Consider the following 60948-nt stretch of genomic DNA (forward strand, 5'->3'; position numbering starts at 1 on the left):
TTGATAGGTCTAAATGCATGTACTCAAGTCCACTTAAGGTGATTCATAGCCACCATGGCCTGGTTTCACACATGCAACTACATAACTTTATTTCGCTGCACTTATTGACAAGCAGCCGGTTGGTATGAACAGGTTTCACTACAAAGTACTGTGTTGGCAAAACAAAAGTTCCAACTGTGGTGTTCCATCTGCTGTGGCCCATTCACACAAGCAAACCCACCACTTGAAACTGCAGCCATCGTGTGACAAAACACACACATGTTCATCATATGCGTGTATGAAGAAACCAGCCATGGTGTTAATTATCAGGAAGAAGAAAGATGACATGGCATTTTTTTCCACATTTCAGTTCATATTTTTTATGCCAAGAGGCTATTTCTCTCCACCTCTGTGCCTGAGAGCACAAAACCAAGGGTGGAGAGAGAGAGCTGCCCTCCTCCAATTAATTAACTTGCATTGCAATCCTCACTCTGTTTACTCAAAAGTCTGTCTCACTGAGTTACTGACTCTGAAATGTGTGCAGGACTGCGTTGTGCAATTGTGGAGAAAGTCCCTAAGAATATTAAGGGACTTACTTCTAATCCTTATCCTACACACACCTGCAGGAGAAATAAGATTGCAATCCTATCCATACTTTCCTTGTAGTAAGCTCCATTAAATACTGTAGTGCTTACTTCGAAGCAAACACGCCTAGGATTGTGCCCTTAGGTTACAATCCTATCCACACTTTCCTGAGAGTAAGCCCCATTGAACACAACAGCACTTGCTTCTAACTAAACATGCCTAGGATTGTGCCCTTAGGCTACAATCCTACCCACACTTTCCTGGGAGTAAGCCCGATTGAACACAACAGCACTTGCTTCTAAGTAGACACGCCTAGGATTGTGCCTTTAGGCTCCGGTTCCACCCACACTTTCCGGGGGGGGGGGTCGGTCCCATTCGCTACAATGGGATGCCCTTCTGGGTAGACATGCACAGATTGGGCTCCAAGTGCCCGTGAATCCTGACTCTCCGAGCGAGCACGCACAGCACTGGGGCTATCGGGCGATGCAACTTGCCGAGAAGTCTCCGCTCTGGGGCTCAGCGCCGTCAACACGTGGATCAGGCTCCACGGGTGGGCTGCGCAGAGGGGCCCCCCCACTCCGGAGCGCTCTGCCCCTCTGCTCGCCCCCTCCCCTCTCACGGAGCCAGAAAGATGGAAGCCAGCAAGCGGGCAAAGGGAAGGAAACTTGCCCGGGAGGGGGAAGGAAGCCCCCAACGTACCTGCCCGGCGGTGCCGAGGGCGGGGGGGTTGTCCAGCAGCTCCATCTGCACCTCCTGCGCCGCGCTTGCCGGAGCGGGAGGCGATTTGGACGTGTCGCTTTGGACCATTGGAGAGGAAAGTCTCCGGCACTTTCAGCCGCGAAGCGAAGAAGGGATGGAGAGGAGGAGGAGGAGGAGGCGGCGGCTGGGGAGCCGCGGATGCGCAAGGGCGGCTCTGCCGCTCCCTCAGGGATGGGCCATGTTGAAGCGCCGGCGGTGCCTCCTCGCCTGCCTGCCTGGCTGGCTGGGCTGGGCTGAGGGGAGATGGGGAGGCAGGAGGAGAGAGCCAGGAGCAAGGGAAGGGGCAGGCTTCCAGGACCAGGCGGCTGCTGCTGCTGCTGCTGCTCCGAGCGCCTCGCCTCGCCCTGCTGTGCGTAAAGCACCGCAGCTGGGAGAATGGAGCGTGGCAAACGCTACTACGGCCAGCAGAAGGGGAGGAGACGGGGAGGTGCCTGCGGGGAGCTGAGAAGGGTCAGCCACGCCGACCCTCTGCTGTTGTTTTCCTCCCCACCCGGGGAAAGTGGGCGCGGGAAAAAGCGCGCGCGAAGAGCGGAGTTGGGGGGGGTGGAGGGAGGGCGCCTGGCGCATTCCCTTCAGACCAGGGGCGTGCGGTGGGCCTCCCTGCTGGAGTCCTTCGAAAAGCGCCGTCGCCGTGTGAGGTGCCCAAGCACCCACCTCACACGGCGACGGCGCTTTTCGAAGGACTCCAGTCTCTGCCTCCCCCCCCCGCACCGCACGCCCCTGCTCCTGAGAAGATACAGGCGCTGAGGGTAGGCACCGCCTTGTGCGGTTGTGGATGTTTGGGCACCTGACAGGGCAGTGGCACTTTTCAAAGGACTCCAGTGTGGAGGCTCTGCCTCACCTGGCTCCCCACCCACTGCATGCCCCTGCTCCAGAGAAGATGCTGAGGGTGGGCACTGCTTTCGCAGTGCGTTCAGGTGCCTGCAAAACTTAGTGCTTTGCACCTGCTCTAACTATGCCACTGGACAAGACACCTGTTGGTGTCTGACCAACAGGATTATCCAATCTGTCGCTTTCTCATCTGCCTCCCATCCACCTTCCCCCAGTCTCACCTGTAGTTGCTGGTTGCTCCTTCGAAAGAGTTCCTTTAAATAAGAAAGTGCTGTGCAAGTACATACATTCAGTCTTGGTACGGTACAGTGTAGGTTTCTATATGTTTTCTATATGTATTGGGTCTATTTGGAACTGTGCCAGCAATTTTGCTGGTACAAGTTGAGTGGAACAGGAAAGCAGATCAAGGTTGGGAAGGGGGATAGGACCCAGTGTTTCTCAAACTGTGGGTCATAATCTACAGGGTGGGTCATAAGCACATTTCAGCTGGGTCAGGGTTGCCCCGTTGTTGGCCTCACCCATAGGCACCCATGCTCAGACTCCCAGTGGCAGGGCCAGAGCTCCTGGTGGCCAGGACCTTGCTGCCACAATACAGAGCGACAAGCATGCACCTGAAATGAAGGAGGGCAGGCCTCCGAGATCACCCTGGTGTTTGCTCTCATGAGAGCCAGGAGCAGGAGGATGGTCGGCACCAAGCGTCAGATGGGGATAGGCTGCCGGCTGGAGAAGGCTTGGCAACCCAGGATGTGGGAGGGTGACCAGCCTGGCATGTTACCAGTTCAGGGTGGGAGGAAGGCTGGAAGCCTGGATCCAGTGGCAAGGGAAGAAAAAGCAAGAGAAGGGGACAGGAAATAAAAGGAGCTGAATGCATTGTCACCTCTGGTGGGTCCTGGACAGACTGTCATTGTAAAAAGTGGATCCTGGTGCAGAAAGTTTCAGAACCATTGGGATAGGATATCAGCAGCCTCCATCATCTTCCTGCCCCATTCCACCTGCTCCTTACCCCACACTGACTTACCAGAGCTGGAGATCTTTTACAGCCACATGCAACTTGTGGCGGTGGCCTAACTGTGCAAAATGACATGTTGTCTTTTGTAACAGCCATGAAGCACAGCTGTAAAGCACACCGGAACATGAGTTCCAGTGGTGCAGCAGGCCCATAGGATTGGTCCTCTGCCTCCTACAAAATATAAGTGACTCCATTTAAACAGGTGCATTCTACCTTTTCCCAACCACTAGGTTATACACTGTCAAGCTCTTCCAGCACAGGCAGGCACTCAATGTTGTTCAGTGCTTCTTCGGTGACTACATTTTCTCTGGAATATAGCTCAGAGTAGTGCTGCACCCAGCGTTCCATCTGCTGCGCCCGATCCTGGATGACCTCACCTGTGGCAGACTTCAGAGGGGCAATTTTCCTCTGTGTTGGACCTAGGGCCTGCTTGATACCGTCATACATCCCCTTGATGTTGCCCGTGTCAGCTGCTATCTGTATCTCGGAACAGAGCTGGAGCCAGTAGTCGTTAGCACATCTCCTGGCAGTCTGTTGGACTTTGCTGCGAGCAGTTTGGAGGATCTGCAGGTTGCGCTCACTGGGACAGGCCTTGTATGCTGCTTGAGCTCTCCTCTTTTCCTCAATGACTGGTGTCAACTCCTAAGAGCGGGCTTCAAACCAGTCTACCGTCTTGTTGGTCTTCTTGCCAAATATGGACAAGGCGGTGTTGTAAATGGTATTCTTGAAATGTTCCCATCTGTTGGATGCGCTTGCGTCGGCCGGGCCTGGAAGAGATTCCTCAAGCGCTTGTGCAAATTCCTCCACTTTTCTCTGATCCTGGGTCTTGCTGGTATTAATGCGAGGTCTTCCTTCCTTTTTCGTGTGATACAGTCGCTTTGTTCGCAGTTTCACTCTGCTGCACACCAGGGAGTGGTCAGTGTCAGTGTCTGCCTGTGCTGGAAGAGCTTGACAGTGAACCAACCCTAGAAGAACTTCATGTGGCCCTGGACTCCCTTGCCTTTGGCAAGGCACCTGGAAAAGACAGCATCCCTGCTGAAGTCCTAAAATGCTGCAAAGAGATCATCGTCACTGAGCTGCATGAAATCCTCTGTCTCTGCTGGAGAGAAGGTGGAGTACCTCAGGACATGAGGGATGCAAACATCATCACACTGTACAAGAACAAAGGCGACAGGGGTGACTGCAACAACTACCGCGGCATCTCTCTCCTTAGTGTTGTAGGAAAGCTGTTTGCCCGAGTTGCACTAAAGAGGCTCCAGGTACTTACAGAGAGCGTCTATCCAGAATCGCAGTGTGGATTCTGAGCCAACAGGTCCACCACTGATATGGTATTCTCCCTTAGACAACTGCAGGAGAAATGCAGGGAACAACGACAGCCACTCTTTATAGCCTTCATAGATCTCACAAAGGCTTTCGACCTGGTCAGCAGAGACGGCCTCTTCAAGATTCTCCCCAAGATCGGATGTCCACCCAGGCTCCTCAGCATCATCAGATCTTTCCACAAGGACATGAAGGGCACTGTTGTCTTTGATGGCTCCACATCAGACCCTTTTGACATCCGAAGCGGAGTGAAGCAGGGCTGTGTTCTTGCGCCAACCTTGTTTGGGATTTTATTCACTGTCCTGCTGAAGCAGGCCTTTGGAACTGCAACAGAAGGCATCTATCTCTGGACCAGATCAGACCGAAAGCTCTTCAACCTCTCCAGACTGAGAGCAAAATCCAAAGTCCAGCTGAAATGTCTGCGTGACTTCCTCTTTGCCGACAATGCAGCTGTCACTACCCACTCTGCCAAAGATCTCCAGCAGCTCATGGATCGTTTTAGCAAGGCCTGCCAAGATTTTGGACTGACAATCAGCCTGAAGAAAACACAGGTCATGGTTCAGGATATGGACTCACCTCCCTGCATTACAATCTCTGCGCATGAACTGGAGGTTGTCCATGACTTTGTGTACCTTGGCTCAACGATCTCCGACACTCTTTCTCTCAATACCGAGCTAAACAAGCGCATCGGTAAAGCAGCTACCACGTTTTCCAGACTCACAAAGAGAGTCTGGTCCAACAAGAAGCTGACGGAACATACCAAGATCCAGGTCTACAGAGCTTGCATCCTGAGTACACTTCTGTACTGCAGCGAGTCATGGACTCTTCGCTCACAACAGGAGAGGAAACTGAACGGTTTCCACATGCGCTGCCTCCGACGCATCCTCGGCAGCACCTGGCAGGACAAAGTTCCAAACAACACAGTCCTGGAACGTGCTGGAATCCCTAGCATGTATTCACTGCTGAAACAGAGACGCCTGCGTTGGCTCGGTCATGTCGTGAGAATGGATGATGGCCGGATCCCAAAGAATCTCCTCTACGGAGAACTCGTGCAAGGAAAGCGCCCTACAGGTAGACCACAGCTGCGATACAAGGACATCTGCAAGAGGGATCCGAAGGCCTTAGGGATGGACCTCAACAAGTGGGAAACCCTGGCCTCTGAGCGGCCTGCTTGGAGGCAGGCTGTGCAGCATGGCCTTTCCCAGTTTGAAGAGACACTTTGCCAACAGTCTGAGGCTAAGAGGCAAAGAAGGAAGGCCCATAGCCAGGGAGACAGACCAGGGACAACCTGCACTTGCTCCCGGTGTGGAAGGGATTGTCACTCCCGGATTGGTCTTTTCAGCCACACTAGACGCTGTGCCAGAACCACCTTTCAGAGCGCGATACCATAGTCTTTCGAGACTGAAGGTTGCCAATACTAGGTTATACAGGTTGAGTCTCATTATTGAGGGTTCCCTTCCTAGAACTCCTATGAATGGCAAAAATTGCACTATAGCAAATCAATTTTAAAAACAGTCCTTTTGCTCTGATGATTTAAAACAGACTTGCTGACCTTTGTGATGTTAAGACAGAGTAATTAAGACTACAATCCAACAATCAGTCTCTCTCCAGGCACTTAGAAAGGATTATCTTTCTTTCATGTGTTGGGGGGGAAGGGAGGGGGTTGCTTGGAGAGAGAATGATTGATGGATTGTCAGCTGGCTGCCCTCTCTAACTATTGTAAAGGACTGTTTTCCTTTAATTTAAAGGGCTCTTCTCATCATGTTGAGCTAAAAATTCTTACTATAGTAAGAAAAGCTTTTTAAAAGGGTGCATTTTTCCCCTTCTCCAGGGATCAGCACATTTCTTCTCATTTGCAGTGGTAATTTGTGTTGAGTCATATCCATGTATAAAAAATCTGTGTATAACAAGGTTGAACCTGTTTATCACTGTCCAGAGGCAGACTCATCAAGGGCCCAAGGGCACTGGCTGCCATCGCTATCAGCAGGAGGGATATGGCCCAGCACCAATGGCAGTCAGACCAACATAAAAGTCACTTCCTCAAGCACCTGAACAGTCTCACAGGCTGAGGTGAGGGGCAGAACAGGATGGCTGGTGTGGGTGGGTAACAATGGAAATGGGAGGTAGGAGATGTGCTGGTACCATGCCTCGGGGAACAGGGTGAAGTAGCCAGAGTGTGAACAGCTTGGTGCAGTGGGCTGCAAGTCACCCTCAGAACTCATTAGGGAAAGGCAGAGAAGGGGAGCAAAGCATATGAGGAAGCAGGCAAGAAAGGGGCAGAAGCATGCAGCCTCAAAAGTCAATGATGTAGCATTACAGTATTAGTGGTAGGGATGTATTAGACAGGGATGGACCACACTACAGAATAAATAATTTGGTTCTGCTTTCAGAACAGATGCAACCATTACAACTGCAACCACAGTTTGCACTTATCTTGGGATGGCTTCTCCAAATTAATTACAGATTTGCCAACTGTTAACAGCACTTGTTTTCATATATGTACAAGGATTGGATTTTTTTTCCCCCCACTTTTTTAAAATTATGATTTCCCAAAGTGTTTTCCACTCTGCAGATTAAGTCTTGGTACTTAAAAGTCCTGTTAACTTTTCTTATCATGATACGGGTGGGTGGACACAACTATCAAAAAGAACTATTCTTATCTCACTGGGGTGAGATAAAAATGTCTACGTGAAAAAACAGGTGGTGTGAAATCTGGTCAAACTGTCTGCTGAAGTATTTTATATTCACATCTTTCTGGGAGATTAAAAAGGGGGAAAATGGAATTAGAGACTTGAGACACTTTAAACATACAGTACTGTTGTATGAAGCAACTGTATAAGGAAGAAGTCAGAAGGGAGGAATGCAAAGCAGCCCAACAAAGTAGAGTTTTGTCATCACTCATAGTTCACAAACCCACACAACCCGGTATCTCCAAAGTCAACTGAGGAATCTTAAAAAATGCAGGCTCTCTCATTGAAGGTAACAAAACAAAACAAAGGGCAAAGGATACTCATAAACTTCCTGGGCAGTGACTGCATCCACCTATTAAACAGTTGGCAATCATATTGTAACAACTACAATTGCAATTTTTGAACAGACACAGAACTCTAGAGTGATAACAATGATGAAGCTTTTAAATGGGGACGTGAAACCTTGCTGAGAAATTCCAGTGACCTTTCTGGAAGTCTTTGTGCTGCCCTCAGAATTCCATGGATGTTTCTGCCTGAGCAAAAGCCTCCAAACCTGCCTCAGATTTTCCTTTGCCCCAACCTGGCACACAAAACCTATTGTTGCACAAAATCCCTGGAGAAATTTCACTAGTCTTACTGAAACTCTTTGAAGCTATTCCTCAAAGGTTTTCACATAGTCTATCTAAACAGCAATGTTCAATTAGCTTCCAAAGTTGCTTTAAATGAAATTTCATGGCAATTTCATTTTGGAAAACTTATTTGCATGCAACTCTGTTTGAATTTTTTTTTTTGGACTCTGAGGCCCTTGCAGTTCTAATTAATCTCAGAGTAATCTATATTAGCATGAATCAACATTATCTCCAGAAATGGAATTGGATTACATGTGTTGCTGGAACTCTCATAATGTTTTACTGGTACTCTAAGATGAATCACAAGTGTTGTAATTGTTTTCTCAGAAGTTCATGTCTCTCTGGTAGTCTGTATCCCATATATAACTAAATATATATTAATAACTTGGCTCTTCTTTCTCACTCTTACAGTAGTCTTTTCACTTCCTGGTCTTCCAGAAGATATATTTGGGGTATCATATCTATTCATAGAACATGGTTTTAACTGCAGGAAGATAATTTCAATCTTTGAGTTAGTGTTGTCTTCATTTTTATTTTATAATATCCCTTTTCTACTATAAACCTGCAAAAGTCTAAAGCAGCCATTTTCAACCACTGTGCCGTAGCACACTGGTGTGCCGTGAATGCTCCACAGGTGTGCCACAGGAATTTTAGGGCCAATGGGAGATGTGAGCCGCCACTGGCAGCATGGTGTGCCTTGTCAATTGTCAAAGACCTGGTGGTGTGCCTTGACCATTTTAGAGCCTTGTCAGTGTGCCGTGAGATGAAAAAGATTGAAAATCACTGGTCTAAAAATACACAAAAGCATATTCTGTTCTTGCTTGATATCCCTAAATGATTCCATGAAATGTCACTGCATACATGATCAATCTATATAGAGTATGGGAGCTGCTTCTTTATTACTTTTCTACCCAGTGGATAGCATCATAGTAAATTTGCCAAGCAATTTACCCAAAAGCTGTTTTACACACTTTGTAGAACTGAATCTGGATTTGCTATCCACAGAAAGCTAAAGTCAATCACAGCTCCCTGTGTACCTGTGAGTGTACACGTATTATACCTATGCTTGCAAATATCTGTTGCATTCAATCTGACATGTTTCACACACAAAATGTACCTGAAAAGGCTAAGTGGTTCTGAAAGTCTAAGGAGGACAGTGGCTTATATGATCTTTTTATACATTGGATTGGAAAAGGAACAGGTTGCAGCTCAACTGAAATTAAAGAGCTCAATCCTACCCCCCCCCCCCCGCTAGTGCAACTGTGCCAAAAAGTCATGTGCTGTATTTAGTGGGGGTGGGGTGAATCAGGAGGCTTTGGAGGAGCAAGGGGATTTATTATTATTAACATTATTATTATTAACAGTATTTATATACCGCTTTTCAACTAAAAGTTCACAAAGTGGTTTACAGAGAAAAATCAAATAACTAAATGGCTCCCTGTCCCAAAAGGGCTCACAATCTAAAAAGATGCAAATGAATACCAGCAGACAGCCACTAGAACAGACAGTGCTGGGGTGAGGTGGGCCAGTTTATATATATAGATTTATATCCACAATTTGCAATAGGATTGGGCTGTAATTAGGGTTTGAGCCTATTATTTATTGTCTATATCAGGGGTGCCTAAACCCCGGCCCAGGGGCCATTTGCGGCCCTCAGGGAACCCCAGCTTCTAATGAGTCTCTGGCCCTCCGGAGATTTGCTGGAGCCCATGCTGGCCTGACGCAACTGCTCTCAGTGTGAGGGTGACTGTTCGACTTCTTACGTGAGCTGTGCGACAAGGGCTGCTTGCTGTTTAACATCTGCAATGCAGTAACAGCAGCGAAGGAAACACCTGCCTTGCTTTGTGCAAGGTCTTTTATAGGCCTTGAGCTCCTGCAAGACCTTCATTCATTCATGTAAGTTCCATCTCTATTATATTCATTTATGTAAATTTATTCAAATTTTATTCCCAGCCCCTGCTACAGTGTCAGAGATGATGTGGCCCTCCTGCCAAAAAGTTTGGACAGCCCTGGTCTATATATTCTGCTTTTAATTTCAAAATAGCAAAGTGGTTTACAAAACATAGCCAATTAAGAAAAAAATAAATGGGGAGGGAGGGGACATGACCCAATAAAAGCAAATCAGGAATAGTAGAATGATTAAACCCAATCATGAGCTTTCTGGCGCCCACTGGAGCAGCAGCGCAAAGAGGCTACTGCAGTATCCAGCAGTTGCCAAGAAGCAGCTGGAGGTCTCCTCGGGGAAGTCCCAAGTCCTGCAATGGGGCTTCTCAAATGTGCTGGCTATTTTGCATTCCAACCTGACATGGAGTTCCTGATACAACAGAGCAGAGTTGAGAGGCCCTGTGTCGGGCCAGAAGACCTGGCACAGGTTTCAAGATGTGGCAGAACAGAGCTTCATTGCTCCCACCCTCCTCCCATTCCCCCTTTCCTGCCCCAGAACGCCTCCCACCCTCCCCCACTAACTTCTCTGCTGCTCGGAGCTCGTCTCTTGTTCCAGGCAGCATGCAGCGGGCCTCTGGCTGGTGCTGGCTCATCACGAGCCAATTTCAGGTGGGATCCCATTAATTTCTATGTGTATTTTATTTTTAATATATTAGACTTGATGCTAATATGGTATGTGACTGCTCTGGGGAAATGTTACCTATTTGTACTTTTAACAGGCTAGTATGTGTACGCTTTTAACAATGATAGTCAATGGGGCTTACTTACAGGTCAGTGTGGATAAGATTGCAGCCTTTGAGATGTTTGGGGAATTTTTTTTTAAACAGATCAGCAACTACTGGGAGGGTTAGGAATGTTCTTTTTTAAATAAATTTTTAAGCTTGTGCTTATTGTAAGCTTTAAATTTACTTAATTGGTTTGATTTTGTCATATTGGAAGCGTTAAAATTTTCCTGCTTGATGATGTCATTTCTGGTCATGACATTACTTCTAGGTTAATGACATCACTTCCTGTGGGGCCCAAGAGATTGTCATTCTAAAAAGTGAGTCCCAGTGCTAAAATGTTTGACAACCACTGCCCTAGTCAGTACCTGCCTCCACCACACATCCTTAATATCCTAGAGTACCACCATCTCCTTGACCCCTTCCACCTACTACTGCAACAAACTAGGTTGGTCTGTATCAACATGAGTAGCAACTGTTACCCTGCACATGCCTGATCTCATCTGATCTCAGAAGCTAAGCAGGATCAGGCCTGGTTAGTACTTGGATGGGAGACCGCTTGGGAATACCAGGTGCTGTAGGCTTATACCATAGTCTTTCGAGACTGAAGGTTGCCAACCTTTGGATTATCATACCATGCTGGCTCCATTTTTGTTTGATTTGGGGAGGGACAAAGAGATTGCGGGGAAGCAGAAGGAACATTCACAAATGGGAAAAAAAATTTTGAAAAATTGTGATCCATACAAAATCCATTCAAACAGCCTTTTAAATAAAATTCTATTGCACTTTGCCATGTTGTTTCTCAGTGTTTATAACAAAGCTTTTTCCTTAAGCATCAACAACAAGCTTCAGGAATAAATAAATCTGTGGGGAATCTCGGTCTCTTGCTTCATGTTGATTTTGTCACTGTTCGCATGTTTTTTGGGGGGCATGGATATGTATTTACTTAGCTTTTAGACTACTTTGCCAATTTTGTATTCACCAGCATATCAACCACAATGCACAGAATATTTTAAAATACATAACATAGTAGTGTATAACCAGCTGGACTATCGTGTATACAATCAGGAACATCACGTACACAAAATGTACAATTTCACAATATCAAAACACCATAAACTTTAAAGGCTGTAAAAAGTTAGCATCAAAAGACTTTCCTTTTTTAATTTCATTTTAGGGCTTGTCACTTGGAGAAGTGTATGTGAGATTGGGTCAGGAAGAGAAAGATTCAGATAATGAGAAACTGAATAAACTTCTTTGTCTGATGCAAAGTTAAAACTCTGGGCTCCATTGGAAGCTAATAGAGAGCAGGAGTACCATGGCAACGGGGACCAGAACACCACAATTCTCAGTAAGAGCTTTTATTCCCCATAGGACATATGACACTGTTTTACTAATCACAACATGCAAGATAGAAAGTTCTTTGCTGTGTTTAGTTTTTACTGCATGTATTTTTAATCCAACATAGTCTTCCTACAACATGAAATGATTTTATAATGAAAGTGAACAGTGAAAATTAATAATAATAAAAGCAGCAAGAAGGTGATATATATTAAGATAACCACCAGTATGGGCGTACCTATGGTACAGAAATAGCTGCTTCTCATGGAGAAAACAAAGCAAACCTAAAATCTGCAGTTTGATGTAGAGTCCCCTGATTAAAGAGACCTATTTTGAAGGGTTTTTATCACATTTGCTCAGATCTCAACATTAGCAAACATTTACCTGAAAGGTTTTAAATTTTTCAAAAATTGCAGAATTTGACAATCACCCCCCACAGTAATAAAATATAAAAATGTATTGTTGATATTTTAAATAGTGGTCATTGTCCTAACAGAATGTGACTGCAATCTTGTGATCACTTACCATTGAACACACTGGGACTTGCTTTTGAGACTTGTGCTCCCCATCTAAAATGGGGAATAAAAAAGAGAGAAAGGGGAAAATGAAGGTAAAGACTGGAAACAATGAGAAAAGGGGGGAAATTGTGCGTGTGTGTGACTTCACTGATTTATGAGTGCTGATTCACACAACACATTTTTTTCTCAACAATCTCTTCTGCAAGGGATTTGAAAATCTGAAAATGGGAAAACACATCACACTTGCAGATTGCGATACATTGCACAAAATGTTTGCATGGGCAACACTCATGGGAGTGTTGCATGGGAGTCGTGTGAATATGCCTTGGACTGCCTTTTGTAGAGCTGAACCATGGGTTGTTCACATCTTGTGGATTTTGACTTTTACAACTCAACTTCCGAAAGTGACCTCTGTATTGTGAAAGTTTTTGAGTGCTAAACTGGCACTTACCATTTCATCCTTTAAAAAAAGTTTGCTTTGTTTAAAATGTCCCAAAAAAAGCTCACATAAAAAGCATATTTCAATATTAGTAAAGACAGATATGTATTTCTCACTGAATAGGTTAATCTGGTTAGCTTGTCATTGAAGCTTACATAGGAGGTCCTCTTGCACAGGACTACATGCATACCTTCATGGGTAAATAGTGAGAGTCACAGAGCAATTCAAGTACGAGTCATCTTGCAAGCCTTCTCTTATAGAGCATTTGGTAATTTCAATGAGTGTCTTGTCTTAAAGCTGCTTCGCATATTACAAAATCTTTTTTCCCCCATGTAAGAATCGATGATCCTTCATGACCATCCTATATGTACAGAATATGCCTCCGCATATGCATACATCATTTAATTTGCATGTAGGATTGTTGCATGTAATCAACATGTTTATAACATTCATAACACCATCCTAACCTTGTGCTGAGCCAGCGCAGGCCTCCTTGCACTGGCTCGGAGTGTCACAAACATGCCATAAAGCACATTTGCCCCTATCCAAGGGCTGGCAGTGCCAGCACAAAGATGTGTGCTAGCTTTCCAGCGCTGGATCCATTCTCCATGTCAACTGGCACAGTACATTGGTGGGTGGGAGAGAACGGCAGGAGGGAGATATGGAGGTGGGGAGGGGGTGTTTTTGGGCAGGAGGAGGGCAGAATAGAGGGCAAGGTAGTGCCTGGAAGGGGAACAGAATTGGCATACCACTTCTAAACCCTGGCCTGGGCCGCCCTACAAGGGCTTCCTAGATGTGCACCAGCTAAATAGCTGGCATGGATCTGAGAAGCCCTATGGGGTAGCTGGGGCTTTACCTGGGGTAAGGGGGAAAATATCCCCTTACCTTGAGGTGACCTCCAGCAGTCCTGTAAGATGCAGCACAGGTCATGTGGCCTGGCTGCACCAACACAGTTTAAGATTGGGCTTCCCACTACACAGTCAGAAAGGCCTTCTATGAGTTTGTTAGTTGTTTTTTTACATGGTAGCTGACATGTTGCATATAACTGTACCGTATTTTGGCATATTGCAGAAGATCATAATATCTCAAAGAGTTAGTGGTGTACTACATGTGCTTTTCAATCCGTTTGGACCTTTCAGGGGTTAAAAATCTGCTGTAACCGTTTGCTGGCATACAAGTATATTCTCATTTTTCATGACTTTGTGGAACCTGGGTATGTTCTTTGATACTAGTATCTCCAAATAAATACCAGGCCATTCAAGTTTATAGTTCTTCCTTCAAAATATTTTCAAGGTGATCATTAAATCAAATAAACCACGACTGGTAAATTATTGCAATAATAATGTTCATATCCTTTTCCATTTCTCAGGGTATCTTAAAGAAAACAGGATTCCTGATTGCTGGGACAGAGCCCTAACTTGCATGTAATGGTACTCATGTATGCACACAATCAGGTGAACATACGGAGGGGTCTGTGGGATTGTAGGCACAATCACACTCCCCTCTTTCCACATGTTCGGTATGTAACTGTGAAAAGGGCTATACAAGGTTTATGGTTCTGTCACAACAACCTTTTTAAGTGGAGTTACCCATCTGCTCTTATTCTTTATGAAGTGCCATGTAGATACTGTCAACGCAATGCTGAGTTTCAAATTTTCCTCCATTGACTTCCTTCTATTTAATGAAGCCACATATAATACTACAGAAATGTTTCATTGGCAATAATTTCAAAAAGTGGAACTATAGTAGACTGTAAGACCCATAGAGACCCTTCTAAAGCTTTACAGAACAGACGGAAAGCTTATTTTGGACAGCGCTTGAATCCTAACACAATATTTGGTCAGAGCAGCCAAAAGTGTTTTTGCAGAAAATTAGAAATCACTACCAGCTGGAGGAAGACACCAGAATGTACACTGAAACAGACTAAGAGAGACCTGGGAAATCCTTATACTTGATAAACTTCCAGACTTTCCCAATCAATCTGTAAAGATTTAAACCAAGTTTAGAATTTGAATCTCCATAGAACTAGATCAGGTCTATAAAGCAAATAAAATAATGAAATATACTGCTTTTCAGCACAATGCTATGCATGTACACTTCAGTAAGTTCAGTACCATTTGCTCCTAACTCCCACCCCCCACCCCCAGTAAATATGCATAGGTTTGCAGGCTTTTTGCCATTACTTTTGAATATACTCCAAAACAGGCCTTTGAACCTTGCTTTAAATATGAATTCCCCCACCAAATATCTTCACATCCTTATCAAAATGTAATATGTGAGCACACTGGCGGGAAGTGTAGTGATAATCCCTGCCTTTTCCAACAGATAGCACGTCTGATCTCTGTGGCCAAAGGACATGCACAGATTTAATGCTTCCCTATCAACGCACAGTAATATGAACTTTGCTGGGGTTTATACAGCCTCAGCTGCAGCCACACACATACCTGAGAGTAAAGGCCACTGAAATCAAGAGAGCTTGTTTTCTGAATAAACATGCATAGGACTGCCCTAGTCAATTAGACCAGAAGTCAACAAAATGAGACCAGGTATCAGACTAGCTTCCATTTCAGAAATAGAAACCATATGTAGAAGATTTCAAGTTTCACAAGCCTAGACTTCAAAACATTCATGAAAATAACATTGATTCATGCATTGTTGAGGGCTCATAGTTCCTCACACTCCCTCATATCGTAGCGATTTGGAAAGGTGGTTGCTAACTCACAAAGACAGAAATATTGGCAAAGAATCTTTTAATCCACAAGATTCTTTGTGGATTAAAAGATTGAAATTTATTTTGAATGTAAACCTTAAAGAGAACTTTTATAAGATGTTGTATAGATGGTATTTGACTCCAGGTAGATTGGCAAAAATGTATGAAAGTGTACCGAACAGACAGGAAGGAATGTTCTGTCACATGTGGTGAACCTGTACAAAAGCGAAAAAATATTAGACTTTGATACACCAGGAAATGCACCAAGTTGATATTGAAGGTAAATTTACAAATGAAACAGAAGCTTTTTTGCTGGGAATACTGGATGACTCAATTCAGAAAGGCTATGAAACTGTTTTATATATGACAACCACTGCAAGAATATTGTATGCCAAATATTGGAAAGTTCCGTATTGGAAGAGTGGTGGCTAAAGATATTGGATTTGGCAGAAATGGACAAACTTACAATTCTTCTTAAAGACAAGTCAGTAAAATCTTTTATGGACAATTGGAAATCATTCATGGATTTCCTGCACTTTGAGGGGAAAGTGGGTCAAGTGATTTATGGATTTGATGAGTAGATGGGAGTTAACTTTTATATTCTTTTTATTTTTCTATTTGTGTGGAAAATGTATTTTATAATAGGTGTAGACTGTTAAAGTTTGATAATTTTTTGTGTGATTTTGTAGTAGAATAAGGAATGTCGTTTGAGATCTCCACGCTTGCCATACAACTTATAATTTTAATTGTTTGTGTGTGCGTGTGCACTTTGTGTTCTTAATAAAATTAAAAAGTATAAAAAAAGAAATATTGGCAAAGAATATTGCAGTTGGAGAACCAAATAATGGCCTCCAGCTTTCTCATATCTAAATGTCCCCACACACCCATGCTGAGAACATGTCTGCTATGCCAATTTTCTTTATGATTTTAATAGATGTTTAAGGTTTTCTCACACATTCGCACACGCAAAATTGTGTTGCTTTGACCACATCCATACAAATTATGTGCCCCAAATGCTACAATATATTGATGCAGCTGGAGTCTCTATTCTGGCAGTGGTTTTACCTGAAGGGGCTGTTCTCTTGATGCAGTGAGGGAGTCTTGCACACAGTTTCCATTATCACTAATCTCTATGCATTGAGAGCAAAGCCAGATTAGACTCCCGTGGTGGTGCTTTCCAACTGAAATCCAGATTGTGAGGAAATCTGCAGTGTAATCAAGGGAAACCACATCGAGTTCTCATTTTCCTACAGCTTGAAAATGAATTACTGGCAGAGGGAGGAGGCTTGCACTGAAGCAAAATCAATTCATTTAAGGAGCTGCATGCTGCTCCTTGAAAATGTCTAGGATATTGTGTGAAGTGTCAAAAAGCCAAAGAGTATGTACATTTCAAGGCAAGGACAATGGGGCCTAGATGGGTGATGATAAGTTTCTTGGAACATTTGGTAATTAATCTTAGTTTTGGAGGATTTTAGAGTGTTGGCTAATGTAATTACTATTCACTTTCACAGTAGGGAAATGTAAAAGAGCAAATTTGCCAAGAGTCTTCCCCCTACAGTTTCCCAGTTTTCTCAACTAGTTTATAGAAAAGAAAGAATCCTAATGAAGCAAAAACCAGTACAGTACTGCAAGGATACATCAAGTCTTTAAAAAGATTAGATGGATAAACGGGTGGACAATACAAGAATTTCTACGCAATGTATTTTTGCCCCTCTTTCAGATCAGAAGTGTTTTGTAATAAGGTCACAAAATGTGCATCTTATCCACTTCTAACAGGGCAGTGGTCCAACTTTCCTCTTCCAATTGTGAAAACCTGAACGATTAAGTCCTGGAACGTGCTGGAAGTCCTGGAACGTGCTGGAATCCCTAGCATGTATGCACTACTGAAACAGACGCCTGCGTTGGCTCGGTCATGTCATGAGAATGGATGATGGCCAGATCCCAAAGGATCTCCTCTATGGAGAACTCGTGCAAGGAAAGCGTCCTACAGGTAGACCACAGCTGCGATACAAGGACATCTGCAAGAGGGATCTGAAGGCCTTAGGAGTGGACCTCAACAAGTGGGAAACCCTGGCCTCTGAGCGGCCCGCTTGGAGGCAGGCTGTGCAACATGGCCTTTCCCAGTTTGAAGAGACACTTGGCCAACAGTCTGAGGCTAAGAGGCAAAGAAGGAAGGCCCATAGCCAGGGAGACAGGCCAGGGACAGACTGCACTTGCTCCCAGTGTGGAAGGGATTGTCACTCCCGAATCGGTCTTTTCAGCCACACTAGACGCTGTTCCAAAACCACCTTTCAGAGCGCGATACCATAGTCTTTCGAGACTGAAGGTTGCCAACTAACTAAAAACGATTAATGAGTTCCAGTTATCCACAATGAGATTTTCAAATGACTGATATAGAAATGTCAGGGCAGGGAAGTGGAATGAAAAGAATCAGCAATGTGCTGATTGATGAAGCAAGGGAAATCAGAAAAGTACTCATTTGTGCACACATGCTCATGGAGCTGGGTGCATGCCAGGCAAGCATGACGCAGACCAGTCTCATGGTATTTTGCAAGGCCTAATGATCAGGAAGCACTAGATCCTAAGGTCTTAATTTTAGCTAATCAGAGTAACCCTTTCCCCTCACTGGGTTAGGAGAAGCCTTGCCTTTTGTAAAATTCCATGACAAGCTGCGCTTTGCCTGTTCAGCAAATTCAAACCTGTAAAGGCAGCCACATCCTGGGAATCTCCTGATCTGATTTTCCTCCCCTCATGCATGAAGGAGTGGGGGGATAGGAGGGTAATTTTAGAGCTCACCATGACAAAGACTTGCAATAACAAACCATGGTTTGTCATTTTGTTAAATGCTGTTTCAGGGGCAGTGCAGGTTTTAGGGCTCGGGCATTAACTGGGTAGGATCAGGTGTTGGATTTAAAGCCCCAAAGCTGTAGTTGAAAAAGTCAACTGACTAACCTGCAGTTGAAAAGGTAATGAACTAAAATGTGAATGAGTATGAAGCAGCCAGAAATTCTATACAGAAGAAGCTTTGTTTACCTTTGCAGAGTAATTGAGTGATGCTGGTCCCCTACTGGACAAACTGGTGTATATGCCATGTATATTAAAAGTTGTATGTGCAGAAGAACCTACATTCAGGGAAGGATGGTCACAGCCCAATCCTAACCTGCACTGGGACAGGCAGTTTGAGATGGATCCCACACAACTTGGAGTAAGGGATTAGGATCCAGCCTAAGTGCCAGAGGCTGATCACACCCTCCTCCCAGGCCTGGTCCACCCACTGTTTTGTCCACCAACCACCAGTCCCCCCCACCCATCTCAGTCCCACTATCCCCAACTCACTGCACCAGCCACCATCAGCTGGCAGAACTCACTGGGGCCACCCTCCCCAGCTCCAGCTGTGGTGTGAACGTGCTTTACAGCACATTTGCGACACCTGGAAACCATAGCAAGGGACTTGCACCAGTTTAACTCCATGTCTGGATTGTGCTCTCCTACTTAAGTACAGGTTGGGTTCCAGGAGACTGTACTTAAGTCTGTCCCATCCAAAATATTCAGCATGCTCCCAAGGCCCACTTTTTGGGTAATTAATACCTCCCCTTCTCCAGAAACAGCCATTGCAGTGTGCAAAGGAACTACAGAATACCCTTACCAGTTTGAGAGAAATTAACAAAATTTACTGCTGCACACACTCCCAGAGGCTTTCCCTTCTCTTAAAACTTTACTTAACTTAGTGCAAGTCCACAGCAGCTTCAAAGCACAGTCCAACAGAACCTTCCCAGTCCAGTGGCAATCCAGCAGCATCCCCGCAACTGTCCTTGGATGGTTCCAACACACATCTGCAGGCAGAGTCTCAATGTCCCCCTCCATTCTCAGTGTTCTTCCAGCAAAGTCCCAGCATTCCCCTCTGTGTATGTCCTATGTTCCTTCTGGGGCTGCTTTTTATCCTTGTAGATCCCTTGTAAAATCCAAATTAGGCTCAGGTGTGAGTCCATGCTGAGTTCCATCATCATAAGGTGCAGCTGTGAGCTACCCCTTCAGTCCAAGTCCAACAATGTCTCCATTTGCCTTAATTAATTACAGCTGTGGACACTAGCCCTTCCCTTCCCGAGCTGTCAAAACATGGGAATCGCTGTCAACACCACATCATCTGCCTTGTGATCTCCTGATCTTCCATTATGAAGTCAAATCGTATTTGAAATACCCAGTTTTTGCTGGCCCTCTGCCTCTGCAAATGTGCCACCAAAGGACGTTACACACCTGAGCAAAGGCACCATCCATAACTCAGACATCTGTAACTGAAGCGGCTAGTACTTACATGGATGGCCAAGCCACATACTACACTGAGAGGGCCACATGAGAGACAGAGACTGTTTTGTATATCAAAGTCTCTGGTTGAGTGCCTGGCAGCTGGTGGCCCTGGGTGAAGATGCACAGTTCCCACATTGAGTAGGCCCTGGATGAGCATTGGAATCTCATTGCAAAGGCACATTTAGATTCACATCTGCATTTCTGAGCATGAAGTTACTTCCATATTTACTCTCTTTTGCTGACTTCTGACAATTTAAGTCATGCATAAAATATGGTTAAAGTATGGCAAAAAGGAGGACTTTTTTTTTTTAACTCCATGTGAATACATGCACTACGTATTTGTGGATGTACTGCTCTCTTCAGCAATTAGCATCTGGAGGGCTTCCCCAGGCCTCCTCATGCCTTATAAGGCATTAAAAGCGTCACTTTTGTTTTTCATGAAATAGGTTTTGTTGTTTTTTAGTTCTAACAGTCATTCTGAGCCCGGCAGAGGCTGCAGGCAGATGCGTATGGCCTATGCTGGGTTCTGAGAACCTTCTGGAGGCAAGGAGAACAGACCTCTTCTCACCTCTGGAAGGGGCACCGGGGGGGGGGAGGGCTGTGGGGGCTCATGGACCCAATCTGCAGTCAACTGAAAACGAGGATATGGGATCTGCAGATACGGGGTCCCCCTGTACAAACAATCCCTTGTCTCTCATAACATGTATGAGAGCACTTTGTGCAAACAATCATGTAACAAGATATTATGCTAACTGTTGTTTAACTGGTGGCACCACTCTCCCTCACAAACACCAAGCATGTATCTCAAGCCAGAGAACAGGTATGGCGGTGCTGTTGTCTCTTCCTTGTTACTCTCTCTTTGTTTCCCCTTGCTCCCAACAGGCAGCTGTCCTACAGGTAAGGACATTGTGCAGATCCCATATTGCCTGCCTGCCTGTCTCCAGTGACCAGTACAATTTGATTGGGAAAAGCCTAATTCATAGCTCAGCCTTTGAATTTTTGTAATAGGCCTAGTGCTCTCATCCCCATCTTCTAGCCCAGTGGTTCTCAGTGGCGTCACTAAGCGGGTGCAGGGGGTGCAGGCCACACCGTGTGACACGCCAGGGGGGTGATGCTCTCTGGGGGGATGATGCGCTAAAATCGCGGCTTTAGGAGCTATCCCATCATGCCATACACCGTTGGATGTGGAATGTCCAGCTGAATGCAATGCATGAAACAGAACTGAAATAGCTCCTTTCCTTCAAAAGTTATGGCCAAAAAAACCAGAAAGAAAAAATGAATGGATCCCTATGGAAAGTGAAAGTGAGCCGTATCACACGTTTACTCATGAGTAGGCAAACTTGCCTTAGTCCATCGGAAAGGGCAGGCTGAGAGGACTCCAAGGACGTCAGAACAGTCCTGATCCAATGAATGCAGCCCCCAAAAACACCCGAGAAGGAGGTCCCCCCTCCCAGCTGCAGGTCTATTGAGCCCTATGGAAAGCGAAGCAGCCTCATGGCCATGTTTACTCGCGAGTGGGCAGACATGCCTTGGCTGGTGGTCAGGCCAGGCAAAGGGGAATGTGAGGACACCAGAATGGTCCCGATCCAATGGAGCTGGAGTGCAACAAATGCTCCAGGAAGCAGCCTCCCCCCCCCCCCCACTAAAAAGGACAAAAAAAGAGGCTTGAGCTGGTAAGGGGAAAGTTTTCTATTGACCACTATGGGATTTGCTTCAGAGTAGACATGCATAGGATTGGGCTCACAGGCTGCAATCCTACCCACACATTCCTGAGAGTAAGCCCCATTGACCACAATAGGACTTACTTCAGAGTAGATTCACTTGATGGAACAGGACTGGCTCCCCCTTATTTAATTATTTCTTTTATTTTAATTTAATTATTTATAATTATTTATTTTAATTTGCCTGATGATGTCACTTCCACCATGACATCACTTCTGGTGGGTCTTGGACAGATTTTCATTCTAAAAAGTGGGTCCCAGTGCTAAAAATTTGAGAACTACTGCAATAAGTTGTTAGTAAGTTGACATGGGGTGTGTGTGTGAGAGACTCTACAAGTTTTCAAAATCACCAAAATCAGAATTTGGAGGAATAATACCATCATGTTATATATCAACCAATGCGTAATTTCATGCAGAATGTGTGAAACAAACCACATTGAAATATCTGTGTTCTAACAAAAGGTACAGCCAAAAAATCAGTGGGGGCGGGGTGATGGTACATCACCACGCCCACCACCTGGAGCATTGCCCACTGCATGGGGTGACGCGCAGGCCTCCCGTACCAGTTGACAGGATACCTAGTGACACCACTGGTGGTTCTCAAAGGATTTAGATCTGGGACCCACTTTTTAGAATTTCAGTCCATCCGGGACCCACCAGAAGTGATGTCATTGACCTGGAAGTGACTCCATGGCCAGAAGTGAAAATTTTTAAAACACCCCATATGACAAAATCAAATCCAAATAATTAAGTAAGTATATTAGAAGTGTACAATAAGTATAAGTTTAAAATAAAGAAGAACCCTCCTAACCCTCCCAAGCAGTTGTTGATGCGTTCAAAAAAAATCCCCAAGCATCCCAAAGGCTGCAATCGTATCCGCACATACTCAGGAGTAAGCCCCATTGACTATCATTATTAAAAGCATATACATAGTACCCTGTTCAAAATACAGATCTGTAACATTTCCCCAATGCAGTCACATACCATGGTAGCATCAAGTCTACTCTATTACAAATAAAATACACCTTGAAATGAATGGGGGTCCACCTGAAACTGGCTCTTGACCCACCTAATGGGAAACATTGTTATATATCATATATTTCATATATTATTTCATATATTATTTTTAGTGGAGTAATTATTCCAGGCAATTTGTTATTTGGAGAATACGTTGTGCTATTTTGTATGCAATAGATTCAATCTGGACTTAATTTTTTAAAACGCAGATGCATAAACTGTATCGCTGTTCAGTTCAAATGATTGATCTTCCATCACTATATCCCAAAACACCTACATATTTAAATTTAGGAAAATTTAACAGTAACGAAGATGATGATCTGTGAAAAACGAACCTAAGTGTTTTGTTAAATTCATTTGCAAGTAAGCATAATAATAAATCTAAACATTTTTTTCTTTTAAGTTCAAATTTAACTATATGTTAAAATACAGTTAAATAATTTGAATTTACTTCCAATACAAAAATATCAATTTTGTAAAATCAGATCCGCATAATCCGCTTGAGAGATCTCCTGAGCCAGTCCCACTGAACTGAAGAAAAACTGTGCAAGCAGCTAGTCTTTGCAGGCTCTTGGTAGGTCTATATTTTAATATTCTGTTCATATATCGCCAGAAGTAAAAGGCAGAGCCAACCTAATAGTAATCCTATGTTCTGTAGGAGAAACATCAACCAGGGTCGCTGTGTCTGAATGTGAGTCATTTCAGGAAGCTAAAAAAAGAATAAGACACCAGGACAAGAGCCAAACATATTAATCTCTGGGAAAAAGTCTTATGGGAAACATGACAGATTTCATTAGAAAAGACATTTAAATCTATGGTTTCTAAATATGAGATACTGTTGCCTGTTCAGGACATGTTATTACATCATCAAATGGCAACTACAATGCAGGAATTTCACATCTTACACCACATCTTACAGTAATGAAGAATTACTAGAAGTTTTACAGTTGTGATATTTTTAACGAAATGATTTCATGCAAAGTGTCAAATGACTATCAGTCTTCAATCTTCTGGGAATAAAACAGTTTGAATGTTATTGTGCCTCTACTATAGCTTTATTTGGTCTGGTTATTGGTAACTAAAGCTGAATGACTCATGATGGGCTGGTGGAACCATTGTTTTAAAAAATAGTTTTGTTCTGGTTTTTAGTTTCCTATAAAATAGTCTAGCATTATCCAAACGTTACCTTCAGATAGGCCTACACATTTTAAATTTTGAAGATGACAAATAGATATATCATTTGATAGAAGGATGACAAAGATAAAAATAAGACAAACTCTCAACTCTCTCTTTGAACTAAATATGCTCTTCATTGGCTGCATCTTGTCCAGTATTAACACATTGACACCCTGTGAAGAAACAGGATTCGCTTGTAAACAGAACTTCAGGTTAAAGCTGACCTGATGGCATCTCTGAGAAAACGGATAAATTTTTGTGGATCTCACAGCTGACAGGCTGTGTCAAGGGAGAGAGAAGGCAGCGTTTTGTAAACCCCAGTATTGTACACTCGCTGGTCAAAGAAGGATGGGGGGTTTGAGTGAGCTAGAGCTATCTAGATCAGGGGTGTCAAACATAAGGCCCGTGGGCTAGATGTGCCCCCCAAAAGCTGTTTATCTGCCTTCCCATTGTAAATTAGGCTCTCCCACTGTCACCCTTTCATCAGCACCACTTCTGCCAAGGTGTCACTTCACAGACCATCTCTCAGCTGCTAAGCTGCAAAGTGACACTATGGCACAAGAACACTGCAGAAAGGGCAGCCCACATGATAATTGGGCTCTCCCAACATGATAATTCACTCTCATATCTTGAAAATATTATCAAGATTTGCTTATTTTCTCTTCTTTATTTGCTTCTATGTGAGAAAAAAGTGCTTATTTCTGGCCATCATCTGCTTAATGACGTAACTTCCTACTTAATTACATCACTTCCATCACTCAGTAGATGCCATGAATGCTATTCAGCCCACTATATGAAAAAAGTTTGACACCCCTGATCTAGATGGACTAGGAGACATCAAAAGCTTACAATTTTGGCTTGGTCAACAGGTGACCACTTCCAATTGGTTATTCAAAATTCTCCAAAGAATTCTGATTGGCTTTTAAGTATGGACCTATAGTCAGCAGCTTTGAGAGAGTATGCAGGAAAGGTAGAGATAATTATAATTGAACCCTGAAGCCCCATTCCCAAAATACCCTCAATTTGAGTAAAATCAGACCCCCATATCCTTCTAAAAAGAGCAGCTAAGGAGGCCTGTACAAAAGATAAGGGGGCTGGACCAAGATTTCTTGAATGAAAATGACTTCCTTCCTGGTTAATCAAGCAGTTATGGAAGGTGAGGGAAGAAAAGAACATTAATTCCTGACAGTGCCTAGTTTTCATTCAAGAAATCTTGGTCACCTTCTAGGACATTGACTGGAATCTGGTAACTCATCAGCTTTGATCTTCTCACACAATTGTTTTTTAAAAGATTAAAGAGCCATAAATGAGAGCTTACCATTTCTGCTAATGATAAATACAAGAACATTCCAGCAGTAACAGTAAAAATCCAGTTTTGAACACAAGGGTCTGTCGATATGGAAAGACCAATGTAAAGTCCAATGAAAGCAGTGAGGGCACTTAGGAAGTTCATTGAAATGGCAATCTTTGAAGAGAGCCCTGTACTTAATAGTACCGCAAAATCTCCTGGGGAGAGATGAGGAAAGAACAAGATAAAATATTAACTGGCTGATGAAACACTGGTGCACTTTCACACTCAAAGTACCCCTAATTAGGGTGGACTTCTCGGCACAAAATGTTTCCGTTTTTCCCATATGTGAGTCTGAAATTGGTCTTCAGTCTGTCTTGTGCTCATCATGAGATGCCTAAGGGCCAAATACATGTTACCATAAATGTTTGAGTTTAATCCTTGTTTTTAGTTTTTTATTGCTGTTAAATTTCACATGGAGGGCATGCAAAATGATGCAGAACTACAGTGAAGATTTTGGGGGAGGGGATTTAACTCTTATAGTGCAATCCAATGCATGTCTTCATTAGGAGGAGGTGCTACTTCTATTTTGGGAGATGTAAGAGCCCCATATTTCACTGGTGGATTTTGCTTGTCCAAAGTAAATAAATCCAATTTTTTACTTCATTCACCCACTGATCTGTTCTATTGTTTCCAAATCCACAAAGGTTTATCTTCTAGCAATACAGCTACACACCCTGGCCAAAGTAGCTTTTATATTTTCACTAAATATGATTAAAACAAGTATCACATTAAGGCTCCTATGGGAAAAGATCATCAGATAATAGAGAACTATGAGATGGTTGCAGTTTCATTTTGCTAGCAGAAAGCTGAATCTTCATGTGTTATTTCTTTCTCAATAATAGTCTACAGGGAGATCTTGGTTCCCATTTGTCCTGGTTGGCTTATTCATAAATTTGCAAGTTTTCCCAGAGCTACTAAACCTTTCTCACTAATGGACTATATTATTATTATCTTGATTATTATTTCTATCCCACCTGTCTTCTGTCACAGCACTCAAAGCAGCACACATGGGATTTACAGATTGTCACCCATTCAAGCATTGAGAAGGTCTAGTTCTGCTTTCCTTCAACAAGGTGGCTGAATCATGCAGCTTCTGACCCTGCCTTGGGAACTTGGCAATCACAATTAGAGAATGGGCTGTCGCTCAGTGGTAGTATTGAGCATTGAGTCCCTTTGGGGAGAAAGGCGGGATAAAAATAAAGTTATTATTATTATTTATTATTGAGGTTCAGAGGTTGTGTTGGCCAGGTGGGTCCACTAATGGGTGTGGCCCTTAGCCAGTGTCCCACTTGACTCACCTCTGGTGCCACCTCTGAGCAAAATAACATATTTCACATCAAATTTAGTTTCACTCTAGACAGGGCTACAGCACAGAGGAAAAGAGGGAGTGGACTGTACTCTGTATAGTACTGGAAGTGAAACAAACAAGCCCATCCCCACCCTTGTTCAGGTGCCTTCCTGAAAGATTGCAGAAATGGTCAGGTGGGACTCCTTTCACTCTCAATTAGAAGGAGCTTGCCATCTTGGCTCAGCCCTACACATTTCTCATTTGCTTTATTTGCTATGACCTGCAGCCTCAGGAATTCAGGAGTGAAAGCGTTGCCCACTCAGGCACATTGGTGTGTCGGACATTCAAAACAGGTGGTTATTTAGAAAAGGTTGTATAAATGGAAGTGCAGTATGTGAAGGATGCTGCCAAGAGGACGCTGCCAATATATACTATATTACGAATTTGGCAAAACAAGAAGTTTGGCTCATTCAAAGTTTGATAACGGTGGTCTTTTTGAAAAGGCACACAGTAAACAGGAGGAAAACACTACATGCTTCACACAGCCCTTTGTGTTTCACTTATATCAGCTGAGCAACCCATCTAAAAGGGTCTCATGAGCGATGGTTAAGGTCTGATCCAAATCACTGCTGAGAACCTTCCAACTGCCACAGATATTGCTTCCTATTGTATCACATCCGAACATACAGGACACAATCCCTCAAGCATGAAATTGTGGGAAAACGGACAAATGTGCATTAGTAACTGGCCTTAAAATGCAGTAGTATGCAGAGCCCAAAAAAAGCTCCCTGTTGAAGGGGGGCGGAGCCAACACTCGGTGAATTGGCAACGAACCTCGGGGGTTCCCGGGGGAATTGCTAAATAGACGTGTTTTTCATGTGCCAGGAAGACGGTTACAGCTTACAGCTCGACGGGGGAGTCTTTTGAAACAGGCAACTTCAAGGATTTTTCTCCATTTGCTCTGTAAGCTGAAAAAAGCTCCATGTTGAAGGGAGTAGATCACATGTAATTACTAATGACTCTTTAGAGATAGAGAAAAGAAAAGAGAATGGACACATTCATGGAGGATAAGTCAATCAATGGCTGCAAGGCATGACAACTCTATGTAAGGGTCAAAGGACGCACATTCCCAAATTCTGCTTGCTGGGGACAACAGCCCTGAATCCTGGGATTTCCCCAGGCATCTGGCTGAGTTTTTGGTATGATTCAAGACCATTGACGGGCCTGATCCATCAGAGTTCTTGGGATCTCATGTTGTGCCAAAAATGGAAATTGGAAACAATGGCTATGTCAACTTATGTTGCGTCCACTGGCTTGCTTACCCATCTCATGGGGGATTTCATGGCATAGGATAGCAATGGTCGTGGTCACGCCCGTTTCGGTTGATGAAGAAAATGCTGCACCTATCACCAAGCCGTCAGCAAAATTGTGAAGACTGTCACCAACCAGAACCATAATGGCTAACAAACTTATTCCTTGACCTAGAAGAATGAAAAGCCAGAGTAAGTGATTTCATTGTATGTTCAGGTCATCTTTCTGGAAATAACTCCGCTATCTTTCTTTGAAGGTTTTCACCAGGTTGCCTAGATTCATGTTGTTTCAACCAAACCTAGCTGCTTTCATTTAAAGTTTTTTTTTTTCTTATATTAGTCTCTTTTCTTTTCAATGAGACAAATCTATAGGCACCTTTGAAGGGAAAAATGCCTCCTATTAAAAAATCTTCACTTTAACTGAAACAGTTCCAGCAGTTCTCTACAATTTCCCATTGGGATATCAACACCTACAGGACACTGGAACAGATGATGAAGCTACTTTTTTAGTAACAGCATTACTCATTTATAGCAATCCTATTAACAATTAGATTATAGGTCCAATCCTATGCATGTCTGCTCAGAAGTAAGCCCAATTAGAGTCAATGGGGTTTACTCCTAGGTAAGTGTGGATAGGATTGCAGCCTATGTCTCTTGGAATTATAGGGGTGTGGACAGATTACTTAGGGCATAATCCTATCCAATTTTTCATTGCCAGTGCTGCTGTGCCAATGGGGCATGCACTGCATCTTCTGGTGGGGCAGCAGTCACAGAGGTCTCCTCAAACTATGGGAACATTTGTTCCCTTACCTTGGGGCTGCATTGCAACTGCACCAGTGCTGGAAAATTGGATAGGATTGGGCCCTTAAAGAGAAGTGATGCGTGATGCGAAAGATGTTACACTCTCACATAACACCAGAACCAGGGGACATCCACTAAAATTGAATGTTGGGAGGGTTAGAACAGACAAAAGAAAATATTTCTTTACTCAGTGTGTGGTTGGTGTGTGGAACTCCCTGCCACAGGATGTGGTGATGGCGACTGGCCTGGATGCCTTTAAAAGGGGATTGGACAAGTTTCTGGAGGAAAAATCCATTACGGGGTACAAGCCATGATGTGTATGCGCAACCTCCTGATTTTAGAAATGGGCTATGTCAGAATGCCAGATGCAAGGGAGGGCACCAGGATGAGGTCTCTTGTATCTGGTGTGCTCCCTGGGGCATTTGGTGGGCCGCTGTGAGATACAGGAAGCTGGACTAGATGGGCCTATGGCCTGATCCAGTGGGGCTGTTCATATGTTCTTATGTGCCTTAGCAGCCTGAATTAATCCAAAAGGTGGTTTACAAGTAAAAACTATAACAATAGCACCAGTCAACAAAATTGTTTAAAAAGAAACAGAAGCAACCACCAGAAGCTACAACAGTAAAATTCAAAATCATGGAGACTTAAACACCTTCTGAAATAAAGCTGCTCTTACCCAGAGTCTGAAAACAAATAAAGACAAGGAAAGACAATCTTTCCTGGGGACTGAATGCCACAACCTTGGGGGGTGACACCAATAAGGCCCTGTTCCATATTGCCACCCACATTTCCATCAGAATTTGGCAAGGTGGGGCACTGACTGAGGGCCTATGCCCATTGGAGGGCCCACCTGGCCAGGTTGTCTTCTTAACCCTCAATAGTGGTGGCCAGTATTAGGGGGAAGGAGGTGCCCTAGGGGTCCATTACAGGGCTTTGTCCCAAGGCCCCCAGCTACCTGATGCAGGCTTTAGTGCCACCCTCTGTGCAAGGGTGGTACACGCAACAGATGTTCTACTACATGCCTGATCATTGGCAGTTCCCCTTCTGAGACACATCATTAGAGCACCCTGAATACACAGTCATGTTTCTGAGGATGTAGTTAATGATGGGGGTTGGTTGTAGGAATGTTTTTTTTCCAGGCAACTGCTTTAAGGAAATGAGGATGATATTTTTTTCCTCCATAAACTATGCACAACCGAAGCCTTCTAAATGATTATAAAAGGAAACATAGAGCAAATAATAATAATAATAATAATAGCAATAAAAATCTAACGACTGTATTCAGAAAATTCCCTTCAGTTGCCTGGGAGCTCTTTGAGTTCAAAAATATTGGCAGGCTTGCTGGCTTTCTTTGCCAAGTTACAGAATAAAGCTTGATGTCCCTGGTTTGAACATCTCTTTAAAAAAAACAACATGAGAGAACACATTACGGCAAGAAAATAAGAGGTTTATTCCTCCATGCTAAATTTGGGAAGATTAGCAACATACACTAGGTACACCAAAATAGGAGGGTGACACATGTTTTCCTAGTTTATATAGGTAAGGTTTGAAGGGGAAAAAAGGGAATGGAATAGCCTCTGACTTTATACTCTGACAAACAGAGGTGATGGCAGTTAAAGATATTGTGCTGAGCACTGCATGAAGTATCAGAAAAGCACAGAAATGTGATTCAGTATTCTAGGGTGCTGGCTAAAGATAGGCCATGAAAAAAATAGAAGTAATTGCAACCGTTGTCCAGGACTGCAATATTTCTGCCATTCAGCCTATATAACTCTATTCCATGCACACTATTTACTGTTGCTTGTCATGGTAAATACTAGGAAATCACTTGTTGTGGATGAGAAAGCTTAAGGCTTCTGCTTGCTATCAGTTAAAAACTGTTCTAATAGCCCAATAGTCAGAGCCATATGCTGGCAGACCTTGTGATTTGACAGTGTTTTCCAAGGTCTGCCATTTCCCTGGCCTCTCTGTGTGTTAGTGATTGTGTGGCAGACAGGAAGCCCCATGGCATTAGGGGTAAATTGGCAGTGGGAGGGAATCAGGCCAGGGACACGTCAGGGATGAATCTCAGTGGCAATGGTGACTGTGAGATCCAGAGCCCCACTTACAGACTCAACATGCCCCCTTGCACCTATCAGATCACCACCAGCAAAATAGCTGGCATAGACCTGAGTAGGCCCATATGAGACCAGTGAGAAGGGAAAGAGGTAAGTAAAAAATTTCTCTACACACCTCACCTAGCTGGCCTGCTCTGCAACTGGCCTGTGGGATGCAGTTCAGAAGAGCTGCATTGGACAAGCCGGTCAAGTATAGGATTGGGCCCTAAGTATACCATCTTTGCCCACTTTCTGAGGAGTAGCCCTATTGAACATATTAGGACTTAGTTCTAAGAAGACTTGCATAGGATTATGCTGTAATAATGCATCCAGTGAAAGAAATGCACACTCTGTGGGACTCACAGTGTAGCATAGCAGATGATTTGATTTGAACTACAGAGATGGGTTCAAGTCCCTGTTCAGTTGTGAAATTTGCTAGAAAGTCCGCCCTGAGCAAGCCACTGTGTCTCAGCCCAGCCTATTAGGATAAAGGCTTTCAGCCAATAGCACTCTCTTGCTCCCCAGCAACTGGTCTCCAGTGCATAAGACAGAGTGTCAGTATATATCCCCGTAAGATCATGGGCTCATTTAACCCAATACTGAGCAATCACAGCTCTGACTGGCTCTCTTTCTCAGTTATAATAGTAATAATAATAATAATAATAATAATAATAATAATAATAATAATAATAATAATAATAATAATAATAAAACAACTTTATTTGTATCCCGCCCTTCTCCCTAAAAGGGACCCAGGGCGGCTCACAACATATAAAAACAGTTTTAAAAAGCATGATTTAACAGGATAAAAACATATTAAAAACACATTAACAGAGGCCATAAAAACAGTAGTCAGAATAAAAAGAGCATAAAACAGCAGGTCATAGAGGAATCCAGCCTGTAAACAGAAACTAAAAAATGTATAAAAAAGTTAAGAAGGCCATGGAATCAGAAGGCTTGTTTAAAGAAGGCTTGTTTAAGGTTCTACTAACCTTAGATCCTAATAACCAAAGATGCCAAGGACTGAGACTGGGGAGTTTGCAAGCAAACCCATTTTACACAAACAATCATGCTTTGGCCCATTATGGCTCAGAGGTAGGCTGGAATATCAGTGCAATGGCTACATAAATTAAATGCAGATATGAAGAGTCTGTACACATAGAGTGCAATCCTAACCTGCACTGGAACAGGCAAGACAGGAGGCTTGTGCTGTATCCAGCGCAGGATTGTGGCCAGAAGCGGCTTAGCCAGAGGCAAAGGGAAATATTTCCCCTTACCCCTGGGTAAGGGCTGCTGCCCAATGGGTCTCCTTGGACTTGTGTCACCTCTTGAGATGGTACAAGTCCAAGGAGAGTCGAGCAACTTGAATGGGAGTTGGGATCCAGGAACAGGGTTTGGGATCTGGCATAATTGCCAGATCCCAGCCCCACCTCCCTCTCCCTACCCGCCCGCATCCAGGGCCACCCACTGCCCCCCTTTCCCCCACCCAGGAATGCCTCCCTCCGTCCTCCCCCACACCTACCTTTTACTCTTGCATCAGCCCTGCCGGGCTGACACAAGACTCGACAGGGAAGCTGCCACAGAGACTTATGTCAGCCTCCGTGCATCAGCACATCTGAATGCTCCGACATGGCTTCCTTGTAAGGAGGCGCAAAAGTGCTTTACAGCATGTTTGTGACCCTCCTGGGCTGGCCCAAGCAACTTGGGCCAGCCCAAGTCCAGGTTAGGATTGCACCCTTAGGAACTTACATCCAATTTTTCAGAAGGGAAACACTATTGGAAGTGTCTATGCATACTTAGAATATTCCTGTAGATATTTAGAATATCTTCCTCTTGATAATAAAAAGTATAGCCCACAAAGGTTGCCTACAAAGAATTGCTAGTAACACTTCAGCAGTAGTGCAAACTTCTGAGATGCAACTTTGGTGTAACCCTTCCATTTTACAATGGCCCTTATAAGTTGAATCTATCCATATTTTGCCTTGCACAATGGAGAACTGGATGTGGCCATGAGAAGTGGCATTGTTTTCAGATGGTTGAAATGTAAAGTGTGTAAACCTTTGTTCAGTACAACATAAAAAGAAAAAAAAACCCTTTTTGTCTCTTTAATGCAAAAGGAGAAATCATCAGTATGATGAGAGAACAAGAGAAGACACAGAGAGAATTATCCCCAAAACAGGCACAATTTGATTGAATTACTGTAGCATTATCTGAAATAGGTTTTATATTATTAGAGTGTGATGATTGAACTGCATGGAAACATCCAGAGATGGATTATGATAGTGTTCTTGAAACTGGCATGGAAGAAAGGGCAGCATTATGCCCTGGAAACTCAAGTCCATATAAAGGAATCTGCAGATGACAAGGACGCTATTAAAGCCTTCAGGAGTCCTATTATGCAATTCTCTAATGGGTAATTTTAAAAGGCAAAATATCTTTATGAAGTAGAATGCCATAGCTGCTTGCTACCATCTGGGCTCAATGGTCATGTATGTCAGGAGTAGAAAATTGTCAGGAGTAGAAAATATTAAGGAATTACACTGGACACAAATGTTTGGCAGAAGTGACCAGTTTAGATGGGGACAGAGTTACAGCAGGGGACAGAGTTAACCACGGCCCCAGTTCAGATTGCCACCTCTCACCATGATTGCTCTCACACACGAACACACCTCTCACACATGAACAATGTCAAACATTGTAATGTTTGTAAAGTCACAGCCCAATCCAATCGGGCTGTGCCCAGTCCAATCCAATCCAATCTGTGCTGTGAATATACTCCTGAACCTTGAGCTACCAGTCCATATGAATGGACAGTGCCAATAAGTGCAAAAGATGACCCAAAATAATGTATGAAATTTAAGCAAACTTGAGCAATTGTACAAGTTATTTGGTAGGTTTCTCATTTGCAGCAAAACACGTGCCAAAGCAAAGGCAATATAATGAAGGAACATCACAATTTTAGAACTGATTGAATGGCAACAAGTCTTCAAAAAGAAATGTGCAGCACAATCCTATCTTGCACTGGAACAGGCAAGCCAGGAGGCCTGCGCTGTATACAGCACAAGGTTGGGGCCAGAAGTGGCTCAGCCAGAGGCAAGGGGAAACTCTTCCCCTTACCCCCTGGTAAGCCACCACAGCCCAAATGGGTCTCCTCAGACCTGTGCCACCTAAGGAGGTGGCACAAGTTTGAGGAGAATGGAGCGGCTTGCAGTCACTTCGTGCTGCTCAGAGAACAGGGTTGGGATCTGGCATAACTGCTGGGAGCCAGCCCCGCCTCCTGTTCCCCACCTGCCCACCCCCTGGAACTCTCTCCGCCTGCCCTCCCCCTGCCCTGGAACGCCTCCCTCCCGCCTCCTACCCACCCTCTCCAGACCCTTGCATCAGCCGAGCACAGCCGATGCAACCACGGAGGCTAGATGAAGCCTCTGTGCTCCAACACACCTCCGTATGCTGGCATGGCTTGCTCCCAAGGAGGTGCAAACATCTGCAACTCTCCTAGGCTGGCGTAAGGGACTTGTGCCAGCCTAACACAAGGTTAGGATTGCACCCTTAACTATGCGGCAATGCTGGACAGCATCAGATCTGATTATGGGGAGAAAACTAAGCTACTTCCATGCCCACAAGCTTATTTTAAGGTTTGGAAGAGGTACTGTAGCTATTTTGTGTCAATTGCTTACATTTTCCCCATCCTTCTTGTTTAATACTTACGCTTACTGGTTGCTTTCTTGTCTGAAGTAGACTCACCCTCATGACTGTGCTAATAGGGTGAAAAGAAAAATTACATCGCTGAAGTTAATGTTTCTTTTACTTCTTTTGTTTTTTAATATACAATTAGTATACAATCTCATAATGTCCAATATGTAAAATCACACGATTGTTTTAAAAGGGGTAATTTATAGGGGTAATTTATAAACATATTGCTGTGGACATATTTGACCCATATTTGACCCATAGGGGTTGCGACCAGATTAATGTGAATCTAGATTTCTGGGCAGTTAAATTCTTTGGGCAGGCACAGAGTAGGATTATCCCCTCCCCTTTGCATAACACAGATACATCAAACAGACTTTGAATCCAGGTTTACACCCCAACGGAAGGATTAAGTGTTCCAGATGCTTTAAGTAGCTTCTGGCAGCATTTTCTGGAAACAGCCTGAAAACAGAGCTGAGAGGAAGGAAATTATGTTGAGTCTTGAGACAGACAAGTACATTAATAATGGAACTAAGTGGGTGAAAGAGGAATAAGGTCAGGATCAGTGGTACATGTACCACCAACTAAGGGAGGTGGTGGAATTTGACATACTGTACTAGGTGTCATTGGGCCAGCTCTATTGGGATGGAATTTTCCCCCTATATCAGAATGACTGGGGAGTGAGTTGGAAACCAGGGAAAAACCAGGGAAACCAGGGAAATAGGAGCTCAGCCAACATATTCCCATGAGTCACAAATTCTGCTCAAAGAGCTGCACATGGCTCATGAGCTGCAGTTTGGCCACCCCTGATATATCACAAACAGGCAAAATTTATATAGGAAGACATATGGTGCATTCATTTTTGCCCTCTTAATTTTTATAGTCTAAAAGATATTTCTAGATATTGAGGAACTATGAGATAGGACATCTTTATTTTAACCCAGGAGCAAGAAACACCAAAGAACATGTGCAGCCCAATCCTGAACTGCAGATGCCGTTTGCAACTCCTTGTGAGTAGGTAAGGCCAGAGCGCAGAGGTGCGCCGGCCTGTGGAGGCTGGAATAAGCCTCTGTGCCGATGGAGACTTTGAGTCTTGTGTCAGCCGAGCATGGCCGATGCAAGACTCTGGGGTGGGCAGGAAGGAGGTGGGAAGGAGGTGTTCTGGGATGGGGGAGGGCGGGCGGTGGGCGGCCCTGGGGGCAGGAGAGTGGGGAGCGGGAGTCAAGGCTGGGATCTGGCAGTTATGCCAGATCTCAACCCCTGTTTCTGAGGAGTTTGGAGCAAGTCAGTAGGTGGTGCAAGTCCCAGGAGACTCATAGGGGCCAGGATGACTTACCCGGGGGTAAGGGGAAGAGTTTCGGCTTCTGGCTGAGCCGCTTTGGGTACCTATCCTGCACTGGATACAGCGTAAACCTCTTGGCTTGCCTGTTCCAGTTCAGGATAGGATTGCGCCATTTCCAGTGCGTGTGTATGTTTAAAGGAAACAAAGACAATCCTGTCATATCAGTAATATACCAACTACAGAACTGAAACAGGTTTGCCTCTCCTTGAATTTAATTCAAGTTTCATTGGAAGGTCATTGGAATGCCCTAAGTGCCTACTACCTAATGAAGGGTCCTGCTGGATGAAGAAGGTCTGCAATTAGTTCTAAAGCCAGAAGAAAGGACACCGATGTGGCTCTGCTGGTTGGTTTCATGTTGAGATTGAACAATTAACACAATCGATTATTAAGATTGACTTGAAAACAGTTAGAAGGACATTATGAGAAACACTGGCACATGCTTTCTGAGACAACAAAGTGAAGTTGACATATGGGCATGATGAACCACCTTAGTAATGAATAAAAGAAAATGAACCTACCTGGTCGTGTGGTGACACCAAGAGAACAAACCCTTTTTCAATCAGGAAAAATCCATGAATCCCTCCAATCAAAGCCAACATCTTCCAAATATGGGCTTTGCCATCATAGACATTTTCACCTTCTTGAACTTCATGTGTATGTAAACCAAGAATCTAGAAATGAAGGATGCTGATAATTATTCTGTGATTTGTTAGGAAATGTAACTTTACTCCTAAATCATGCAAGTAATTCTTAAGAGGACTAGAGCCAATGGGACTATTCTTTTATGTGCTCCCCACTTGCCCAGGGAGTGAGAAGTAACAGTTCCAATAGCGCTACCTGATTTGGGCTTCCTTTGTAGGAGAGGTCACTGGAGACTTAGAGACCAATCCTGGGCTTGGCGCACTAACTCACCACCGGCGCACACTGCTGCAAATGTGCTTTAAGGCACGTTTGTGGGTCCTACCGCTGGGCAAGTGCCAGTTGTAACCCAGTGCTTGCCGGTGCTGGGCTAACACTGGGCGGGCACCCGACCTCCGCCACTCAGCAGTCATGCGGACTGTCAAGCAGTAGAGAGGTAAGTGGGGGCATGGGGGGAGGTGGCATTATGGGGAGTGGGCAGGCAAGCGGAGGGCAGGGAGGAGGCGTTCCAGGGAGGCAGGAGGCGGGGAGAGAGTGGGGGAGGCAAGCTGGGGGGAGGGAGTGGGGCAGGAGGGAGGCGGGACTGGTGGAGCTTTGCTCCACTGCATTCAAAGTCTTTGTGTAGTGCTCGCCGCCTTACACAGAGGCTCTTGTTTCACTGCCCATCTTTGGCTTGCTGGTGAATTGAGTAGCCCCATTGTGGGGCTATTACGCTTACCTGGGCGAAGGGGGCGAAAGTCCCCTCCTCCCGAGGAGCCGCCAACGGCTTCCTTGGGCAAGCAGGATGCAGCAGCAGCCATTTTCGGCACCACTGCATCCCTGCGACTGAGGCAGCTCAGGATTGGGCTGCCAGGGAGTTGTGGTAATATTTCTTTTTATTTACAAATGTATGCTTGCATGTGAATAACATGACCATATCGGTGGGACCAATCATATGAGTCTTTTACAATAATCAGCGCCGTGCCTCACAATTGGGTACCTAATATGTGGGAAAGACCCATGTGGCGGTTAACCCAGTGTGGTTATTCACATACACATCCCGAGAATGTGAGATTGCACCACACATGGAAGTGGCTTCCATGCTGCTGGGAGCAGATGCAAAGGAAGTCTTAAGAACTGTCCAGCCTGCCATCCATTTCCTCGCACAGGATGTCATTGTTACTGTTGTGTCAGAAGACAAGGTCAGGCTGACGATATGCCCAGACTTCCTGGATGATGGTCCTGGATGTAACTCAGTGAGACCAACATGGGAGAATCATGACCTGTATTGGCCAGAGTGCTGGAGGTAGAGGACAATGCCTGGTATAAATTCCCTGCTGAGCCATGAAGCTCAGAGGCAACTCACCATCCTCTGTTGTGATAATATAATGGAAAATTTTCACATATCCCATTTTAGCTCCTTGCAAAGAAGGCAGGATACAAATGTGATTAAATAAATAAAACAAATAGCAGTGATATATTGCTTTATTGTTATTTATTATTTATTATTGCTTTAAGTATTGGGGCTTGTTCCAGTGCTTTAGCCAGGGTGTCCTAGTGTTTTAATGGTTCACTTCGGCCAGTGTTCTCAAACTTCTTTGCACCAGTATCCACTTTTTAAAATGACACTCTGTCAGGACCCACCGGAAGTTATGTCATGACCAGACACTGGACGTGACATCATCCAACAGGAAAATTTTTCACAATCCTAGGCTGCAATCCTACCCACACTTACCCAAGAGTAAGTCTCATTTACTATCATTTTTTAAAGCATATACAGAATAGCCTGTTAAAAGTACAAATTTGTAACATTTTCCCGAATGCAGTCACATGCCAAGGTGGCATCATGTCTAATATATTAAAAATAAAATATTGAAATGAATGGGGACCCACCTGAAATCAGTTTGCGACCCACCTAGTAGGTCCCAACCCACAGTTTGAGAAACACTGAGAGCCCAATCCTGACCTTCCATGGCGCATGGCAGTGGTGGCACCGAAAACGGCTGCCACCGCATCCTGTGCTCCCATGCAGCCACAGACAGCACCTCGGGAGAAGGTCGGTGGTGAAGTAAGAGCCTTTGTGTCAGGTGCCAAGCCAGAAGGCTCAGGATCCAGTGGAGCGCTGTTCCACCGGTCCCGCCTCCCTCCCTTCCCGCTCCATCCCCCCAGCACATCTCCCCCTGCCCTTCCCCCCTGCCTGTCACACCTCCTTCCTACCCTCTCCCCACCCTCCACGCACCTCTCCCCTCCCTGGAATGCCTCCTCCCCTCCCCCCCACCCCAGCTTTTGTCTCCTGCACATCCATGTGTGCAGCGGAGGCCGGGCACCTGCCCAGCGCTAGCCCAGCTATGGCCAGCACTGGGCTAACACGGGTGCTTCCCTGGAGTTAGAGATCACAAACGTGCCTTATGGCACATTTGCGACAGTGCGCACCAGCGGTTTGCGTTGAGCTCAGGATTGGGCACTGAGGCTGTAATTCTATCTCACTTACTGGAAAAAAAACTTTTCTCTTTATAACATATATATTTATAAAAAGACTGGAGTAGAATGCATTCAGCAGTTTATATTGGATTAAGCTGATCTTTGAAGAACTGAGGACTGTTTGACTTGATTACATTTGCAAATTTTCTTTGGAATACAGTATAGGTTTTTATAAGGATTTAATTGTTTGTATATGGATGATTACATTCAAGACAGTTGATCAGCCTGAATTTGTTTAAGATTTAAACAATTGGATCAGCCTTTTTTGGAATGATTGCCATTATAGTACACTAGAAGACTGACAAAGAATAATATTTTTCTCAGGACATTTTGATTTTGGCATGTTTCTGCATATTGATATTAAAGCCATGCTCTTGTTGATCATCAAAAGCCCATGAAATACAGAAAACAATCCAATCTCTTTCTCTTTTTTTCCTCTAAGGACTATACTTGCATTGTTACAGTGTGGAACTCTTTTACAGCTACTCATAATTGCATGAAATGTTTAATGTAGACATAGCTGGATTCTAGATTAAAAATTAAGGACAACATTTAAAAAGCACTTAAGGGAATTGTAAAATCCTCCATGAGTTAGTAAATGATTAGTGTGGAGTGTAGTGATTGACGCGCCAGCACTTTGTCTTAATTTGCTGTAATGTTATACTGCCCTTGGAATTGTACACTGATACAGCATAAAGACAGATATATCATTTTAAATGTTGGATGTCACATAACAATCTTCTAATTGCACAGTTTGGAGCAGTCCTATTGTAATGCCATTAATTTCAGAGAGAAATAATTTAGAAACAGACACGGATTTTCTGGAAATGATGTAGCAGAATTTTTCTTTTCTTCGATTCCAGTTCTTGTAATATTAATATGTCTGTATTAAAGGTGCTACAGCAATACCTTGCACTTTTGCCTGGTTATGGACCAGGGCATGGGTAAAAGTCAAAAATTTATGAAGGTCCAAGCATAGCCTTTATTTAGCTTGCAAATTTATTTTGGTATGCGAAGAATGTAAATAGCTAAGGGCTATTTTGAAATTTGAAATGTGGTTATAATTGAAAATGGCTGAAAGAGCAAATCGGTGTAAGTGAGGTGGATGAAAGTCAAGGTGTTGCTGTAGTTGTCTAAGGACTTCTGCAGCATAAGTAGAATGTGACAAAGAAAATGGCAGTGTTCATGATTGGGTTCAGTTGCCACACCTAGCCATGATTAAACCCTAGTTCAGTGTTACTATTATAAGTAACACTCATAAGGTTCATGCACCTCGTTCTCCCTTTGCACGTGAGAGAAAAAAATTGCATCTTCCCTTCCTGATTTAAAACCAACTATGATTTGGCATTTCATACAAACTTGGCAAATTATGGCCAGATTATCAAACTGGGGTTCTGATTTAAAATTAGAAGATGGGATTTGTCCAATTCGCATCAGCAAAGCTATAGATTTGTCTTGCACAAAGGGAAGTTTGTGCAAATCTCAGGCTCATGATAGAAACACTAAAATATAGCGAGTGTGACATCCAAGTCCATCCGGTGAGAAAGAACCAGTGTCTTGAATGTTCAGTACAATCACTAACATTACCTGTGGAATAAGATGTAGCAGAGCATCTCCAGAAAGGGTACCCACAGCTAAGCCCACAAATAGTTGTAAAATGAGCGTATAACATTCTTGACAGGAATTGAATAGAATGAGAGCTGTACCCAACATAGATCCAACTGTAATGAGTAAAACCGCAGCAGTGCTGTAGCCATATTCTGTGAGGGAAAGAGAGGACACAAGTGTGCTGTAAAAATCATTCTCTCTTGCATTTGTTGGAACTGGAATAAAACTATATAGGTGCTGTAGGCTTATACCATAGTCTTTCGAGACTGAAGGTTGCCAACCAAAACTATATGAAGACAAGAGATTTTGGATATTGTATACATTAGGAGAGCCACTGAAATATTTAAAAAACTGAAGTTTTAAAGCAAATTTCAGGTTGCACTCAAGGGAAACACCTGAGACTGTTCAAGGAAGGGAAATGAGTTTCTGTATGACCAGTGAAAATTATTCAGGGGCCCATGGCTGATACTGCATATTAACCAGGTTAACCAGGTTGCCCGTGCCATGATACAGCGGTGGCAAAACAGTTGCCACTGCATCCCATGTGGACAGAGAGGCAGCTGGAAGTCTCTTTGAGATAATGGAACATTTGTTCCCTTACCCCGTGCCACGCCCCGGCAACCTCTATGGATCTACTCAAAGCCATGCCAACTAAATCGCTGGTGCAGAACTGAGTTGCTCTGTATAGGCCTTTCAGGCCCGTGGGTGGGGGTTAGTATGCAGAGGAGGCCTCCTCTGCCATCCCCAGCCCCTCCTGGGCCTGAGCTGCCTTTCTCCCCACCCTCCCATACTCTAAACCACACTCAGTTCTGCCTTCCCCCCACCTTTCTGCCACCTCACATTGGACTTACCCAGATGGGTGGGTGCTGCTCCAGTGACAGTGGAGGCCTGCCAGTGCAGCCTGCCAGTGCAGGCCTCTCCACCAATGGCACTAGCTTCCACATGGCTGCAATGTGCTGTATGGCACATATTCTAACAGCACAGGCACCTGTCCCATCAACGGGAGCCAGTTTAGGATTGGGCTGAAAATGTTTGACATCCTTACCTTTTGAATCCATTTATCAGTAGTTTTGTGAATATGATAATAACATTGGTAAGCTAATTGAAATAAAGGGGGCCCCCATATCTGCGGATTCTGTATCCATGGATCAGGTCTGTGTGTCCCCCAGCATGCATTCCGCCTCCAGAGATGAGGGCAGCTCTGCTCCCCTCGCCTCAGGAGGGCCCTCTGAGCTACCCTCGCCTCTGGGGGGCGGTAGCCCCCAGGACTGCAGGGACAGACATTCGCCTGTATCTGTGGTTTCAGGTACCCACTGTGAGTTCCAGAACGGAACCCCTGCAGATAAAGGGGCACTTGTTTTATTTGTTTCATAAAATGAATTTAAAACTCAGTTTGTGAAAGCCAGCCCTGTTCAGGAGCTCACATGGCTCATTCAATGAAAGTCTGGCAGGAGGTCTGGTCTAGAGGGCTGAGCCTCCGTTTGCCTGAAGATAACATCCGAAGGTCGCCAGTTCGAGGCCACCGGCACCGTGCGACCTTGAAGCAGCTGACAAGCTGAGCCGAGTTATTCCATCTGCTCTGAGCGTGGGAGGATGGAGGCCAGAATGTGAAGCCAGATCGGAATGAAACACCTGAATGTAGTGGTTCTTGAAAGACAGAGCCTTCTTTCAATTGAAAAAATCCCTATGGGGATTTAAATTAGCCTGCCTATGTAAACTGCCTTGAATAAAGTCTGAGGAGAAATCTGAGGACCTAGAAAGGCGGTATATAAATACCTGTATTATTATTATTATTATTATTATTATTATTATTATTATTATTATTAAAGTGCAAGGGCGAACAGCATTGTGAGAGCAGCTCTTCCCAAATCTATGTGCTTTCATTCCATGCTTGAGCAGAGCTGCTGTACATAAAGCTGTCTGCATGGAGGACTATCCAAGTGAAAAGAAATTCTGCCTTTGCAGGAATAAAGTAAGATCAGACAAAACCACATTAGGTGAAAGTGAGTCCTGATAATTTTAATAGAACTGACATATAAAAATGTATATGATCTTGGCCTAGCGCTGTGCGTGAGCCATAGATAAGAACTAGTACATTTATCCTAGAGGAAGATTAGGCAAGGCTATGATACATGGCAGGTGAATCAGAGAAAAGAAATCAGTGAGGCTGTTCTAAGGAGTAGGTGATTCCCAGGTCAGGGAAAATGCAGGCCAAGCAGAAGTGGGATGGTAGGACCTAGTGAATCAGAAGCTTATGTTAGCCATGCATGGGATCAGATACTACAGCTGGAGGCAAGTGTGATACCCAATTACTTATCAAGAGCAAACTGGTGGAGAGGAAATGACAGATTCAGCTTTTCATATAACTTGATACCTATTCAAAGCATCAAAAGAAAGCATGCATGATTCTCATGCTATTAAATGGATACGGAAAAACTAGCAAAGATGGGTAATGAATGAAAAGTCAAAAAGTTTCTTATTCCTGAGAAGTCACATCTTGCATCTCTTTAAAAAAATGTTGAGTCTATTTTAAATATGGTGCAGCCAACAATATTATTGGTGTGACCAATCATAAAATGTGAAATCCCCCCCCCCCCCGCCAGGGTCAAAATTGTGCCCTTTCTCTTGAACATATCATGGCACCATAACTCACTCTCCAGCAATGTCGGTGGAGGTTTTGTCTGCTTGGACTCCATAACCTTGCAAGAGCAACTTAATAATTGCTGAATGATTGCTGGACTCATTTGCTTGAAGTGTTCCTTAGAAATGGAGAGGGGACTTCCTTGTGAAAATATCTTCATAAGCTCATTTGCAGAGAAACAAGCCTGTGTGGGAGATAATAAAAATTTATCAAAAGAAGTGCTGAAAGTGCCACATGACAAAAAAGGATATACAACGTTTACAATAATAGTAATAATATCATTGATGCATGGGGCAACACAAACATGAGAACAGATTTCAAATACAATTTGTAGCTTTTAGTTAGGGCTGGCCTATTTACAGTTTTAGAAAATAGGAATGGTAGCCTTTTGTAATTGGACAAGACATTATTATTATTAACAGTATTTATATACCGCTTTTCAACCAAAAGTTCACAAAGCAGTTTGCAGCGAAAATCAAATAGCTAATGGCTGACTTCCTAACTTTATTTATTGGCCAATGACCCAATCCTATTAAGGGCCTACAGTAAGGCAGCAACTCTGGATAAAACAATGGCAATAGTCAAGAACATTAACCCACTTTATAAAAAACCCAGGGTAAATAACAGGACAGAGTAATCAACAGGCACTTCTGCTGAAAGGTCACCATCCTCCTAACTTCACAAGTCAACATTATCTGGAGAAAGACATTTTGGATATGTTCACATGGGAGGTTGTGGAAATAGGAAGTCCTTTCGATAACCAGACCGTAATGGCGCAATCCAGCCCATGAGGCACGTTTGTATCTCCTCAGTGTCGGCTAGGCCGGCGTGCAGGAAGGGGGCAGGGAGGAGGTGGGAGGGAAGTGTTCCTGGGAAGGGGGCAGGTGGGTGGGCAGCAGGAGGTGGGGCTGGGATCTGGCAGTTATGCTGGATCCCAACCCCTGTTCCCAGGGAGATTGAAGCGGCTTTAAGCTACTCTGCTCTCCTCGGACTTGCACCATCTCAAGAGATGGCGCAAGTCTGAGGAGACCCATAGGGGAGAAGGCGTCTTACCCAGAGGTAAGGGGAAAAGTTTCCCCTTGCCTTTGGCTAAGCCGCTTTTGGCCCCTATCCTGCACTGGATACCACACAAGCCTCCTGGCTTGCCTGTTCCAGTGCAGGGTAGGATTGAGCCCTAAGCTGTGTAGTACCTTAAAGATGAAAACCAGTACTTTGAATTTAAAGTTTAAAAACAGCAGAAGTGATCTGGCAGCAACGAAGTTCTTAAAGAACTAGCTAGATGTGCTTCTGGTAATTCGTATTTTTCATCTGTATTTGTCTAGAAACAGTATTCTAGACAAAAATGAGTACTGGGACCAGTGACATCACAAGCAGGGTGTGGGGTGTGTGTGGATTGCACCAGGTGATGCACTCGGGGGGTTGGGTGACACCACTACTTGCCAAAATGGTAAAAACTTGATATTTTTGAAGATTACCGTCATGTTATATATCATTCGCTGATTAATTTAATGAAAGTGCAATGAAACAAACCACATTGAAATATCTGTATTCTATCAAGCGTTATAGTCAAATAACCAGAAAAGGAAAACACAATTGCCTTATGTAACAAAAAGTGGATTTCCTTTATTTACAACTGACCAATGAGACTGATTGCTCTGAAAGCCAATTAGGTGTTATTATGATGCAGCAGGGAATCAATAAGGTGTTAGTATGAGTCAGCTCTCATTTCCATGCATCAGTGCTGATACAAGCACTCTTGTTCAATTGTGTGAGTTACATCAAATGGGCCACTTGTTTTGGTTACTGATTTGTTTGGCAACCTATACTGTTCTATATTTAAATAAATAAGGTGAGTGGGGGTTACACCAATCCTAGTGATGCCACTGCATTTAGTTTATGCCTGTGATATTCTAAATTATTCTGTACGGTCTGGTATGGAGGAGGTCGATCATGGGGTGATGCAACGAGCTCTCACACAAGGTGATCCACACCATGGTGACACCTCTGACTGGGACAAGCTACCCAAGGGCTTGTAGACAGAAATATGCAGAAATGCTTTTAGTATAGGATATCTTGCTTTGCAGTCGGTTATTGGATTAAGCAACAATTCAGCTGGTGATGAACTGTAGTGATGAACTGTGTAGTGGAGGAAGCCCTGAAGGATGCTTTTATGGAATAAGTTGGACAAAAAAAAAATTCATTCTGCTAATTTCTTTTGTAGCTAGAAACTGGGTTGTGCCTTGTCTGGTGATTCATCACCAATGTATACAGAAATGGCAGGCCTGCCCTTTTGCCATTCCTATTCACTGACATATTTTAATGTGCTTAATGATAGAAAATTGGCCATTTTAATTGAGGAAAGAAGAGGGTGCACTATTTAATAATAGGAATCGCTGAAAGGAATTGGAAATTGCTTTGAAATATCTACTTTTATTTAAAAATTCATACAGGCTTTTCCTTTATAGAAATGGAAGAGGATCATAAAATACTTGGGTAATGCATAGAGTTATATTAGATCAACTGTGTTTACTTGAAGATCAATGGCCTATTTTCGTGGCATTTTATTTGAGGGAATGAAGTGTTGCATCTTAATTTAATCAGAAGTAGTAATCACTGCTGCCATCTGTTAGGAACAAAAAACAATGGCTTCCTTATATGTGTGTGAAAAATCAGAAGAAGAAAAATTAGTGCCAGCATAAAAAGTAACACTGTCAGCAGTGGTCTTCTTAAAAGAATAGGTATTTTGCTAATGAGGTAATTAACAGCCCAATCTTATGCAGGTTTACTCGGAGATAAATCCCATTGAGTTCAGTGGGGCCTATTCTGTAGAGTGCATAGGATTTTGGCCTAAAAGAAATAAGAATAAAGGTTGATTAGAGAAAGCAATATTTTCTTCAAAGCTGCTGTCCACCTTATCAACTCAATCCTGAATCCAATTAAGTCATTTTCTTTTTAAATTCTAACCAGTTTAGTTCAACAGATTTGTCAACTTGATACATTGATTTTGGACAGCAGCTTACTTGGTTTTTGGGTCAAGCGGCAAACCTCACTGATGCCAATTCTTCCCATGGTGACAAGTGGAGTGATATTATTAGCCCTTTCTATTAGATTCCCTATATACCAGGGGTGTCCAAACATTTTGGCAGGAGGGCCACATCATCTCTCTGACACTGTGTCGGGGGCCGGGGTGGGGAAGGAATTAATTTACATTTAAAATTTGAATAAATTTACATAAATGAATTTATTAGAGATGGAACTTATATGAATGAATGACGGTCTTGCAGTAGCTCAAGGCCTATCAAAGGCCTTGCACAAAGCAAGGCCAGCCTTTTCCTTCACTGCCACAGCTGCATCACAGACATGAAACAGCAAGTAGTGGAGGGAGCCCTTATCCCACAGCTCAGGTGAGAGGTTGAACAGTCGTCCTCACGCTGAGAGCAGTTGTGTTGGGCCAGCATGGGCTCTAGCAAGTCTCTGGAGGGCCAGAGGCTCACTGGGGGCTCCCCGAGGGCCTGATTGGGAGACCCTGAGGGCCGCAAGTGGCCCCCGGGCCGGGGTTTGGGCACCTCTGCTATATACTAACGTTATCAAAATAGCATTGAATGGAGCCTCAACAAACCAGCAGACGTTATGCTACAATTGGTATATACTGCTACCTAAGATAATCTGGCAAGGCTCTTGTGTGTTATGTGTGTTAGTTTATTTTTGTTTTTGGAAAATAATTTAAAAAAAAAAAAAAGATAATCTGGCAAGGCTCTTTAGTGTGTTCCATTGCCTTGAGAAGTCTTCAGAGGGGGGCATTACTGAACTCTGAGGGACACAGTTTTATACATAGTAGCTTTTTAACCCATGTTAAACATGCAATTGACAATTTATATATATTTTATTTTAAGAACAATACCACAACAGTGCTATGGAATATGATTAATTATAAAATCAGCGTGGCCCTGGGGGGGGGGGGCCTACCATGTTTCATATTCGCTCTCTTCCCCCCGCCCCCATGGCTCCACTGGTGCCAAAAGACTTACCTGTTTAGGAAGGCATTTTAACCTTAGCATTGTTCTTATATTTGGTAGTGCTGGCTGCTATTTTGTTTGCTGCTATTGATTGTTCATTTTTGATATTCTAATTCTGGATACATGGTACGGTACTGCTTCAATTTATTGTTAGACTCCCTGGGCAAACCTCAGTTTGGGTGGGGAGGAACAGGATATAGCTTTTTAAAAATAAATATGGTTTCTCCTTTTGAAAAGATACCTAAGATAACTCAGGGCCAAGTCCTATCCAAATTTTCAGCCCTGGCGTAGCTGTGCCAATGGGGTGTGCACTGCAGCCTGTGGTGGGACAGTAGTTATGGAGGCCTCCACAAGGCAAGGGAACATTTGTTCCCTTGCCTTGGGGCTGCATTGCAGCTGCACCGGTGCTGGAAAGTTGGATAGGATTGGTGCCTGAGATATCTAAGTTAATTTTGTTCATGTTTATTAAAAGTCTTTTCTTGGGAGCCGAAGTGAATCTGATCCATCACAAGTCTCAGAACCAATTTTGTTATTTATATAATAGCCAGAACCAGAGACGTAATGCCATTTCCGGTTTCTCTCTGAGGGTGGGGGCGTGCAAAGCCTGCAGTGCCCTGCCTTCCAGGGAGAACTCGGAGGTGACTGCCTTGCACACAAGGCAGTCAATTCTGGTTTCTCCCCTGAGGGAGGGGAGAAACTAGCTGCTGCAGCTTCGCACACCCCACTCCTTTGTCTGTGTAGACTGGGAGTCTCCACAGGAGATGGAATGGGACACAAGAATAAAGCAGCGCCCTGCCCTCTGGGGAAAACCCAGAAGTGACTGGACAGAGCCTGGGAGAAGTCATGCCCTCCAGCATAGCACCCAGAGCACGTGACCTTCAGTCTACATCCAAGTTACACCTCTGGTCAGAACCAAAATCTTAAGAGACAATAAGTGCATTCTACAACTGCTTCCTTACCTGCTCCCACTCAAGGGTGTTTTCATTATTGTCATAACTGCTTGCTATGTTTTCATTCTTTTGCCTTGTTGCATCTGAGACATTCAGATACTCAGAATCCCTCATTGTGATGCCACAGTAGTTTTGCCTCTTTGTGCTGCAGTCCTTTCTAGTCCTTAGCATCCTCATGAGTTGCTCTATTGCTAAGAATTTGTTAGAAAACAGAGGATTACTGATTAAAGCAAAACAGAAGGATGAAATATGTCTCCTTTATTGTTTCTAGAAGCCAAATCCAGAATGCCTGTAAATAACCCTAGTATGTCAGCTGCCACCACTGCATGAAGCACTGAGACACATTGTCTGAAAGGTCCATCACTAGGAGAGAAAAGAAAAGGGGGAGGTATTTCACACTCTTCCTCTAAACTCAGATGTATGACAGCCTCCTACACATGCACATTCGAGAATAGAAGAAGCTCCATCTGTCTGGAAGTACAGGCATTCTAGTTACACACCAATGCTGAAGTGTTCATGGTCACTGTAGTCTGCTGTGATGGTATCAATAACTTGCAACTTCGGTATTGACTCAGGCAAAGTGGAATGCTCCCCCCCCAATATTTCAAAAGGAGGGAATGATTTCGCTCAGTCATTACGTTATTCTTAATCTTAGAGTACAATGTCAAAGAGGAAGTGCCTCTCCTGATCAGCTTCAGAGAGGGAGGAAGACTTTTCTTTTCCCTGATGCAAATCTAGTGGTTCTTATATGCACTTAAGATAAAGAATGACCTGAGAGTGAAAAAAGAACTTATGCCTTCTTGTTGTCATCCCTTGAGAACCTGCTAGAACACGATACAGTGCAATAATAAGTTGCAGTGCAGTAATAAGGTATTTCCACAGGCAATCAATTGATAATCAGTGTCCTGAAGCATCCAGTACAGTGTACGTGGCAGTGGCACTCTACTGAGCTAGGAAATCCATTGGCCTGTCTTAGTTCAACATATTTTACCGCAAAGCTGATCCAGAATACGCAGCATGCACTGGATGCTGAGGGCCAGCTGGGCACCAGGCAACCCAAAAGAGGTAAGTAAAGAAAATGTTTACTTACCTCTCCATAGGCTGCCTGGTCCCCAGTCGGTCTCCTCAGACCTGCTGGCATAAGTCTGAAGAGCTTCAGGGAAGGGGGGGGTCCAGAATACTGGCACGCAGGGCTGCTACTGAAATCTAACCCTTTCCCACTCCCAAATGCTCCCAGCCTGACCCAATCCCTGCCTCGACCTGCCCCTGCCACTAACTTACTAATGATGGTGGAAGTTCTGTGAGCTCCGCACTGTGGCCTCCTGACATTTGCAGTGGTGGCAGCTTTGTGTAGGGCCTAACAAGCAGCAGCCTGGGGGATCACAAGGTCCGCCACTGTATCCTACAAATAGGACTGGGCCATTAATCACTGAAGGTTCCCTCAAACAAATTAATCCACCTACATTCCATATGCATCATGATTCATTATGCTGGTCTTGCAGAGAGAGAGAGAGAGAGAGAGAGAGAGAGAGAAATTTATCTTCTAATTCTGTTGTCCCTTTGAGAGGCAGCCAGCTCAAAAATTATGGATTTAATTAGACAAAGAAGACAACTTGAGGTGTGTATGCAGATCTACCTGCTACCTGGAGTTCATTAGTGCTGTTCAGAGAACTGAAAATATATTGCATGAAGAATTCTGGTGAGGGTAAGTGAGCTTTCCCCAGGCAGATTCCCTGCAGAGCCAATGTAAGAACGCCAGCAGCCAGCCGGGGGAGTGTATTTTCATCAGCACCATTGATATCCTTTATTCCAACTTCTTTCTCCAGATCACTTACATAAATGCACTGGAAGAGAAGAAAAATTGGATTGAGACATACATAATTAGATTGTGGTACAAACCACGAGAAGGAAAATGAGAAGGATAAGGGCATTCTCAAATATGAGGTTAAATCAATCTACCATACAAGAATGAAAATATTAGAACTGGTGATAGAGCTAGAATATGGAACTGGGGAGTTTGAGTTTCCCCCGTTCACAACCTTTATGTTCATTACTACCCAAACTTAAACCTCTCTGGAGTTTTGACTCATCTCATGATTAGCTTTGTACGAGCTACATGGCAGCCACCAAAGCCCTTCCTATTTCCCTATAAGCCCCCTTGCCTTTCCTGCTGAAATTCACCTGACAGCAGAGGCAGTAAGAAGAACTACTGCTGATGTGGCCTTTTTTGGGCTGCAAACTCTGGTGGGTGTTAAGATTTGTGAAAATATGTTTGTGTTTTTTTTTAAAGTATTTTCTCCACCACTCCCACATTTTTTGTTTTTATGTTGAGGTACTGCACCACAGCATGCGGAAGCCAGGAAGAATGTGACTGAAGTACTGATTTATTACTTACAAGAACCTAGACTTTATTCCTGGCTCTCTACATACTTTGTCTCAATTAGCAAAATAGGGATAATGAGCAACTTCTCCTCTTCCCCTGCGCAAAGACTTTTTGCTTTGTGTGGTCTGTTTGCAATAAAAGCTTCTTGGGGGCAAATGGTTATGCTATGAAAAATCTCTGCTACTTTATCAGCTATAAAATGTCTAGTAGACTCTCCAAAATTTGGAAATAATGCATTGATTTTTTGAATCTAAATGCATGGGTTAACTAAAGCCTATTTCCTTCCCCACTCCCCCACCCCCGGTTTCCACTCTTATTGTTTAGCTCTTCAGCATTGTATTTTTTCAGGATGTGTGGATGAAGTCAATTTCATTTTCTCCATTACATTTGGTGTGCAAATTAACGTGATGTGAACTTAAAGATACACTCATATTCTGAAACACCTGTTCTACCTGGTCGGGTAGAACTTTCCTAAACTGTATGCATGTCACCAAACAGTATACAGGATATTTAGACCTGAATATCACAGCACTCATTATTAGAGATGAGTGCAATGATGGGGATGTGATCTGATACCCATTGTTAAGTGACACTGTTGTTAAGCAATATCACCTGTTGAAGCCTCCATAGCTGAAGGGAGTTATGTTCGCCTCGCCTCTGGGGGCTTTTCTGAGCCCTGCATAGGCCACACGCATCTGGCCGCTGCAAAACAGCCATTCTGCACGCAGCCTCTGCAGGATGCAGAAAAGCCTCCAGTGTTAAGGGGAGCACAGGTCTCCTCACTCTGGAGGCTTCATGTTTAGGAAGTGCGGGATCAGCAACAAACTGCCATATACGTGATCCATCACTGATTGGAACTTTGCTAAGCAATGTTCACCTGCACTAATAATGCAGAAGTTAAAATCTGCTCTTTTTATTCATCAGAGGTGCCCAAACCCTGGCCCTGGGGTCACAAGCAGCCCTCGAAGCCTCTCAACGCGGCCGTCAGGGAGCCCCCAGTCTCCAATGAGCCTCTGGCTCTCCAGAGCCTGCACTGGCCAGACACAGCTACTCTCAGCGTGAGGGCAACTGTTTGACCTCTCGCATGAGCTGTGAACATAAGAACATAAGAACATAAGAACAGCCCCACTGGATCAGGCCATAGGCCCATCTAGTCCAGCTTCCTGTATCTCACAGCGGCCCACCAAATGCCCCAGGGAGCACACCAGATAACAAGAGACCTCATCCTGGTGCTCTCCCCTACATCTGGCATTCTGACTTAACCCATTCCTAAAATCAGGAGGTTGCGCATACACATCATGGCTTGTACCCCATAATGGATTTTTCCTCCAGAAACTCATCCAATCCCCTTTTAAAGGCGTCTAGGCTAGACGCCAGCACCACATCCTGTGGCAAGGAGTTCCACAGACCGACCACGCGCTGAGTAAAGAAATATTTTCTTTTGTCTGTCCTAACCCGCCCAACACTCAATTTTAGTGGATGTCCCCTGGTTCTGGTATTATGTGAGAGTGTAAAGAGCATCTCCCTATCCACTCTGTCCATCCCCTGCATAATTTTGTATGTCTCAATCATGTCCCCCCTCAAGCGTCTCTTTTCTAGGCTGAAGAGGCCCAAACGCCGTAGCCTTTCCTCATAAGGAAGGTGCCCCAGCCCCGTAATCATCTTAGTCGCTCTCTTTTGCACCTTTTCCATTTCCACTATGTCTTTTTTGAGATGCGGCGACCAGAACTGGACACAATACTCCAGGTGTGGCCTTACCATAGATTTGTACAACGGCATTATAATACTAACCGTTTTGTTCTCAATACCCTTCCTAATGATCCCAAGCATAGAATTGGCCTTCTTCACTGCCGCCGCACATTGGGTCGACACTTTCATCGACCTGTCCACCACCACCCCAAGATCTCTCTCCTGATCTGTCACAGACAGCTCAGAACCCATCAGCCTATATGTGAAGTTTTGATTTTTTGCCCCAATGTGCATGACTTTACACTTACTGACATTGAAGCGCATCTGCCATTTTGCTGCCCATTCTGCCAGTCTGGAGAGATCCTTCTGGAGCTCCTCACAAGCACTTCTGGTCTTTACCACTCGGAAAAGTTTGGTGTCATCTGCAAACTTAGCCACTTCACTGCTCAATCCTGTCTCCAGGTCATTTATGAAGAGGTTGAAAAGCACCGGTCCCAGGACAGATCCTTGGGGCACACCGCTTTTCACCTCTCTCCATTGTGAAAATTGCCCATTGACACCCACTCTCTGCTTCCTGGCCTCCAACCAGTTCTCAATCCAGGAGAGGACCTGTCCTCTAATTCCCTGACTGTGGAGTTTTTTCAGTAGCCTTTGGTGAGGGACCGTGTCAAACGCCTTCTGAAAGTCCAGATATATAATGTCCACGGGTTCTCCCGCATCCACATGCCTGTTGACCTTTTCAAAGAATTCTATAAGGTTTGTGAGGCAAGACTTACCCTTACAGAAGCCATGCTGACTCTCCCTCAGCAAGGCCTGTCCTGTGGGATGAAGGCTTCCTCCACTGCTCACTGTTTCACGTCTGTGATGCAGCAGCAGCAGCAAAGGAAAGGCCAGCCTTGCTTTGTGCAAGGCCTTTTATAGGCATTGAGCTACTGCAAGACCTTCATTCATTCGTATAAGTTCATCTTTAATATATTCATTTATGTAAACTTATGTAAATTTATCCAAATTTTAAATGTAAATTAATTCTTTTTTTCCACGGCCCCCAACACAGTGTCAGAGAGATGATGTGGCCCTCCTGCCATAAACTTTGGACACCCCTGTTATACATTAAACACTGATTCAGAGCATTCAGAGTTTCTCCAGCTGGGGGAATGGGAAAAAGACATACAACTTTATATCATCTGCATATTGGGACTTCCAATACCACACCCTGGATAATTTCAATGATTTCATATGAATGAATGAAGTTTATTATATAACCATAGGTCATTACAATATATGAGAACACATATTACAATATATACATATAAAAGCATACAATAACATTACAACCTACAAAACACGTAAAATAAGGCAAGAGATTTTAGTACTTAACGTAGGTCAGAAAATGATTTCATATAAAACAACATGGAGGTAAAGATGGAACCTTACAGGACACCTGTAAGGGCACCACAGGCCAAAGGATATGATGTTGAACAGGAATACCCCAGTACTACCCACTTTCCTGAATGGATCAGAGCCATCATAAAATGCATCTCCCAGTACATCACAGATAGGCAGTCAAGTAGGTACCATGGTCAATTGTACTGAGGATCTACTGAGAGTCCAGCAGAACCAATAGGAACATATTCCCCCTGTCTATTCCTGATAGTTACCATATGATAGTTACCATATGAAACCACATCCACCAGAGAGACCAAAGTGGTTTCAGTCTCAAAACAAGGCCAGAACCACAGAGGGGGGGGGGGAATTCCAATTTGTCTGTAACGGTTTCCTAAAAAATAGTGTCAAGGCATTAGACAATAGCTACCATGTGCTTCCTGATTTTTAAAAGTCTGTTTACATTTAACTACAATGAAAGTTTTTTTCCCCTTGATGTAAGTTGTTCAGTTTTCAAGAATCTCTTTCTGTGGCATGAACTCAGAGAGCAAGGTAGCCAAAAGTTTATCTTCCTACATCAAGCAAAGAGGCGCTAAGCAGCACATATATCAAAACAATATCCCTTTCTTGTTATTAAAAAGAATGCAAAATTCCAAAAGCAGGATGTTTTATTGGGCCCACTTCTGTTCACAAGGGAGTATACATGTACCTGAGATGGGAATGATTCTCACATCCAAAGGGATGCTTTTAAAAATATGTAGTGAGCTTATCTGGCCCTGAATTTGGGTATTAGGGGTAAAAAAACAACAACAACCCAGATCCAGATTCTTCCATGTGCACACACATGCACCATTGGGCTGTAGCTCAGAGCCAGAAGCGGCTGCATCCATGATACAGTCTTAAGATGCTGTCATAAGAACATAAGAAGAGCCCACTGGATCAGGCCAAAGGGCCATCTAGTCCAGCTTCCTCTGACTCACAGTGGCCCACCAGATGCCTCAGGGAGTACACAAGCCAACCAGAGATCTGCATCCTGGTGCCCTCCCTTGCATCTGGCATGCTGAGGTAGCCTATTTCTAAAACCAGGAGGTTGCATATACCCATCATGGTTTGTAACCTGTGATGTACTTTTCTTGTAGAAATCTCTTATAGTCCCATCTTCTTTTAAAGGCATTCAGGTCAGATGCCAGCACCACATCCCATGGCAAGGAGTTCCACAGACTAATTACATAAATAAAGACTTTTGTCTGTTCTAACTCTCCTGACACACAATTTTAGTGGCTGTCCCCTGGTTCTGGTGTTGTGTGTGAGAGAAAAGAACATCCCTCTATCCACCCCCTGCATATTTATGTGTGTCTCAATCATGTCCAACCTCAGGCACTTTTTTTTAGGTTGAAGAGCCCCAAATGCTGACAGAGATGGAAGAGTTAGACCTGCATCCAAATATTGTACAAGTGCAAGAAAGCTTAAACAAGGATACTTTGTTACCCCTTCCTCCCCATAGCAGTCAGAAAAGTCTCTGCTAAAGATCAGGAGGCCTCCAGAAGGGGGTGAAGTGGGGCATGGGAGGGACTGTAAGGAGACGGTGGAATTGCTTTGAATGTACGTAGGTAGAGACATTGGAGCTCTGCTTACTGAAGGGATGCCCAATATTTAAGCAATTCTGCCTTCCCCCTGCAGCCCTCCCCACTCCATCCAATTATTTTCTGGGGCTCCCCTGACAGAGTTGCAGTGGGAAGGAGAGCAAGGATGCAAGCGTGCGTGAAGGAGCTTGCACAAGACTTGGGTTATATTTTCCTGGAAAACCCTGCAGTGCTTTACCATCAGTGTCTTGACATCCCTCCATAGCTTTCCATTCCTGATGACTGTAACCACTGTTTATTAACCACAGTATAGCTAGCGGGTCAAAGATACACTTGACATTGCTTTGTGCTGAGTTCACTGGGCTCACAGCAGCTTCAAATTTGGCTTGAACTAAAAGATGGTGAGTCATGATCTCAATGTAGATCAAAACATTCATAAGGCTACTTGGACCAACTCCACACTCCACCCAGCATTGTAGTGATTATGACTGCATTAAAAAAAAAACAACCCACACTCTCATAAAGATGGCTGCAAATTTGCTTTGAACATCCATGAATACGGTTTACTCAAGGGATCCACTCAGTCTTTACTGCTGTTTTCTCATTTCTTTACCTGTTTTTCAGGGATTTCCAAATGTTTCCTTATTGCCTCCAGAATATCTTCCATTTCATTCTGAGAGAAGTAATTGCGGTCTTCATCGCTTCTTAAATTGAGCATGCTGTTCAGGTAAAATTTATAATCCCTGTTCCTCAGGCTGAGCTTTGATGAGCAGATGTCTCCTTGATGAGTGATGTAGTAGAGAAGCATGAGGGAAATCTTCTGAAATACGTCTTCACTAAGATGTGCCCCTAAATCTCCTCCAGCAATTAATATCAAAGCATCTGATTTAAGACACTTCAAATAAGAAAAACAAAAATAAATTAATGTTAAAGAGGAGATCAGCAGAAAGCTCTGATGAGTAGGAAAACAGATCCACATAGGGCTACCACTGGTCTTAGTTCTGACCTCTGATCTGATCAGAGAACTAGCTTGGGATATAGGCAAAGACCTTCTGGAACCTGAGGTGATACACCAAATCCTGCCCCTCCTTAACTGGCAGCATATCAACTCTCACCCCCCCAATTCTCCTACTCCTGTTCCCTTGATTTGAAAAGGAAGAAGGGAAGGGACTTGAGCTCTAGCCCAGTGGCCTCCACATGCTGGCCTGTGGGCTAGACCTGGCACTGAAATATTCATTTCAGGTGCAGCATAGTGGTGGTGAAGGATTACTGCTCTGCCCTACAGCCACTGTTTGCCACACCTGATCTTTGCAGAACCTTGTGCCAAGCAGCCACTTCATCTGGGAAATTGGGGAGCAGAGCCTTCTGGGGTGACATGTGGCAGAGGTGGCTGCCCAGCGTGAGACTGCAAAGATTAAGTGTGATGAACAGTGACTGCGGGCCAGAACAGCAAACCTTTGCCACCGCTGCTTTGCCACCCAAAATAAATATTCCAGCCTGCCACAGGCCATGGTTTGGAGACCGCTGCTATAGCCAGCTCTCATAGCAATGCTCACATTCTTTTCAAAAATAAAATAAACTCCCTATTCAAGAGCTCAGAAGTGACTGTGCAGCTGATCACCCAAGTGCTGTACTAAAAATGCATTGCGAACTGCAGGAATTGTAGTGACTATAACAGTCTTTTTATAGCTTCCTTAAGGTTTGACCCTCTTTGCTGCTCTGAAGATCAGTGCTGCCTTCTTTTATTTTTCAGCTTGGACCTAGCATCTGCCATCGTTTTATCTGCCTTTTCCACCACAGCTACTGTCAAGAAAAGTAAAGATCCATTTTGTTCTGAACTCCATTTTGACAGGCCAAGTAGCAGGGGGATGAATGAAGTGCCTTGCTAAGCAAGGTTGAAGGGCTTATCAGTGATTCCCAGGCTGAACACCTGTGGAATCTGCTATTATCCCCATTTCAAAGTTCATGGAATTAAGCACTGATCAGCAAGAATAGCTGAGATTCTCCAGTAGGGAGTGAGCGGGATTGCATCAGCCTGTAACAGTGTCCTGGAAGGGTTAGAAAACCTGAAGTCCAGATTGGACAGGGCAGCATCGAAAGGTAGCCTCTCAGGTATAAAACCTTGTTGTAGGGCCTATCAGGGTCTTCCCATGACCATCTACATGGATTTCTGCTGTAGCTAGGAAGGGCCACCATGGGCAGGAGCTATACTCTATGGGTGAGAGATTACCTTATTTATTTTAATTGCTGCAAATGCTTATAACTTTATTTAAATTCTTCTGTGTTCTTTATAAACTAAACTACTTGTATAAACTTGTATTTTAGCTCTTATCTTGCAGCCTGTGGGAAATCACAAATGTATCTAATGGCCGATTCCTATTCTTGGCGGTATGCTAGTGTACGGTGATATCTGCCACCATGGTGGCCGCTCCGCTGGTCTGTACAGTGCTCCTGTTGGTGCCAGGGCTGACAGGCCACATGTTGTCAGTAGCACAGCACAGATCAGGTGCCCGGAAGGGCCCTCTGTTAGCAGAGGGCCAGGAACTAGGGTGGGTTGGGGGAGGTCAGGGTAGATCTTGGCAGCATTTTCATATCCAGAATGCTTGTCCTGACACAGCCTTGGCAGGCTCCCTACAGAGCTGGCATATCTGAGAAATCCCATTGGACCATGGAGCAGCAGGGAAGCAAGTAAAGGTTTCTTCTTCCTTAACTGTCCCACCTGGCTGGTCCTTGATCAGTGCACAGGATGCAATAGATGCTGCATTGGCAGCTCTGGATTGTGCATAGAGGTGACTGTTACCCTGCATGTGTCTGATCTTGTCTGATCTCAGAAGCTAAGCAGGGTCAGGCCTGGTTAGCACTTGGATGGGAGACTGCCAGGGAATACCAGGTGCTGTAGGCTTATACCATAGTCTTTTGAGACTGAAGGTTGCCAATCATAGAGGTGAGGAATAGGATTGGGCCAGAAGATAATTTTGGCTATGCTTTTATCTCTGCCAGGCAAAATGAGGTAGATTTGTTGCTGAGCCACATTTCTTCTGCAAATTTTTAAGAGCATCGCTACCACACAAGATTCCTTCTTTAGTTTCTATTTTGGAAGCAGAACTGACTACTGTACTTCATTTTCTAAATTCCAAAGAAAAAAATAAATGATAATAAAAATGTGCATGTGTAATTGAAGGACAGAGTAGTAGATCCAGTGAAAATTAGTCATTCTTAAGCAGCACTGAAATGAACAGGGCTTAAATTAGTCATGATGAACTTATCTCTTTGACCTCAGTGATTCTTAAGAATGACTCACTTTTTCTTGATCCAGCTCATGGTATAGCCCTTGAAAACACATACCAAAAGAAATCAGCTTGAAAGAAAACAAAATCAGGCATTCATTTTTCTTTAGATGCAAGACCAAGTGCATGAAAAAAGGAAAGTTTTACCCTTGCTAAATTGTCCGTACAATTTTTCCTTTCACCACTTGACACATTAACTAGACTACTGTCCTTTTGCATCCCATAAATCCTTTGTGGACACAAAGTTCTCTCCAGTAATATCCTGATAATTTCTCCTGATTGGTTCTGGTGGCATTCAGAGTAATTGTCAGCAGAAAGGATACGTAGGACATCTGTCAAATAGCTTTGGCTGGAAGCATTGTTGCGGTTCTCCTTCAGGTCTGCTTCGGCTTGTGTCCCTGCAGCATTTGGGCCAAACAGAAAAGTCAAAGGTGCCATCCAAAGAACTGGATACTTAGTCAGAAAGCACATTTCCTCTTCCTCCTGCAGTGTGGGTCTGGATTGAGTGTTGACTCGTGGTTGGCAGTTCACAGCTTGAACTTGGAACCTGAGGAATTTATATAATAAAGGGTAGGGGGAGCCCCTTAATTAGAGTGGCTGCAAGGATTTATTAATTGGTTAGCTAAGCTGATTTGCAGTGACAAGCTGCTTCTGAACAATGGGGAGAGGGGGTTGGGTCTGTAGGGCACTTACAGCAGGGAAGTAGCAGGAAACCTATGATTCTGGCCATAATGGTTCTGCAGAATGACACATAAAAGGTTGACTTGGATCATTCCTCCCCTTGCCCTTCATTTTAAAAAAATCTTTCTAGCAAGTCGTTTCATTCTCATGAACAAATTTGATAATGATAGGCTTCAGTGATAAGTTTAGGAGAAAAGTTATTGGTTTCTCTTTCACTGCAAAATGTCAGGATTAGGGAGACTTGGTGAAGATTATACATCGAATAGACCTGCAGGGCAAATAGACATGCTGTTTTTCATTCATCTGTACAACTAATAGTAAGGTGTGGGTGAAAACAGTGATAAAGAGATAAAAACACATAACACCACTTTCTGTACTGCTCATTTTTGTAAAAAAACAATACCCCTCCCCAAAAATCTGTGGAAAAAATAAAACTATTTTATCTGATTTTATTTATTATTTAATGGTGGGGTGCATTGGCAATGGCTGTGGCTGCATCTGTTGATACTATATGACCTACCTCACCTACTTAGTACACTTTTAAAGCTACTATAATTTATAGTTACAGTTGGTTCTCCTTATCTGTGAATTTGCTTATCTGCGAAGGGCAGAATTGCAACCTTCTCTTGTTATCTGTGCCTCTGTTCTCATTATCTGCTATGCAGTGACCTTTCAAAGACTGCAGGGACCTTCAGAACAGTGCCTATGACCAGAGTGAACCCCTTAAAAATGGCCGGCGGGAATATCTGCCAGCCATTTTAAAGGGTCTGCACCTGTTGCAGACACCATTCTAAAGGTCCCTGCAGCCTCTTCCTGCTGCACTCTGGCTGGCTTCTTGAGGATATCTGCTGGATTCTTCTGATGGCAGGGAAGGTACCCTTGTTCCCCCAAGGGTACCCCCTTGTACCTAATCCCATTGATCCCATAGTATCAATGGTTCGACATCTGTGAATTTGCCGAACTGGCTATATAATGCAAATTTTAAATTAAAACACATAACATGCTTCTGTGCTTCTAACTCTTAGAAAACAACAAAATCCATGAAAAAATAAAAATGTTTTCTCCCCTTACTAACAGCTTGATTTGATGGGACCCTTGGATAAGGACATAGCACATAGATCCTGCCCCAGCTGTGTTGCAGTGTTGAGGTCTGGTTGCCAGGTCAGATGTATCCCAAACCCTGACTTTTCTGAGGTGGGGCCTGTTGATGCCATAAGACTTCCAACCCTTTGAAAAATAGATGAGAAAATTTGGTAGCAGGACAGGGCCCAGCACCACACGTGCAGCCTTTCCCACCCATCTGCCTGAGAAAAGAGCAAGAAGTTGAAAATAGAGAGTGATTATTGGCAAACTAGAAACCCAAGGTATACATATATAGGAGAATAGGGTGGTGGGACCCTGAGGTGGAAAAATGCGCTGTACCATTTAAGACGGTTGGAGGTTGGTTTCCAGTTATGAATGCTGCTTCATGCAAAGTGAGAAAACAAAACCCTTCCCTGCAACTTTCAAAGCAATGAAAAGAGTTCTGTGCCTGCTCTTACTCTGCTAGTTTTCCACCAGCAAGGAGTTTTTGACGAAGTAAGGCATGCAAGAATGATACCCCTCTCCACCTGCAGTTAGAAGTAGTACAGACCATTTTGCCACCTCCGCAACTGCATTCCACTGAACCTGTAGATCAGGATTACATCTGGCCCTCATCTGGTAAAGCAGGACATAGTAGCCCCTTCTGTGTGGTACCTGATACAGAATGTATAAAGGATGTTGGTCTTTGCCATCCTATACATCATTATTACAGATCTATGGGCGGGATCATGTACCTTCAGGAACAGCGATATGTTTACAAGTGTGTGTGTGTGTGTGTTCAGTTTTACATTTAAAAATATGTTACACTCTCTGAGCTGTTGAGTCATCCCGGAACCAATCTAAATAAGCACATACTTGAATCAAAATATAACCTTAAGAGCACCTTTTGGCTGAGAGCTAATTATTTTCTCATGTTGAAAGGAGCCACTTGCAAGGATATAATTCTGTCAAACTGTTAAAAGAAAATTTAGA

At 43.9% G+C, this 60948-nt stretch overlaps 1 protein-coding gene and 1 pseudogene across 1 annotated transcript; one reads left to right on the forward strand and one right to left on the reverse strand.

The window, feature by feature from the left end:
• Positions 1 to 10932: 10932 nt before the first annotated feature.
• LOC136655039 (5S ribosomal RNA) lies at positions 10933 to 11052 on the forward strand (annotated as a pseudogene).
• Positions 11053 to 23099: 12047 nt separating this feature from the next.
• On the reverse strand, positions 23100 to 58683 carry SLC39A12 (solute carrier family 39 member 12). The gene is made up of 11 exons (XM_066627653.1): positions 58411 to 58683; positions 55539 to 55820; positions 49524 to 49731; positions 47897 to 48078; positions 42934 to 43105; positions 40260 to 40432; positions 36092 to 36244; positions 35773 to 35851; positions 27657 to 27815; positions 25014 to 25201; positions 23100 to 23228 (listed from the first exon to the last, which is right to left on the reverse strand). The coding sequence occupies exons 1-11, from the start codon at positions 58681 to 58683 to the stop codon at positions 23100 to 23102; spliced, it is 1998 nt and encodes a 665-aa protein (XP_066483750.1).
• Positions 58684 to 60948: the final 2265 nt, after the last annotated feature.

Source organism: Tiliqua scincoides, chromosome 5 (assembly GCF_035046505.1).
Source record: "Tiliqua scincoides isolate rTilSci1 chromosome 5, rTilSci1.hap2, whole genome shotgun sequence".
In the NCBI taxonomy this organism is placed as follows: Eukaryota; Metazoa; Chordata; class Lepidosauria; order Squamata; family Scincidae; genus Tiliqua; species Tiliqua scincoides.

Excerpts from the sequence above, each read along its gene's own strand:
- SLC39A12 (XM_066627653.1), bottom strand. The coding sequence starts at position 58,683 with ATGTGCTTTCTGACTAAGTATCCAGTTCTTTGGATGGCACCTTTGACT. Across the intron at positions 49,732-55,538 it reads TGGAAATCCCTGAAAAACAG|TGCATTTATGTAAGTGATCT; the intron begins GTAAAGAAATGA and ends CTTCTCTTCCAG. Across the intron at positions 25,202-27,656 it reads TGAAATCCCCCATGAGATGG|GAGATTTTGCGGTACTATTA; the intron begins GTAAGCAAGCCA and ends ATCTCTCCCCAG.